Raw genomic sequence first — 72,089 nt, 5'->3', positions numbered from 1 at the left:
ATACATGCCTAAAGTACAATGTGTGTGAAAAATAACACAAAAAAATGACTACCCAAAAGTTTGACAAAGACTGGTGGTTGAATTAGTGCATGGAAAGTGTTAAAATACCAGCATTTGAAAAACCCTAGGGTGTCTACTTTTCAAAAATATATGGTTTGATGGGGGTAAATTCCATTGGCCAGCTTCAGAAATGTCCCAAATAGGACATGGGTGCATGATGACCAATGTGAAAATTCCAAGTTGAAAAACTGGAATGCGCTACCTAAAAATAAGGCCATTTAGCCCCCAGAGAACCCGACACACCTATACATAGGTGGTATCACTGTACTCAGATGTTGTTGAACACATATTGAGGTGGTTTTTGGCAGTAACACATAACAGGAACTGAAAATACATGCCTAAAGTACAATGTGTGTGAAAAATAACACAAAAAAATGACTACCCAAAAGTTTGACAAAGACTAGTGGTTGAATTAGTGCATGGAAAGTGTTAAAATACCAGCATTTGAAATACCCTGGGGTGTCTACTTTTCAAATATATATGGTTTGATGGGGTTAAATTCCATTGGCCAGCTTCAGAAATGTCCCAAATAGGACATGGGTGCATGATGACCGATGTGAAAATTCCAAGTTAAAAAACTGGAATGCGCTACCTAAAAATAAGGCCATTTAGCCCCCAGAGAACCGGACACACCTATACATAGGTGGTATCACTGTACTCAGGAGATGTTGTTGAACACATATTGAGGTGGTTTTTGGCAGTAACACATAACAGGAATTGAAAATACATGCCTAAAGTACAATGTGTGTGAAAAATAACACAAAAAAATGACTACCCAAAAGTTTGACAAAGACTAGTGGTTGAATTAGTGCATAAAAAGTGTTAAAATACCAGCATTTGAAATACCCTAGGGTGTCTACTTTTCAAAAATATATGGTTTGATGGGGGTAAATTCCATTGGCCAGCTTCAGAAATGTCCCAAATAGGACATGGGTGCATGATGACCGATGTGAAAATTCCAAGTTGAAAAACTGGAATGCGCTACATAAAAATAAGGCCATTTAGCCCCCAGAGAACCCGACACACCTATACATAGGTGGTATCACTGTACTCAGGAGATGTTGTTGAACACATATTGAGGTGGTTTTTGGCAGTAACACATAACAGGAACTGAAAATCCATGCCTAAAGTACAATGTGTGTGAAAAATAACACAAAAAAATTACTACCCAAAAGTTTGACAAAGACTAGTGGTTGAATTAGTGCATGGAAAGTGTTAAAATACCAGCATTTGAAATACCCTAGGGTGTCTACTTTTCAAAAATCTATGGTTTGATGGGGGTAAATTCCATTGGCCAGCTTCAGAAATGTCCCAAATAGGACATGGGTGCATGATGACCGATGTGAAAATTCCAAGTTGAAAAACTGGAATGCGCTACCTAAAAATAAGGCCATTTAGCCCCCGGAGAACCCGACACACCTATACATAGGTGGTATCACTGTACTCAGGAGATGTTGTTGAACACATATTGAGGTGGTTTTTGGCAGTAACACATAACAGGAACTGAAAATACATGCCTAAAGTACAATGTGTGTGAAAAATAACACAAAAAAATGACTACCCAAAAGTTTGACAAAGACTAGTGGTTGAATTAGTGCATGGAAAGTGTTAAAATACCAGCATTTGAAATACCCTAGGGTGTCTACTTTTCAAAAATATATGGTTTGATGGGGGTAAATTCCATTGGCCAGCTTCAGAAATGTCCCAAATAGGACATGGGTGCATGATGACCGATGTGAAAATTCCAAGTTGAAAAACTGGAATGCGCTACCTAAAAATAAGGCCATTTAGCCCCCAGAGAACCCAACACACCTATACATAGGTGGTATCACTGTACTCAGGAGATGTTGTTGAACACATATTGAGGTGGTTTTTGGCAGTAACACATAACAGGAACTGAAAATACATGCCTAAAGTACAATGTGTGTGAAAAATAACACAAAAAAATGACTACCCAAAAGTTTGACAAAGACTAGTGGTTGAATTAGTGCATGGAAAGTGTTAAAATACCAGCATTTGAAATACCCTGGGGTGTCTACTTTTCAAAAATATATGGTTTGATGGGGGTAAATTCCATTGGCCAGCTTCAGAAATGTCCCAAATAGGACATGGGTGCATGATGACCGATGTGAAAATTCCAAGTTGAAAAACTGGAATGCGCTACCTAAAAATAAGGCCATTTAGCCCCAAGAGAACCGGACACACCTATACATAGGTGGTATCACTGTACTCAGGAGATGTTGTTGAACACATATTGAGGTGGTTTTTGGCAGTAACACATAACAGGAACTGAAAATACATGCCTAAAGTACAATGTGTGTGAAAAATAACACAAAAAAATGACTACCCAAAAGTTTGACAAAGACTAGTGGTTGAATTAGTGCATGGAAAGTGTTAAAATACCAGCATTTGAAATACCCTAGGGTGTCTACTTTTCAAAAATATATGGTTTGATGGGGGTAAATTCCATTGGCCAGCTTCAGAAATGTCCCAAATAGGACATGGGTGCATGATGACCGATGTGAAAATTCCAAGTTGAAAAACTGGAATGCGCTACCTAAAAATAAGGCCATTTAGCCCCCAGAGAACCCGACACACCTATACATAGGTGGTATCACTGTACTCAGGAGATGTTGTTGAACACATATTGAGGTGGTTTTTGGCAGTAACACATAACAGGAACTGAAAATACATGCCTAAAGTACAATGTGTGTGAAAAATAACACAAAAAAATGACTACCCAAAAGTTTGACAAAGACTAGTGGTTGAATTAGTGCATGGAAAGTGTTAAAATACCAGCATTTGAAATACCCTAGGGTGTCTACTTTTCAAAAATATATGGTTTGATGGGGGTAAATTCCATTGGCCAGCTTCAGAAATGTCCCAAATAGGACATGGGTGCATGATGACCGATGTGAAAATTCCAAGTTGAAAAACTGGAATGCGCTACCTAAAAATAAGGCCATTTAGCCCCCAGAGAACCCGACACACCTATACATAGGTGGTATCACTGTACTCAGGAGATGTTGTTGAACACATATTGAGGTGTTTTTTGGCAGTAACACATAACAGGAACTGAAAATACATGCCTAAAGTACAATGTGTGTGAAAAATAACACAAAAAAATGACTACCCAAAAGTTTGACAAAGACTAGTGGTTGAATTAGTGCATGGAAAGTGTTAAAATACCAGCATTTGAAATACCCTAGGGCGTCTACTTTTCAAAAATATATGGTTTGATGGGGGTAAATTCCATTGGCCAGCTTCAGAAATGTCCCAAATAGGACATGGGTGCATGATGACCGATGTGAAAATTCCAAGTTGAAAAACTGGAATGCGCTACCTAAAAATAAGGCCATTTAGCCCCCAGAGAACCCAACACACCTATACATAGGTGGTATCACTGTACTCAGGAGATGTTGTTAAACACATATTGAGGTGTTTTTTGGCAGTAACACATAACAGGAACTGAAAATCCATGCCTAAAATACAATGTGTGTTAAAAATAACACAAAAAAATAACTACCCTAAAGTTTGACAAAGACTAGTGGTTGAATTAGTGCATGGAAAGTGTTAAAATACCAGCATTTTAAATACCCTAGGGTGTCTACTTTTCAAAAATATATGGTTTGATGGGGGTAAATTCCATTGGCCAGCTTCAGAAATGTCCCAAATAGGACATGGGTGCATGATGACCGATGTGAAAATTCCAAGTTGAAAAACTGGAATGCGCTCTCTAAAAATAAGGGCTTTTAGCCCACAGAGAACCCGACACACCTATACATGGGTGGTATCACTGTACCCAAGAGATGCTACTGAAGACATATTAGGGTGTTATTTGGCAGTAACCCTTAACATTTTATCAGTAAATGTATTCTTAAATTGCTATTTTAAAAAAATCAAATTATTTTTTTTCCCCCCCAAACTTTGGCATAGATTGGTGGTAAAATGGTTGCATGAAAAAAGTCAAAATACCCCAAGTTTAATACCTTAGGTTGTCTTCTTTTAAAAAATATATACATTTGAAGGGTTATTCAGGGATTCCTGACAGATATTGGTGTTACAATGTAACTATCGCCAATTTTGAAAAAACATGGTTTTGAAATAGCAAAGTGCTACTTGTACTTATTGCCCTATAACTTGCAAAAAAAGCAAAGAACATGTAAACATTGGGTATTTCTAAACTCAAGACAAAATTTAGAAACTGTTTAGCATTGGTATTTTATGGTGGTTGTAGATGTGTTAGAGATTTTGGGGCTCAAAGTTAGAAAAAGTGTTTTTTTTTTTCATTTTTTCCTAATATTTTATATTTTTTTTATAGTAAATTATAAGATATGATGAAAATAATGGTATCTTTAGAAAGTCCATTTAATGGCGAGAAAAACGGTATATAATATGTGTGGGTACAGTAAATGAGTAAGAGGAAAATAACAGTTAAACACAAACATCACAGAAATGCAAAAATAGCCTTGGTCCCAGATGGTCAACAAATTGAAAAGTGGTCTGGTCACTAAGGGGTTAAAGGATATCATGGCACCTCAGCAAAACACTTAGCCAATTTAGTCAAAAATAGAAAAAGTAAAAATTATATTACAGCAATAAAAGCTGGCAAGGACAGATTTACGGATTCTGAAAATATTATGAAAGTATTTGATAGTTTTTATCAGAAGCTTTATAATAAAACTGATGTTAATATCTTAAATCTAGATAACTTTTTGTCGAGGATCTCATTTCCTCAGTTTTCTAAAGAACGTTTATTAGAGTTAAATGCTGGTATTACAGGAGAAGAAATTGCTAAAGCAATAGAGAAAGTAAAATTCAATAAGGCAGCTGGGCCTGATTTTTTACCAGCGGAATTTTATAAAATCTTATCCCAAGAAATTAATTATACTCTGGAAAGGCTCTATAATGAGTATTTCTCACAAAGTAATGTAATATCTAACTATTTCACGGCGGCTAATATAACTTTAATTCCAAAGAAAGACAAAGAAAGAGAGGACCCAGCATCTTATAGACCAATCTCGGTTCTTAATGTAGATTATAAAATGTTGACGTCAATTATAGCAGCAAGACTGGCGAAAGGGTTAACTGAGATTATTCATCCTGATCAGACCGGGTTTATCCAGGGAAGGAATTCCGCTAAAAATATTTGTAAGGTGGTTATGCTCCTGGATTATATGTGGAATAGGGATAAAATTAAAAAAAGGGGAACATACTCAGATTTAGCTCTTCTCACGGTAGACGCGGAAAAAGCCTTTGATTCTATCACGTGGCATTATCTATTTAGGGCCTTAGAAAAATTTGGGTTCCAGGGGCAATTTGTACAGTTTGTCCATAAAATATACCGGAATCTGATATCATATTTACTGATCAATGGTATGATTTCCCCTAAAATAATACTTGGCAGGGGAACAAGGCAAGGATTTCCTATGTCATGATTGCTGTTTAATATTGCGTTAGAACCGTTGGCTATCTGGTTAAGGGATAATTTGAGTGGAATATCAATGGGGTCGCATACACTGAAAATTCTACTCTATGCAGATGACCTGTTACTCTTTTTGGATAAAACAGCGTACCATATACCACTAGTGTTGCAAATATTTTCTGATTTTAGTTCTTTTTCGGGTTATAAAATTAACTATGGTAAAAGTGAGCTACTGTGGATAATTAAATCAAGGGTAAGTTGTTCAATGGGGTCGCATACACTGAAAATTTTACTCTATGCAGATGACCTGTTACTCTTTTTGGATAAAACAGCGTACCATATACCACTAGTGTTGCGAATATTTTCTGATTTTAGTTCTTTTTTGGGTTATAAAATGAACTATGGTAAAAGCGAGCTACTGTGGATAATTAAATCGAGGGTAAGTTGTTTAAATCATCCTTTTAAAGTTGTAGATCGTCTCAAATATTTGGGTATAATAATACATAGAGATCCACAGAAATGGTATAACCTGAATTTCTCTCCTCTACTACAGAAGATTAAGAATAACCTTGAAGTATGGGCCTCCTTTCCTTTATCTATATCCGCCCGGGTGAATTTGATAAAATCTATGGTGTTTCCTCAGATATTGTACCCGTTACAAAACTTACCGTTGTTTTTTACAAATACTGATCTGAGGAAATTTGATCAGTATCAAACTAAATTCATATGGGGTAATAAGAAAGCTCGCATATCTCTGGTTCGATTGACACAAAAAAAATGGTTAGCAGGCCTAGCTCTTCCCAATTTAAGATTGTATAATATTGCTACCCTAGTCAAACTTGCGCTTGATTGGCACGTGCTGCTCCTGTCCTCTGGAACTCTCTACCCCGCTCCATTAGACTGTCTCCAACCTTGTATAGCTTCAGACGATCCTTGAAAACCCACCTATTCAGAGAGGCTTACCATCTCTCCTCCATCCCGCATCAGAACCAAACTAATACATGTACATGAACTGCCTGACTCACTGCTGCAAATACAACCAATGTAACAAGCTACCCCAACCTTATGTCTCTGCACCCTAAACCTATAGACTGTGAGCTCTCCGGAGCAGGGCCCTCTTCCCCCTGTGCTAGATTTGTTTAGTTTTGTTATATTTTGTATTTTATCACAAATCTTTGTGTCATTGTGAGCTCTACGGAGCAGGGCCCTCTTCCTCCTGTGATAGATTTGTTTAGTTTTGTTATGTTTTGTATTTTATCACAAATCTTTGTCATTGTATAACCCTATCATTGTACCCAGCGCTACGGAATTTGGCGGCGCTATACAAATAAATGATGATAATAATAATAATAATAATAATAACTGATTCCAATAATTTTGCCACTATTGAATTAGAAAGAAAATGTATTGCTCCTTTTTCATTGAAAGCTATTTTACATAATGTAATTAAATATCTCCCTTCAAAAATGTTAACATTATTCTCTATTAAAAATGTAATAATAGCCTGGCAGAAATTTTGTAAGGTCTTGGAAGTAGATCCTCACTTTTCTAATTTAATTCCTATAAGAGGTAATCCAGAATTTATGCCAGGAACACAATATAAGGCTTTCAAAAAATGGGAGGAGCAGGGGCTGGTATCGGTGTCCCAGGCCATGTTAGACAATCTGCAAATATTGCCGTCAAGCATTCTTTTTCAACAATTTAACTTAGCTAGGGATAATATGTTTTCAATTTCAGCATTTCCTGTATAAGTGTTGCCCCGTTGAGGATTGGGTGTCCAAGTGGGATGAGATCAACATGTGCATAAATAAGTTTAGAAGCGGCAACACTTCAATATCTCTTATATACGACATAATGCTAGAGAAACAAGGTACATTAGTGGTAGAGAAAATCTGTAAAAGTTGGGAGGGTGTTTTTCCTATGATAAACCCGGGTCTGATCAGTCAGAGTTTTCTTATAGTAAATAAATGTGTGATTGCTATGTCCTCAAAAGAGTGTCATTTTAAGCTCACTAATAAATATTATTTGCCATTTTTATCCTACTCAAGTTTTTGCTTGTCCTCGTTGCTCTTATATCAATGCTAATTTAATGCATATGTTATGGACCTGTCCCAAAATATGGCAATTCTGGTTGAAAATTCAGTATTGGGTTAATCAGCTATTTAATTTATCTGTTCAATTCTCTCCTGATGTTGTATTTTTTTCTAGGAATACAGAAGCAGATAAAAAACACCTTTTTATCCTCCCTCACAACTATTATACTTACAGCGAGGTTTCTTATAATTAAAAACTGGCGGTTGCGAAAGGTGCCGCCTTTTACTCTTTTTCTTAAGGAGATAGGCACAAATTATTTTTGAAGCTTTTCATACTCAATTTACCTCAGATAAACAAATAGGTAAATTTATTCATAGCTGGCTCCCAGTTATTAAGTCCTATCCGCTGGCAGTTCAGAAAAGTATTTTAACCCCGTTCCTAAGCTCTCAGAGCTTTGCAGACTTAGTTGTACATGGCCTGTTCCCGCCATTATGGATATCTAATGCCAGGGAGGTAGGTTAGGGGGAGGAATATAGTATCTACCCGAGATGGGGAAGGGGAGGAGACAGGAGAGGCACATTTTTTCCTTACCCCTCCCTTCTTTTTCTTTTTTTTTCCTCTCTCTCTTCTTCTATTTTTTTTCTCTGTTCTTTAGTATAGTACATATTTTATTTTGTCGGATGATGTAAGAATAAGCCAAGTTATGGCTTATAAGCATTGTTATGATATAATGCTTGTTATTGCTATAAAAGTGTTTTGTTTTAAGATATACTCATTTCAGTGTTTTCACCATGTTTGTTCTGATGATGATGCAATACATAGTAATATATGTTATGATATTCTTTTATTGATTATATTAACAAAATCAAACTTGGGAAGATAAAGGAAAATAGTGATTTCTCAAGAGATATTAATTGAGAATGAGATGTCCCATGCTAAGTCATGTTTAGCCTTTTTGTTAAAGGTAATAATCAAGGTACTTGTTTTATTTCTTATTGTTTTTTTTTTTGTTATATATTTTATTTGTTGATGCTAAAAACTAATAAAAAGAAAATAAAAAAAAATAAAAAAGATACATTTAATAACAATTAACCAAAAATTAGGGCCTGTATAAATAGATAATCTACAAAACATATATGCAAAGAAAAAATAAGTGTATAATGTCCCTTTAAGAAAAAACTTCAGGACATAACATCTAGAATAAGTAGCCATCTCATATTTTTAGCATATGATAAAGTTCAATGCATATTCATTACTTTATTCAAATACAAAAGCGCATCTTTACGAATTAGGTATGTTGAAAATTTAACACAAAACAGTAATTATTTATAAAAAGGAAAATATTGTTGACAAACATATTAAACAAGATGGAGTATATTCATGGATTTGCACTTGCCTCAAAATATATTATGCATGAAAAACATATTGCCTTCATTCATTTCTTCAACGAGACAGCCATCAAAAGAGATTTTTGTGTTCTTTATCAGCTATGGTTCAACAATGTACATGATTGACACAATCCATAATCCAAGAAAGTCCTGGTTTTAAACTTGGCTTCTCATTCGCAAACGTGGGTTACGTGCAAAATCAAATATTGCGGGACAACGCAATCCAATCAGATGGATTTAACACCTTGGCATGAGACGTTTTAAGCAACATGGTGCATCCTAGATCGCGTAAAAACATCATCCAATCCAAGAACTAATTTTACAGCTTGGCATGTGACGTCTTAAGACACATGGCGCATCCGAGATCGTGTAAAAACTTCAGCCAATCAAAGGCGCATCCGAGATCACGTAAGAACGGCATCCAATCCAAGAACTCATTTTACAGCTTGGCATGTGATGTCTTAAGCAACATGGCGCATCCGAGATCACGTAAAAACGTCAGCCAATACAAGGACTCATTTTACAGCTTTTCATGTCAATAAGAAACGTATTTATATTTTAAAAACTAGTATGTGCTATATTGTCATCTATGAATGTCACGCTAGATAACGTAATACTGTGATATATGAAATAGAATTCATTGTTGGTACTAAGGATATATTTCATTAGAAGCATAGGATTATTAACTATTTAGCAAGCAGCAGGGTTTAAATGGACATGAAAACCACATTTTATGTTACACGATTATGTACGACTGCAATTTGAACTACATTTTCACATTTAATTTTAATCTTTGGATTAAATGTGTTTAGAGGTAATCTCAAGAGCAGAAAAACCAAAAAAAGGCTGATTGGTGGCTACACATATATAGATCGATTGTCATTGGTTCACCTCTGTGTTCATTTAGAAACAAGTAGTCCCCTGCTGCTCCTTAAACAAATGATACAAAGAGACTGAAGCAAATGTGAGAATTTATAGAAAGAAAAATATTTCAAAATCGTATGTTATACATAAACGCGAAAATAGATTATTGTGTTTCATGTCCCTTTAAATGAGAAATAATGCTACGAGATACATTATTAAATTCATGATTGGTTATACATTATATGTTACCTATAGCTATGGTGTCTATCTTTACCATTTAAAAAGGGACACATGAGAAATACATATGTCAGGGATGTTTTCAGATATGTTAAAAGATTTATTTGGAATAACAATAATGACACATGTATTGATCACACGTGTCCCTTATTCAAGTTGAAATATGGTCAGCCTACCTATAGCATTATATTGTAGGATAATTAAAGAGAAAAAATAATAAGAGAAACATATTAATCATCTAAAATATGCGCATTACACACAGTGATTGATTTTGTTACACTACTACAATAAGATATAAGTGAAATTGGAATACATGTGCTGTCAACATCCAAATAATAGTCTGTTTTTACAAATATTATATGTCTATGTTGAATAGGGAATTTTTCAATAAAATTCGAAAATATTCGTTCGAATAATAGAATGTTTAGCTATGTATTCATTCAATTTCGAAATGTAATATTCGAATTCGAATGTGACATTCGAATTCGAATGTGACATTCAAATTTTAAATAGTATTTCTAGTCTACAACTGTGTTTAATAAATGTAATATTCGAATTCGAATGCTACATTCGAATTTGAATGTCACATTCGAATTTGAAATAGTATTTCTAGTCTAATACTGTGTTTTAAATGTGATATTCGATTCGAATGTGATATTGGATTCGAATGTGACATTCGAATTCGAAATAGTATTTCTAGTCTAATACTGTGTTTTATAAATGTAATATTCGAATTCGAATGTGACATTTGATTCGAATGTGACATTTGAAATAGTGTTTCTAGTCTACAATTGTGTTTTATAAATGTAATATTCGAATTCGAATGTGATATTCGAATGTAACATTCGAATTCGAATGTGACATTCGAATTCGAATGTGACATTCGAAAACTGTAAATAACATTCGAAAATCAAATTTTTAAGAATATTCGTTCTTATCAACATTCTATTATGTAAATCGAATTTCTACTATAACATTCGTTCTAACATTCGAATTCGGATATAAACACATTCGCCCATCCCTAATGTTGAAGTAAAAAGGACAAAAATACATTAGAAATGCATATCCATTCCTTAAGAATTGTGGTCAGCATCACTTAAAGGGACATGAAATACAAACAATTAAGTTCAGGATTCACAGAGAGGATACTATTTACATCAAATTCATAATTTAAATCGATTATCTCACATTGATGAGCCAACAACAAACAATATATATATATATATATATATATATATATATATATATATATATATATATATATATATATATATATATATGTATATATATATATATATATATATATATATACATACATATACAAACAACAATCAACATCGAGAACCTCACTTCTCTGCTACTCATGATATATCAAGAAAATGAAGCAAATTAAAAAAGAGATGTAAATATTATATTTCTTGACAATTGTATTATATATCTGAATCATGACAGACCATTTTTTGGTTTCATGTCCCTTTAAGTATTAACCACCTTAAATATAGATTTTCATAAATGACATGAATAAAGAGGACAAATAATATATTAATGACATTTATTTTATTATGATTATAAAACAGAAAGAATTTATAGTATGTATAGTCCAAATCACTGAATTCCTATTACAGCACAATTTTTTCATATACCAAGGGGAATACTATTTAGGTAGTCCCCAGGTTACGAACAAGATAGGTTCTGTAGGTTTGTTCTTAAGTTGAATTTCTATGTAAGTTGGAACAGGCACTTTATTTAGGTGAAACTCTAGCCAAACATTTTTTTAGTTTTGGAAAGCATAGGGAAAAGTTTGTTTTGCTATCCGTGCCCCTGTTCAGAAAATTTCACATCACTTTCTGTCCTTGTGACAATTGGATTTTGAGTATTTTAGTTTATCCTGTAAAGAAGGATTGGCAATAAAGCTCTATTTTCTCTGTTTGTAAGTATGAGTTGTACTTAAGTCGGATGTCTGTAACCCGGGGACTGCGTGTACAAAGATGTGGCACGGCGATGGGGGCAAAATTTGCACCCGTCTATGCCAATATCTATATGGGGTGGTTAGAACTGAACCGTATTTTCTCTGACACCTTTCCTTTCAGATCAAATGTTATATTATATGGTCGTTTTATCGACAAAATAATAATCATTTGGGATAAGAATGAGGGACACACAGTTGACATGTTTATCAACTTCATGAATGACAACTAATATAATCTAACATTCACTGCCCAGAGAAATACCACCAACATAGACTTTTTGGATTTAAGTATTGAAAGTAAAGTTGATAGAATCACTACATCTACCTATAAAAAAAACCCTAGCACGAAATACTGTATTACGAGCTGATTCTTGCCACCTTTTCCACCTTAAGAAGGGCATACCAAAAGCCCAGTATTTACAATTAAGAAGAAATTGTACTGAATTAACAAAATACCATATACAAGCACAGGAATTGACTACCAGACTGGTGGAAAGGGGTTACCATAGAAATCCCTTAAAACAAATAGAATTACAGGTGGCAAGAATGAATAGGCAGGATTTATTTACAGGAAAAAGTAACACCAAGAGCAATTCCTTTGGTGGAAAAACTGACACTCCAAACAAGAATATGCTATTCATTACTCAATTTAGCAGGCAATACCAACAAATTTGTAAAATAGTTAGGAAAAACCTAACGATTCTTAAGGGTGATGATACATTAACTGAAATTCTCACACAGGGAGTAAAATGTATAGCTAGAAAAGCACCCACACTGGGAGATATAACAAGAACGAACTTTGCAGGGAAACCCTCTATAAAAACCAACTGGTTGAGTCCTAGGACTGGCTGTTTTATGTGTGGCAATGTCCCCTGTAAGGGATGTACTTGTATAACAGTAACAGACACCTTCTCCTCCAACATCACTAAACAAACTTTTCATATTAGGGACAGAATTTATTGCAATTCTCAATATGTCATATATTGGATTAACTGTTTATTTAGCTCGTGTCAATATATTGGTTTCACGACTCGCCCACTGGATAGAATTTGTGAACATCTGCGATCTTTAGATGACAAAGAAACAAAAACTCCTGTTGCAAAACACTTTAGATTACATGGTCAGGGCCCCAAATATTTTTCGTTTATTGGTATAGATATCATAAAGGAACATCCTGGGGGGGGTGATAGAGAGAGAAGCCTCCGAAAAAATAATTTTTTGGGATAGTTAAATTACATACTAGGGCTCCAGAAGGTATTAACAAAAGAATGGATGTAGATTTATTTATTGAATAACCTCTCATCCCCTCCCCACCCCCTTACCCCCCTTTTTGGTACCTCCCTCCCCTACTCCCAAAAAAACCACACCAACGGCATCATTGCCTTTTCTATAGAGGATTTTTTAAGCTTTCTTTTTCCTCCTCCTTGATTAATACGTATTCATATCTATTTACATCCTTTTGGATGTTTATGATGCCCAAGAGTATTTTTAAGGATATTATATTGTCTATTTTTATGCCTAATTCTAGCCCTTGTGTGTTACCACAGGGGTCTTTAATTACAGATTATATGGAATGTTCATATCTGGAACAGTAACCACTTCTAAAAGTTGAAAATTACTAGTGCCACTTATTTATTGATAAACATACATTCTTATGGTTATGCTTTATAATGGCCTGATAATTATTTTATATACTATGATATTATAAATTATATATCTATCGGGACCTTACACATAAGCTTTGATCATTAACTGTGGCCTTTTTCTTACATACTGACAATTTTTGTCCTGTTTAAGCCTTTTCATTTTATTATTCATTAATTTCTCAATGGATGTTTTCCTTTTTATTATTAATTACTATTTCTTATAGATATATCTTTTATGTATGATGCTATTTCTTCTTTTTATTTTTCTTTGCTTACTTACCCAATTTTGTGGTGTTTATCAATATAAACTTTGCTTTACTATGTTTAGGATCATTTATTAGATTTATATTTTATTTATTTATCACATAATTTTTATATTCATTTGGTTTCTTTGCTCTTCTATATGTATTATTAATGTTATTGCATTATTATTAGTGATGTCGCGAATAGTTCGCCGGCGAATAGTTCGCGGCGAACATAGCTTTTTCGCATTCGCCGCGGCGGGCGAACATATGTGATGTTCGGTCCGCCCCCTATTCGTCATCATTGAGTAAATTTTGACCCTGTACCTCACAGTCAGCAGACACATTCCAGCCAATCAGCAGCAGACCCTCCCTCCCAGACCCTCCCACCTCCTGGACAGCATCCATTTTAGATTCATTCGGAAGCTGCATTCTTAGTGAGAGGAGGGACAGTGTAGCTGCTGCTGATTTATTAGGGAAATCGATAGCTAGGCTAGTGTATTCAGTGTCCACTACAGTCCTGAAGGACTCATCTGATATCTGCTGTAAGGAAAGCACCCCAAAAAGCCCTTTTTAGGGCTAGAACATCAGTCTGCTTTTTTTTTTTTCCTGTGTAATCTAATTGCAGTTGCCTGCCTGCCAGCGTGTGTGTCAGGCTCACAGCGTATACTGTGCCCACTTGCCCAGTGCCACCACTCATATCTGGTCTGGTGTAACAGTAGTGTACATTTAAAAAAAACAACACTTTTTTGACTGTGAAATAATAGCAGTCAGTTTCCTTCACACGTGTGCATTTCAGGGCCTGCCAGGGCACAGTGTCACACCAGTGCAACTCATATCTGGTGTAACAGTAGTGTACATTTAAAAAAAACAACACTTTTTTGACTGTGAAATAATAGCAGTCAGTTTCCTTCACACGTGTGCGTTTCAGGGCCTGCCAGGGCACAGTGTCACACCAGTGCAACTCATATCTGGTGTAACAGTAGTGTACATTTAAAAAAAACAACACTTTTTTGACTGTGAAATAATAGCAGTCAGTTTCCTTCACACGTGTGCATTTCAGGGCCTGCCAGGGCACAGTGTCACACCAGTGCAACTCATATCTGGTGTAACAGTAGTGTACATTTAAAAAAAACAACACTTTTTGACTGTGAAATAATAGCAGTCAGTTTCCTTCCCACGTGTGCGTTTCAGGGCCTGCCAGGGCACAGTGTCACACCAGTGCAACTCATATCTGGTGTAACAGTAGTGTACATTAAAAAAAAAACTAGAAATTTGACTGTGAAATAATAGCAGTCAGTTTCCTTCACACGTGTGCGTTTCAGGGCCTGCCAGAGCACAGTGTCACACCAGTGCAACTCATATCTGGTGTAACAGTAGTGTACATTAAAAAAAAAACTAGAAATTTGACTGTGAAATAATAGCAGTCAGTTTCCTTCACACGTGTGCGTTTCAGGGCCTGCCAGGGCACAGTGTCACACCAGTGCAACTCATATCTGGTGTAACAGTAGTGTACATTTAAAAAAAACAACACTTTTTTGACTGTGAAATAATAGCAGTCAATTTCCTTCACACGTGTGCGTTTCAGGGCCTGCCAGGGCACAGTGTCACACCAGTGCAACTCATATCTGGTGTAACAGTAGTGTACATTTAAAAAAAACAACACTTTTTTGATTGTGAAATAATAGCAGTCAGTTTCCTTCACACGTGTGCATTTCAGGGCCTGCCAGGGCACAGTGTCACACCAGTGCAACTCATATCTGGTGTAACAGTAGTGTACATTTAAAAAAAAACCACTTTTTTGACTGTGAAATAATAGCAGTCAGTTTCCTTCACACGTGTGCGTTTCAGGGCCTGCCAGGGCACAGTGTCACACCAGTGCAACTCATATCTGGTGTAACAGTAGTGTACATTAAAAAAAAAACTAGAAATTTGACTGTGAAATAATAGCAGTCAGTTTCCTTCACACGTGTGCGTTTCAGGGCCTGCCAGGGCACAGTGTCACACCAGTGCAACTCATATCTGGTGTAACAGTAGTGTACATTAAAAAAAAACTAGAAATTTGACTGTGAAATAATAGCAGTCAGTTTCCTTCACACGTGTGCGTTTCAGGGCCTGCCAGGGCACAGTGTCACACCAGTGCAACTCATATCTGGTGTAACAGTAGTGTACATTTAAAAAAAAACTAGAGGGGGGCAGAGCCTGGCCACGCAGGGAGATGGCCGCACATTAGGAGGGCTCTTAATACCCAAATAAGCAAAAATAACAAAACCCAGCATTTTCCTTTCTCCTACAACTCGAAATGGTACAAAAAGGTTGCGGCAGTGAAGGAGACCTTTCTGACATGGTGTGAGGGGGACTGAAACACCGGAGGACTAGCAATTTATTACTCGCGCCTTTGGGGCCTTAGCTAAACCGCCATACTTTATCCACTCAGTGCCTCTCCCCCATAGACTTACCCGGCAAGAGGGATCTCTGCGCCGCAACGGCTCTTGACTATATCGGGCTTTACCCGCCCTCATAAGGCACTCCCCGACACGGGGGAAAGACTTGATCCCTACACCAGAACCTGGCTTACCGGGAGGTGAGACGGACCCTGAGCGTGCTGCGTCATAGGCAGCATCTGTCCGACTGTGCCGGACGGTGTGAGAACAACGGTAAGCCGAGATTGCTTCTTCCCTCAAAATATATATTTCCAGGCCTCCTTTAAGCAGGGTTTTGTCCCCACCTCCCCCTGGCTAATCGGGCAGTTATACCGCTCACAAAGACTGTCACACACCGGGCCTGCCAGAGTCTGATATTAACAACAGCACGGGGGGTGCACCAAGGGAATACAGCCCCAAACTACAGAATATAAAACAGGGGGCTGCTCCGGTGTTTCAGTGGTACATTTGGTGGTATCTGCTTGTAACCTCACCTGGTTCCATGGAGGTTTAAAAAAAAAATTATTTCAAAATCACAGAACTACTCTGCTGCATACAAACAGTGGGCCTAAGTATTATGCAAAGACACACCTGCCTCTCCCTTTCTCTTTGCCTATGATCTCCCCAGGAACCCCTATATGGTTTATAGCCCAGCCCAATACATATATGTAATTCAGGACTACGATTGCCCCACCTTTATCCGCTTTGCGAATCACTATGTTGGGATCTTGTGACAAGCTCTTAATCGCCATCCGTTCATCATTGGAGATATTCTGTCTAAACTTTTTCTCCGGCATTACTGCAACATCCTGCAGAACCAGTCTAGTATAAGTTTGTATACTAGCAGCTGTATGTTGAGGGTCAAATGTGCTCTTATTTTAAAAGTAGCCCCCATTTCATGGTGTTCCATCTTTTTAAAATGATCTTTCAACTTGAGATTCCTTTTAAACTTTTGAACATCTAACCATGTATCAAACTCATCTGGAGACAGTGTGGAGGAGGTGACGTAGCTACAGCCCAAGGAGGTGTGTAAGCTGCTGACCAATCAGAGCCTTGGAAAATCGGCAAAGTAAAAAAGTGCAGATGGCGGGGTGCCAGCTTGGAGAAAGTCGAGCCAACTGTTTAATCACAAGTAGAGAGAAGCAGCACTCCAAAAAATCATAGGATAAAATCCAAAAACTCAGCTCCCCTCTCCATTTTTGATTTTGCACTGTGCTGTGCTGTGTTGCACATTCTCTGTTTTAATCTACTTGAATAAAGTTTTTGGATTTTATCCTATGATTTTTTGGAGTGCTGCTTCTCTCTACTTGTGATCAAACTCATCTGGTCTATGAATAGGAATAAAGGTCAAACCTCTGTTTCTGTTCCGCCTCAGTAAGCATACGATTAGACAGATTTAGCACTATGTTCTCCTCATTCGTCCACGTCGTGGAGGTCTTCCAGTGAGTCCCACTCCTTCTTGGATGTGGTCTTCTTCCTTTTTTCGGTGGCTTGATCTTGTAGTAACCCCTAAAAAATGCAACTCTGATGTTGAGGGTCCTGCATATTCATGTGTTCTTGGGCTATCTGTATCGGAGCCTGAACTAGTATCAACAGTATTAAGTTGTCTCCTGGTGTATACCCTCTGGTGGCGTGGTTGTCGTGGTCTAAAGCTTTGCCTTTCTTCAGGGCTCAGTGTCCACTTGTATACTTGTCTTTCCCTGTAGTCCTCAATCACTTGTTGTAACTTTTTATTTTTAAAGGCCATTAGGTAATCTTTGTATTCTTTTAACTGTTGTGTGAGTTTGTTTAACCAATTTTCACTCTGATCTTGTTGTAGAGTAGGGCCCTTAGTGGTATCAAACGTCACGATTTCATCCTTGACCTTATTGAGTAAAGCTCTAACTTCTTCTACCACCAAAAGTAGTAGATCTAGAGAGCACTTATTCAACACAGCACACCATTTTTTACAGAACTTACTGTTATTCCTCCCAATCGTGGGTACATTGTGTATCCTAAAAGCCCTTAGGGATCATCTTCTTTTTATAATATTCGGACAAGTAGACACCATGTAGATGTAAATCTACTTCTCTTTTCTTCAATTTCAATAAATTCAAATAGATGGTTTGGGCTGATTCTGTGTCCGTAGTGATTTCCTCATGTTCAAATAAGATCCTTGCTGCGCCCACCTCTGTCAGGGAGAGTGTTTCTGCTCCTTCTACATCCGGTGGTGCTGTTATAGATAGGCCCTGTGAGGCACTAATCAATGAAGGTGTATCCATAATTCCACACAGTGATCTGAGTGTCACCCAAGTGAACCCTGTGTGTTGGTGGCTGAAGAGGGGGAAGGCCACAGTGCAGTGGGTGCTGCAAAATATTACAATAAACACAGATAGCGCACTCCCACTCACCAACAATTACTCCAGACCAGGGTGCATAAAAAATATTCAATACAGTCCAATAATATGCACTCCCTGGATTTAAACACAGCACACTTTATTCAGTGACGTTTCGGGGCATTCACCCCTTCCTCAGACAACACAAAATGTGATACAAACAGTGTATAAATAAATAACAAGCCCCTCCCCCATATCAATTCAGCCAATCAAACAGGTAAGAGATAACATTACCTCCTGTGCAAGTAAATGCATCATCAAAGCAATAGAGGAACAATCATCAAAATTCCATAATATACATTATTAACATGCAAAATCTAGTGTGACATATATATCAAGTGACTTATTATATCTAGTGACATCTTTATAGTGGATATAGATCTATAACCAAATATATACATATATACATAGTAACATAGTAACATAGTAGATAAGGTTGAAAAAAGACTGAAGTCCATCGAGCTAAACCTATACAAATCTAAAATACTTACAAAAAGCTCCAGTTAAGCTTAAATAACCCCATTAAAATGTGACCCATTTAATACTAGCAATCATATCCATGAATTTTGTTTATATACAGAAATTTATCCAGACTATTTTTAAATGTATCTATGGTATTGGCATTCACTACCTCCTTTGGTAATGAGTTCCACAATTTTATTGCTCTTACAGTGAATAAACTTTTCCGTTGCAGGAGATTAAATCTCCTTTCCTCCAACCTTAAATTATGACCTCTTGTCAGAAACAATTTTCTTGGAATAAACAGAGCTTCTGCCATCTCTGTATATGGGCCTTGAATATATTTATATAAAGTAATCATGTCACCTCTCAAGCACCTTTTTTCTAAAGAAAACAGACCCAGTTTGGCTAGCCTCTCCTCATAGGTTAATTTCTCCAATCCCCTTATTAGCTTTGTGGCCCTTCTCTGAACTTTTTCTAGTTCTGCAATATCTTTTTTAGCAATCGGTCCCCAGAACTGCACTCCAAACTCAAGGTGAGGTCTTACCAGGGCTTTATATAATGACAGAATTATGCTTTCCTCCCTTGAATCAATGCCTCTTTTAATACATGCTAGTATCTTATTAGCCTTTGAAGCCGCTGCCCTGCATTGTGCACCCATCTTTAGCTTGTTATTTATTACTACTCCCAAATCCCTTTCCTCCTGTGTTTGGCTAAGTCTTGTCCCATTTAAAAAATACGTAGCCTGCTTATTTTTACTTCCAAAATGTAGAACCTTGCATTTTTCCGTATTAAATCTCATTTTCCATTCACTTGCCCATAGTTCTAATTTTAGCAAATCCCTTTGTAAAGAGAGTTCGTCCTGCTCTGACCTAATGACCTTACTTAACTTAGTATCATCTGCAAAAATAGAGATGTCGCTATTTAATCCTTGCTCCAAGTCATTTATAAAAATATTAAAAAGAACAGGGCCCAGTACTGATCCCTGGGGGACGCCACTGATTACCTTTGTCCAATCTGAGTATGATCCATTTACTACTACTCGTTGCTCCCTATCTTTTATCCAGTTATTTATCCATGAGATAACATTTTCAGCTATTCCCAGTCCCTTAATTTTGTGCATTAATCTCTCATGTGGCACTGTATCAAATGCCTTTGCAAAAACTAAGTATATCACATCAACTGATTCCCCTTTATCTATATTTTTACTTACTTCCTCGTAGAATCTAATTAGATTAGTTTGACATGATCTATTTCTCCTAAAGCCATGCTGATTAGAACTCATAATCTTGTTTACACGAATATGCTCATCAATATAATCCCTTATAATCCCTTCAAATATCTTCCCCACTATTGATGTCAGACTAACTGGTCTATAGCTTCCTGGATCATCCCTGCTTCCCTTTTTGAAGAGTGGCACCACATCAGCTTTACGCCAATCCTGGGGTACCATGCCTGAGGATAATGAGTCTTGAAAAATTAAGAGTAAAGGTTTGTCTATAACAGTGCTAAGTTCCCTTAACACCCTTGGGTGTATTCCATCTGGGCCTGGAGTTTTATTTACCTTAATATTTTCCAGTTTTTTCCTGATATCCTCTAAACAAAACCCAGTTAGTGGTATGGACTGGCATGTTCTATTCTGTTCCAAAGTATCATTCAATGGTTCCTCTCTTGTGTATACTGAAGAAAAAAACTGGTTTAGTACCTCAGCCTTCTCCCTGTCATTATTTATCATGCTACCCTCCACGCATTTTAATGTACCTATATTATCCTTCTTAGATTTTTTGCTATTTATGTACTTAAAGAACCTTTTAGGGTTACACTTAGAATCCTTGGCAATTCATTTTTCATTTTCAATTTTGGCTAATTTGATTGCTTTTTTGCATGCTTTGTTACATTCCTTATAAATATTGTATGCTGAGTCTGTACTATTTTCTTTTAATAATTTAAATGCCCTACGTTTTTTCCTAATTTCTCTTAACACATTTTTATTTAGCCATAACGGCTTTGTTTTTTTATTTTTATTTTTATAACCATATGGTATGTGTTGATATGTATATTTATTTAACACATTTTTAAATATTATCCATTTATCCTCTGTATTTTTATTAGAAAATACATTGTCCCAATTTATATTATTTAATGATTTCCTTAAATCGTTGAATTTTGCTTTCTTGAAATTAAAACTCTTAGTTAAACCTTTAAGACACTGCATATGAAAAGAGATTTCAAATGTGACCATGTTATGATCACTGTTACCCAAATGTTCTTTAACTTCTATGTTTGATATTATATCTGTATTGTTTGATAGCACTAAATCCAATATAGCTTTACTCCTAGTTGGCTCCTCTATTAATTGTGACAAGAAGTTATCCCTGAGAACATTTAAAAATCTATCCCCCTTAGCTGAATTACTAGTTTCATTGGCCCAGTTTATATCAGGGTAGTTAAAATCTCCCATAATTACAGCACTGTTATTAGCAGCCTTACCTATTTGGATAAGTAGTTGAGTTTCCTCCGGGTCACTAATGTTGGGAGGCTTGTAGCATGTTCCTAGTAATATTTTTTTAGGATTTTTCCCCCCACTCTTTATTTCAACCCACAGGGTCTCTACATTGTCACTTGTATCATAAATATCTTCCCTTATTGTAGGTTTAAGGTTAGGTTTAATATACATGCAGATTCCTCCACCCCTTTTATTATTCCTGTCCCTCCTAAATAATGTATACCCCTCTAAGTTAACTGCCCAGTCATGTGAATCATCCCACCAAGTTTCAGTTATACTGATAACATCATAGTCCTCTTCTGCAACTAAGAGCGTCAGCTCCCCCATTTTACCTGTCATGCTTCTTGCATTTGTTGTCATACATTTAATTTTCATGTGCTTTCTAATCAACAGCAATAAGATCAGAACATTCGCAGGTCAAGAGAACAACTATTATATTGATCACAAGGACTCAGTCCTAAATGCATAATCACCATGTACTGCATACCAACCTTAGTTAGCAACAAACACGCAATGTGGATCCGCCATTATTCACCATGCTGGAATCGGCACGGGGAGGTGGGCGTGGTCATCATAAAATACCTATCCTACGCCCTTCTCATGTGACCTGAATCCAGTCAATCCTGGAGCGGCATTAGACGTTGCCATAGCAACACATATCGCAGCGAGCTTGACCCAGACAGGAGCAACGCACTACGGCTTACACACTGTAACAACAGGTTGTCATGGCAACGTCCGACGCCCCCATAGTACACTAAACCCCCAGCCTATATATATATACATATATATATATATATATATATATTTATATACACACATCTACATATTTAGACATGTATATGTATGTATATATGTATTTAGACATGTATATGTATCATTGTTAAATCTCTTTGCCAGCCTTTTTTTATCTAACACCTAAAAAGTGTCAGACAAGTTAAGGAGCAGCCGTCTAATGTTCGAATCAGCCAATAGGATGAGAGCTACTAAAATTATATTGGCTGATTAGAAAAGCCAATAGAATTTCAGTAGCTCTCATCCTATTGGCTGATTTGAATTTCAGAAATCAAATCAGCCAATAGGAATGCAAGTGACGCCATTTTGAAAAGGCTCCCTTGCATTGAAGATTCAGTGTACGGCGGTGACCGTATGAAGAGGATACTCCGCGCTGGATGTCTTCAAGGATGGACTCGCTCCGCGCCGGGATGAAGATAGAAGATGCCACCTGGATGCAGATAGAAGACGCCGCCTGGATGTATGAAGATCTCGCTGCCTGGATGAAGACTTCGCTGCCTGGATGTCCGGACTTCAGAAACTGTAAGTGGATCGTCGGGGGTTAGTGTTAGGTTTTTTTTCAACTTTTTTGGGGTGTTTTTTTTTTTAGATTAGGGGTTGGGCGTTCTTAAAAGAGCTAAATGCCCTTTTCAGGGCAATGGAAAAGAGCTGAATGCCTTTTTAAGGGCAATGCCCATACAAATACCCTTTTGAGGGCAATGGGTAGCTTAGATTTTTGTTAGAGTTAGGTTTTATTATTTTGGGGGATTATGGGTGGTGGGTTTTAATGTTTGGGGTCTTAGTATTTTTTTTTCAGGGAAAATAGCTGATTTATTTAGGGCAATGCCCTACAAAAGGCCATTTTAAGGGCTATTGGTAGTTTATTGTAGGCTAGGGTTTTTATATTTTGGGTGGGCTTTTTATTTTTATAGGGCTATTAGATTAGGTGTAATTGTTTTTATTTTGGATAATTTTGTTTTGTTATTTTATGTAATTTAGTGTTTGTTATTTTTTGTAATTTAGCTTGAGAGGAAGCGAAGGGCACTGAATTAATAGGTACTAAAATTTGGGACACCTGAGGAGAAAAATGAGTCATATTTTGAACATTGTCAGAAGACTCCTGGACAGCATCCGTCTTAGACAATATTGGTTTAAAAAGTCTATCCTTAAAATTTTAAGTTCTCTCAACATGTGAGGAACAAAAAGGAATTGGTGGTTCAATATTAGCATTCAAACATAAAGGACATCTGTAATCTACAACAGAGTCTTTGTCCATTTTAACAGAATAAAAATAAATGAAATAATTAAATTATGAACAAATTTAATAAAGAAAAAATGTTACTGTCTCTTTAAATTTTAAAAAGAAACTGCTTTATTTTTTGAATAAAAACAAAAATGTTACTGCTTTATTTTTCAAGATATGTGAAATAAAAACGTCTTAATAACACCTCAAACAGCCTCTACACCTCAGCTATAGCTTTGCTGAGGTGCCTATCCTAGCAGGATAATGAAATAACTGATTCTTAAATTCAAAATGGAGCTGTTTCAGAAATGACAGGCTAGCAAATAACCATTTGATTTGAAAAACGTTAAGATGCAGATATCTCTACTCCATATACAGGAAGTGAGAGTGCAACAGATACATTTTTACCTCACACAAGCCCTAATAAATCCACCAAAATGAGCCAAGTTCACCTCAAGTCCCCAGTGCCTGCAAAACTGCCATACATAACCCCATTACAACACTAGGAGTAATGTATTAAATAACCCTCGCCTAGATTACAAGTCTTGCGTTAGGGTTAAAAAGCAGCGTTGGCCGGTCCTAACGCTGCTTTTTAACGCCCGCTGGTATTACGAGTCTTGAAATGACAGGCTCACCAATCACTTTTTTGGCCAGACTCGGAAATACCACAAATCCACTTACGTCAATTGCGTTTCCTATATTTTTAATGGGACTTGCATAGCGCCGGTATTACGAGTCTGCCAAAAAGTGAGCGGTAGACCCTCTCCTGTCAAGCCTGGTACCACATTATAAAGTCAGTAGTTAAGAGTTTTACACTACAATGCCATAGCATAAAACTCTTAACTAAAGTGCTAAAAATTACACTAACACCCATAAACTACCTATTAACCCCTAAACCTAGGCCCCCCACATCGTAAACACTAAAATAAATATTTTAACCCCTAATCTGCCGAACCGGACATTGCCGCCACTATAATAAATATATTAACCCCTAAACCGTCGCACTCCCGCATCGCAAACACTAGTTAACTATTATTAACCCCTAATCTGTCGGCCCTAACATCGCCGCCACCTACCTACATTTATTAACCCCTAATTTGCCGCCCCCAATGTCGCCGCCACTATAATAAAGTTATCAACCCCTAAACCTAAGTCTAACCCTAACCCCCCCTAACTTAAATATAATTTAAAAAAATCTAAATAAAATTACTATCATTAAATAAATTATTCCTATTTAAAACTAAATACTTACTTGTAAAATAAACCATAAGATAGCTACAATATAACTTATAGTTACATTGTAGCTAGCTTAGGGTTTATTTTTATTTTACAGGCAATGTTGTATTTATTTTAACTAGGTACAATAGTTATTAAATAGTTATTAACTATTTAATAACTACCTAGTTAAAATAAAGACAAATTTACCTGTAAAATAAAACATAACCTAAGTTACAATTACACCTAACACTACACTACAATTAAATTAATTACCTAAACTAACTACAATTAAATACAATTGAAAAAAAGTATCTAAAGTACGAAAAAAAACAAACACTAAATTACAGAAAATAAAAAAATAATTACAAGATTTTTAAACTAATTACACCTAATCTAATTCCCCTAACAAAATAAAAAAGCCCCCAAAAATAAAAAAAAGCCCTACCCTACACTAAATTACAAATAGCCCTTAAAAGGGACTTTTGCGGGGTATTGCCCCAAAGTAATCAGCTCTTTTACCTGTAAAAAAAAGTACAAATACCCCCCAAAATTAAAACCCACCACCCACACAACCAACCCTACTCTAAAACCCACCCAATCCCCCCTCAAAAAATCCTAACACTAACCCCTGAAGATAACCCTACCGTGAGACATCTTCACCCAACAGGGCAGAAGTGGTCCTCCAGACGGGCAGAAGTCTTCATCAAAGCAGGGTAGAAGCCTTCATCCAGAGGGCATCTTCTATCTTCATCCATCCGGCGCGGAGCGGGTCCATCTTCAAGACATCCGACGTGGAGCATAATCTTCTTTCTTCATCCGACGACTGAATGAAGGTTCCTTTAAATGACGTCATCCAAGATGGCGTCCCTTCAATTCCGATCGGAATTAAGGTAGAAAAAATCCTATTGGCTGATGCAATCAGCCAATATTATTGAAGTTCAATCCTATTGGCTGATCCAATCAGCCAATAGGATTGAGCTGGCATTCTATTGGCTGTTCCAATCAATGATATAATTCTATCAGCCAATTGGAATTGAAGGGACGCCATCTTGGATGACGTCATTTAAATGAACCTTCATTCAGTCGTCGGATGAAGAAAGAAGAGAATGCTCCGCATCGGATGTCTTGAAGATGGAACCGCTCCGCGCCAGATGGATGAAGATAGAAGATGCCGTCTGGATGAAGACTTCTGCCAGTCTGGAGGACCTCTCACAGTAGGGTGATCTTCAGGGGGTTAGTGTTAGGTTTTTTTAAGGGGGGATTGGGTGGGTTTAGAGTAGGGTTGGTTGTGTGGGTGGTGGGTTTTAATGTTGGGGGGGTATTTGTACTTTTTTTTTACAGGTAAAAGAGCCGATTACTTTGGGGCAATGCCCCACAAAAGGCCCTTTTAATTGCTATTTGTAATTTAGTGTAGGGAATGTTTTTTTTTTTTTCGGGGCCTTTTTTATTTTGTTAGGGGGATTAGATTAGGTGTAATTAGTTTAAAAATCTTGTAATTATTTTATTATTTTCTGTAATTTAGTGTTTTTTTTCATACTTTAGATAATTTTATTTAATTGTAATTAATTGTATTTAGTTTAGGTAATTAATTTAATTGTAGTGTAGTGTTAGGTGTAATTGTAACTTAGGTTAAGTTTTATTTTACAGGTAAATTTGTCTTTATTTTAACTAGGTAGTTATTAAATAGTTAATAACTATTTAATAACTATTGTACCTAGTTAAAATAAATAAAAAGTTGCCTGTAAAATAAAAATAAACCCTAAGCTAGCTACAATGTAACTATTAGTTATATTCAGTGACGTGCAGTGACGTCAGAGGTTGGTGAGGCAGTGGCTAGGATACGCCTTCATTCTTTAGATATCCTTTGTTGAAGAAATAGCAATGCACATGGGTGAGCCAATCACATGAGGTATCTATGTGCAGCCACCAATCAGCAGCTACTGAGCATATTTAGATATGATTTTCAACAAAGGATATCAAAAGAATGAAGACAATTAGATATTAGATGTAAATTGGAAAGTTATTTAAATTTGCATATGGGTTTCATATGGGTTTCATGTCCCTTTAAATGGTGTCTTGGAAAACTGGTCAACTTAGTAAACATCTGATTTTAGTCTAAAAGGATTGTAACAGAAACTCTTGCCAGATAACAAAATGCTTGCTCTGATTATGAGATCTAGAAATCCATGCCCATTAAAAGATGTTTAAAACATACTTTTTACTTTAATGCTGCAAATTATGCTTATAGATTCTTTCATTATTCAGTAAATATAAAAATGTCTTGATCCAGTGGCGGCTGGTGAAATTAAAAGATGATGGGGCGCTTGACCCCACCCCTTTAAATAAAGCCACACCATCAGATGGCACTACCAATTCATTAATTAAATAAATAAAAGGTAGACAGAAACACAGAAAAGCACTCGGGGGGAAAGGGAGAGAGAGACGGGGGAGAGAGACACAGAAGGTTAGAGAGAAAGAGAGAGAGAGACACAATCACACACAGAGGGTTAGAGAGAGAGACACAATCACACACAGAGGGTTAGAGAGAGAGAGACACAATCACACACAGAGGGTTAGAGAGAGAAAGAGAGACACAATTACACACAGAGGGTTAGAGAGAGAGAAAGAGAGAGAGACACAATCACACACATAGGGTTAGAGAGAGAGAAATAAAGAGAGAGTGAGAGACACAATCACACACAGAGGGTTAAAGAGAAAGAGAGACACAATCACATACAGAGGGTTAGAGAAAGAGAGACACAATCACACACAGAGGGTTAGAGAGAAAGAGAGACACAATCACACACAGAGGGTTAGAGAGAGAGAGAAATAGAGAGAGACACAATCATACACAGAGGGTTAGAGAGAAAGAGAGAGAGACACAATCTCACACAGAGGGTTAGAGAGAGAAAGAGACAATCATACACAGAGGGTTAGAGAGAGAGACACAATCACACACAGAGGGTTAGAGAGAGAGAGAGAGAGAGACAATCATACACAGAGGGTTAGAGAGAGGGAGAGAGAGACAATCACACACAGAGGGTTAGAGAGAGAGAGAGAGAGAAAGAGAGAGAGACACAATCACACACAGAGGGTTAGAGAGAGAGAGACACAATCACACACAGATGGTTAGAGAGAAAGAGAGACACACAATCACACACAGAGGGTTAGAGAAAGAGAGACACAATCATACACAGAGGGTTAGAGAGAGAGACACAATCACACACAGAGGGTTAGAGAGAGAGAGAGAGAGAGAGAGACAATCATACACAGAGGGTTAGAGAGAGAGAGACACAATCACACACAGAGGGTTAGAGAGAGAGAGAGAGAAAGAGAGAGAGACACAATCACACACAGAGGGTTAGAGAGAGAGACACACAATCACACACAGATGGTTAGAGAGAAAGAGAGACACACAATCACACACAGAGGGTTAGAGAGAGAAAGAGAGAGAGACACAATCACACACAGAGGGTTAGAGAGAGAGAGAAAGAGAGAGAGAGAGACACAATCACACACAGAGGGTTAGAGAGAGAGACACAATCACACACAGAGGGTTAGAGAAAGAGAGACACAATCATACACAGAGGATTAGAGAGAGAGAGACACAATCACACACAGAGGGTGAGAGAGAAAGAGAGAGACACAATCACACACAGAGGGTTAGAGAGAGAAAGAGAGAGAGACACACAATCACACACAGAGGGTGAGAGAGAAAGAGAGAGACACAATCACACACAGAGGGTTAGAGAGAGAAACAGAGAGAGACACAATCATACACAGAAGGTTAGAGAGAGAAAGAGAGACACAATCATACACAGAGGGTTAGAGAGAGAGACACAATCACACACAGAGGGTTAGAGAGAGAGAGAGACACAATCATAAACAGAGGGTTAGAGAGAGAGAGAGAGACACAATCACACACAGAGGGTTAGAGAGACACATAAGGGATGAGAGTCAGAGCGGGAGGAAGAGAGACAGAGAGAGAAAGAGACCATGGGGGAGAACAACATATAAGGAGAGAGATGGAAAGATAGAGAGAGAGACACACGCACACACAAGGGGGGTAGAGGGACCACTGCATTTTTAAGTAATAAAACAGCAGAGCTACAGAGAGTTCATAAAGTGAGACTATAAATTAGTGTGAAGTACAGAGGCAAGCTGCTAAGTTAGTGGGTGTAAAGTTTGAGTAAACAAAATACAAAAATGACCCTGCTGTAAAAGAGTAAAAAAACACTAAACCACATTCATTAAATTATCATTTTCACTAACAGAATCCCTTTCAGTAAAATCTTACTTTAATAAGATGTGGCTGAAACACTGCTCTCTCTGCCTCTCTTCCTGCTCTGTAAGGATTCAGGAAGTGACAGTGGCACATTCCACTGCACTTAGAGGGGAAGAACAGAACTCTCTTTTTCACTTTAGCAAAGCTAGCAGGTTCACAGGACAGCAACAAAATATATGAAAGTTGTTTTTTTCCATTTTTGTTTTGTTTTATATGATTTAACATCCAGCCCCAACCCTAAGTTCCACTTACTAATGCCTCTCACTGGATTGGTTCAGCCCAAATAGGACTGCCTCAAATAAGCAGTTAATGGGCCATGCAATGATCTTAACCACTTTCATCCAGTAGGTGGCGCAGCATGTTGTGTAATGGTGGGCAGACCTGCTTGTGCCTCTCCTTTGCACAACATGTAGCTGTGAGAAAAAAAATGCTGGGGGGAAAAAAATTACAATTTTTTTTTTTTTTTTTAAATCCAATAAAAAAAAAATATATTTTTGCCCATATGAGAGGTGAAGCACTGCCTCACCTGCCTCTAGTGACTGCACATCACTGGTTATATTGTAGCTAGCTTAGGGTTTATTTTAAAGGTAAGTATTTAGTTTTAAATAGTAATAATTTAGTAAATTGTAGTAATTTTATTTAGATTAATTTAAATTATATTTAAATTGGGGGGTTAGGTTTAGACTTAGGTTTAGGGATTAATATGTTTATTATAGTGGTGGCTACGTTGGGGGCGGCAGATTAGGGGTTAATAAATGTAGTTAGGTTGCGGCGACATTGGGGCGGAAGATTAGGGGTTAATAAATATAATGTAGGTGTCGGCAATGTTGGGGGCAGCAGATTAGGGGTTCATAAGTATAATATACGTGGCGGCGGTGTCCAGAGCGGCAGATTAGGGGTTAATAATATAATGTAGGTGTCGCGATTTTGGGGTGGCAGATAAGGGGTTAATAAGTGTAAGATTAGGGGTGTTTAGACTCATTCATGTTAGGGTGTTAGGTGTAGACATAAAATGTATTTCCCCATAGGAATCAATGGGGCTGCGTTAGAAGCTGAACGCTGCTTTTTTGCAGGTGTTAGGTTTTTTTTCAGCCGGCTCTCCCCCATTGATTGCTATGGGGAAATCGTGCACGAGCACGTTTTACCAGCTCACTGCTAATGTAAGCAACGCTGGTATTGAGGTGAGATGTTTAGCAAAATTTTGCTCTTCGCTCACTTTTTTGCGGTTAACGCCGGTTTTCTAAAAACCTGTAATACCAGCGCTGTCTGCAAGTGAGCAGTGAGCATAAACTGCTCATTAGCACCGCACCCCTCCTAACGCAAAACTCGTAATCTAGGTGCCTGTTAGGGAAATAGTAAAGTGCCATGTTTTTTCCTTAAAGCTTCTTAAGAAAATAAATTAGCACTTACCTTAATAAATCTACCTGCAGCAAGGCAGCTCACTAGATTTAGAGAGGTCCTTTCCCTCACATTGATCTGTGGAAAATAATAATAAGGGCAGCAACATTTATTTAAAGGGACAGTAAAGTCAAAACTAAACTTGCATGATTCAGATAGGGCATGCAATTTTAAACAACTTCCCAATTTACTTTTATCATCAACTTTGCTTTGTTCCCTTGGTGGTATTTTTGAAAAACTAAACCTAGCTAGGCTCAAACTGATTTCTAAACCGTTGACTGCAAAGGGCTTTAATTCTCTTTATGTATATATTTATATCTTTATATGTGTATATGGCTGTAAATATATATATATATACTGTATATATATATATATATATATATATATATATATATATATATATATACACACACATACACACATCTTCATTTTTAGACATGTATATGTATGTATCTCAATGTTCTATCTCTTTGCCAGACTTTTTTTTATCTAACACCTAAAAAGTAGCGGACAAGTTAAGGAGCAGCGGTCTAATGTTCAAATCAGCCAATAGTATGAGAGCTACTAAAATTCTATTGGCTGATTAGAAAAGCCAATAGAATTTCAGTAGCTCAAAATCTATTGGCTGATTTGAACAGCCAATATGATTTCAGTAACTGTCATTCTATTGGCTGATTTGAATTTCAGAAATCAAATCAGCCAATAGGAATGCAAGGGACGCCATTTTGAAAAGGCTCCCTTGTATTGAAGATTCAGTGTACGGCGGTGACCGTATGAAGAGGATGCTCCGCGCTGGATGTCTTCAAGGATGGACCCGCTCCGCGCTAGGATGAAGATAGAAGATGCCGACTGGATGCAGATAGAAGACGTTTGGATGTATGAAGATCTCGGTGCCTGGATGAAGACTTCGCCGCCTGGATGTCCGGACTTCAGAAACTGTAAGTGGATCGTCAGGGGTTAGTGTTAGTTTTTTTTAAACTTTTTTGGGTGGGTTTTTTTTTTAGTTTAGGGTTTGGGCGTTCTTAAAAGAGCTAAATGCCCTTTTCAGGGCAATGGAAAAGAGCTGAATGCCTTTTTAAGGGCAATGTCCATACAAATACCCTTTTGAGGGCAATGGGTAGCTTAGATTTTTGTTAGAGTTAGGTTTTTTATTTTGGGGAATTGTTGGTGGTGGGTTTTACTGTTTGGGGTCTTTGTATTTTTTTTTTCAGGGAAAAGAGCTAATTTATTTAGGGCAATGCGCTACAAAAGGCCATTTTAAGGGCTATTGGTAGTTTATTCTAGGCTAGGGTTTTTATATTTTGGGTGAGTTTTTTATTTTTATAGGGCTATTAGATTAGGTGTAATTGTTTTTATTTTGAATAATTTCGTTTGTTATTTTTTGTAATTTATTGTTTTTTATATTTTGTAATTTAGTGTTTTTTATTTTTTGTAACTATAGATTTAATTTTTTTTTAGTAGTGTTAGGTTTTTTAATGTGTAATTAGTTTATGTAATTTGCAGTTATTTTAATTTTAGTATAATAGTAATGTTAGTTTAATATATAGTTTAAACTTAGCTTTTTTTAATTTCACAGGTAAGTTTTTATTTATTTTAAGATAGGAATATTGTAATTTTAATATAAAGTTAGGGGGTTGTTAGGTTTAGGGGTTAATAGTTTAATTTAGTTTTTGTGATGTGGGGGGCTGTTGGTTAAGGGGTTAATAGGTTTATTTAGTGGCAGTGATGTGGGAGGCCAGAGGGTTAGGGATTATTAACTTTAGTGGCAGCGATGTCGGGGAGTGATGGAATAGGGGTTAACAACTTTAATATAGTGTGGGCGATGTTGGGGTGCGGGGGAATAGGGATTAATAACTTTAGTGGCAGCGATGTCGGAGAGTGATGGAATAGGGGTTAATAACTTTATTATAGTGTGGGCGATGTTGGGGTGCGGGGGAATAGGGGTTAATAACTTTATTATAGTGGCGGCGATGTCGGGGAGTGTCGGAATAGGGGTAAATAACTTTATTTAGGTGGCGGCAATGTCGGTATTGTGGCAGATTAGGGGTTAATAACTTTATTTCAGTATCGGCGATGTCGGGGGCAGCATTAGGGGTGTTCAGACTTGGGGTTTATGTTAGACATCAATGGGGTTGCATTACGGCGATTGCCATTCCGCACCTCAGGTGTTAGTTTTTTTTCTAACACCCTCTCCCCATTGATGTCTATGGGGAAAGCGTGCACAAGCACGTATTCTCAGCCCTTGGATTTTGTGCAGTTTGGAGCTCATCGCCACCATATCGCACACACAAGGCGGCTTTTCTAAAACTTGTAATGGCAGCGCTATAGAGGGTGAAATAACGCAACTTTTGTTGCGTTCGTTTTGCACCCTCTATACCGCAAAACTTGTAATCTAGGTGAGTGTGATTTATTTTTAGGGGCTTTCCTTGTTGCCTGATACAGGACTTTAAGTGAAGAGTGTTTGCTTTGATGGCTTAATAAAGCTGCTTTTATTTAGCGAACCTAGTAACCTTCTGAGATGACGCACCTAATATGTATGGCAAACACGACAAGTGAAATATATTTATAGGGACAGGACACTGTAATTATTTTTCTGCACTTTAATGTGTTCACAAAGATGCATTTTACCTGCTGGAGTGTATTAAATTGTTTACAAACAGCTCTTTTGACTTTATTTTGTCATTTTAAATGGCTGTTGTATCTCCACCTATACTGAAAAGTTCAATACGAAAGTAATAGTTATAAAAAAGCTATGTAAACAAGAAATAATCAGGTTCATGTTGCACTAAAATGTCAGCCAGAAGTTTAGAGATTATTCTTTATTCTTATTTATTCTTTTTTGTAGCATGATCAGTGTACTTTATTATTGAGATCCCTAAACAGGACAGAGGTCATGACATTAATATTATTTTACCTTGTCTCCAAAAGCTACATTATCTGTTCAGTGCTATTCAATCTCAAGCAAGAGTGACTCTACTGCTCAGGGAAGTATACAGTGTATGTTTAGCTTTACTTATATCAGTTCCTTGCCTCTTTTGTCACCCCTTGTACCCCCTTATCATGTACCCTACTAGCCAAACAAGCCTGTAGACCACCTTTATGTGAGGTGAGTTACAACAGTGCATCTCATCATGGCAGGACCCTCCACCCATTTACTCTTATTAATGCTACCTTTGTGTATTATACCTGTGGAATCTGTTGGCACTCTACACATAATAATAATAATAATAATAATAATAATAATAATAATAATAATAATAATAATAATAATAATAATAGTAATATACACAGGAATGTCATATGTGAGCACTTGCTATTAAAATCACTTTATACAAATGTTCTCTGGAGCATTAATTGTAGCAACACACAATACTATTTTCCCTACACTGGCCAGCTGTCTGAAAAATACTATTAAAAATACACATAAAATCAGAGCATAACTTTACTACCGAAGTTTATTATCTGCTTGATGGAGACCTCTGCTGTAAAAGCATTGGGGTTAATGAGACAAGACAGTGGCACACAATAAGTAACTACTTGTGTTTGATGGCACCAGCTTTTCACTTCAGCACCGGCACCGTACAACAACTATTTTGTATAACTGTAGCAAACAAGGGAACAACTTCACATTTTCTTCCCAGAAAGTATTTTTCTGGGTGAAATACTACATAATAAAAAAAAAACAAAAAACAAAAAAAAACATCACGTTTGCCTTTTATACAAAGATAAAAATACTAACAAGATTTTTGTGAGACATTGGTTACACTACTACAAAGTTATACCTGTACACACTACTATAAGGTTACACCTGTACACACTACTACAATGTTACACCTGTACACACTACTACAAAGTTACACCTGTACACACTACTACAAAGTTATACCTGTACACACTACTACAAGGTTACACCTGTACACACTACTACAAAATTACATCTTTACACACTACTACAAGGTTACACCTGTACACACTACTACAAAGTTACACCTGTACACACTACTACAAGGTTACACCTGTACACACTTCTACAAGGTTACACCTGTACACACTACTACAAGGTTACACATATACACACTACTACAAGGTTACACATGTACACACCACTACAAGGTTACACCTGTGCTCACTACTACAAGGTTACACTTGTACACACCACTACAAGGTTACACCTGTACACACTACTACAAAGTTACACCTGTACACACCACTACAAGGTTACACCTATACACATTACTACAAGGTTACACCTGTACACACTACTACAAGGTTACACCTGTACACACTACTAGAAGCTTTTCATAAAAAGGTAAAAGTCATATGTGATTTTCATGTGATATTAATTACAAATAAAAGCCTATAACACATTATTAATAGGAGTAACCGACCACAATTATAATATCAGTAAATGTACAAATATGCACCAAAGCTGAAGTGAAAATGTCCCAAATAGATATTAAGTTTATTATCAATAAAGCATCTCATATATTTTTGGTTCAGCACCCTTGGTAGTGCTTTCTGATTGGTCGCTACATTTAGCCACCAATCAGCAAGCGCTACCCAAGTGCTGAACTAAAAAGGTGCCATCTCCTAAGCTTACATTCCTTCTTTTCAAATAAAGATACCAAGAGAATGAAGAAAATTTGATAATAGGAGTAAATTAGACCATTCAATTTTACGCAACTTTCTATCTGAATTATGAAAGAAAAACAATTAGGTTTCATAGCCCTTTAATTTGTAAACGGAAGAAAATTGGATTTATTTTTATTTGCAGGATTTATTAGGAGTTTAATTTAGACTTTTAAGGAGATCGACCTTTATATCTTGTTTAATGATGGCAATACAGCCAGATATTTTATGACTACTAATGACTACAAATGACTCGTTTATGTGCATTTATCTCCTATATTATCTATGGTTCAAGCCCTGAGGAATAAACAAAACCTGCAAAAAATAAGGCCTAGATTACGAGTTTTTCGGTAGCTGAAAAAGCAGCGTTAACAGGTGCTAACGCTGCTTTTTTACACTGGCTGGTATTACAAGTTTTGCAGGTTTAGGGGCCCCGCACACTTTTTTGGCCTTACCGCAAAACGACTTACGTAAACTTCGGAAAGTCTTTTTTCTATGGGACTTTTATAGCGCTGGTATTACGAGTCTTTCCTGGGAGGCCAAAAAGTGAGTGGTACACCCTCTACCACCAAGAATCCTAACGCATTTGAAAGTCAGTAGTTATGAGTTTTATGTACAACGCGGTAGCATAAAACTCATAACTAAAGTGCTAAAAAGTACACTAAACACCCATAAAGTACCTATTAACCCCTAAACCGAGGCCCTCCCACATTGCAAACACTAAAATACATTTTTTAACCCCTAATCTGCCGCTCCGGACACCGCCGCCACCTACATTGTAATTATTAACCCTTAATCTGCCGCTCCGGACACCGCCGCCACCTACATTAAAATTATTAACCCCTAATCTGTCGCTCCGGACACTGCCGCCACCTTCATTATAATTATTAACCCCTAATCTGCTGCTACGGACACCGCCACCACCTACATTATAATTATTAACCCCTAATCTGGCGCTTGGGACACCGCCGCCACCTACATTATAATTATTAACCCCTAATCTGCCGCTCCGGACACCGCCGCCACCTACATTATAATTATTAACCCCTAATCTTCTGCCCCCAACGTCACCGCCACTATATTAAATGTATTAACCCCTAAACCTAAGTCTAACCCTAACACCCCCTAACTTAAATATAATTTAAATAAATCTAAATAAATATTAATATCATTACCTAAATAATTCCTATTTAAAACTAAATACTTACCTATAAAATAAACCCTAAGCTAGCTACAATATAACTAATAGTTACATTGTATCTAGCTTAGGTTTTATTTTTATTTCACAGGCAAGTTTGTATTTATTTTAACTAGGTAGAATAGTTACTAAATAGTTATTAACTGTTTACTAACTACCTAGCCAAAATAAATACAAAAGTACCTGTAAAATAAAACCTAACCTAAGTTACACTAACACCTAACACTACACTATAATTAAATAAATTAACTAAATTAAATACTATTAAATAAATTAAATTAGCTAAAGTACAAAAAAAACAAACACTAAATTACAGAAAATAATAAACAAATTACAGATATTTAAACTAGTTACACCTAATCTAATAGCCCTATTAAAATAAAAAAGTCCACCCAAAATAAAAAAAAACCTAACCTAGACTAAACTACCAATAGCCCTTAAAAGGGCCTTTTGCGGGGCATTGCCCCAAAGTAATCAGCTCTTTTACCTGTAAAAAAAATACAAACACCCCCCAACAGTAAAACCCACCACCCACACAACCAACCCCCCAAATAAAATACTAAATAAAAAAACCTAAGCTCCCCATTGCCCTGAAAAGGGTATATGGCTGGGCATTGCCCTTAAAGGGGCAGTTAGCTGTTTTGCCACCCAAACCCTAACCTAAAAAGAAAACCCACCCAATACACCCTTAAAAAAACCTAACACTAACCCCTGAAGATCGACTTACCGGGAGACGTCTTTATCCAAGCCGGGCCGAAGTCCGCAATGAAGCCGGGAGACGTCTTCATCCAAGCCGGGCGAAGTGGTCCTCCATATGGGCAGAAGTCTTCATCCAGACGGCATCTTCTATCTTCAACCATCCGGCGCGGAGCGGGTCCATCTTCAAGACATCCGACGCGGAGCATCCTCTTCATCCGATGACTAAAGCTGAATGAAGGTACCTTTAAGTGACGTCATCCAAGATGGCGTCCCTTAGATTCCAATTGGCTGATAAAATTCTATCAGCCAATCGGAATTAAGGTAGAAAAAATCCTATTGGCTGATGCAATCAGCCAATAGGATTTAAGTTCAATCCTATTGGCTGATCCAATCAGCCAATAGGATTGAGCTCACGTTCTATTGGCTGTTCCAATCAGCCAATAGAATGCAAGCTCAATCTTATTGGCTGATTGGATCAGCCAATAGGATTCAAGTTCAATCCCATTGGCTGATTGCATCAGCCAATAGGATTTTTTTTACCTTAATTCCGATTGGCTGATAGAATTCTATCAGCCAACTGGAATCTAAGGGACGCCATCTTGGATGACGTCACTTAAAGGTACCTTCATTCAGCTTTAGTCGTCGGATGAAGAGGATGCTCCACGTCGGATGTATTGAAGATGGACCCGCTCCGCGCCGGATGGATGAAGATAGAAGATGCCGTCTGGATGAAGACTTCTGCCCGTCTGGAGGACCACTTCGCCCTTCTTGGATGAAGACTTCTCCCGGCATTGTTGAGGACTTCGGCCCGGCTTGAATGAAGACGTCTCCCGGTAAGTCGATCTTCAAGGGGTTAGTGTTAGGTTTTTTTAAGGGTGTATTGGGTGGGGTTTTTTTAGTTTAGGGTTTGGGTGGCAAAAGAGCTAACTGCCCTTTTAAGGGCAATGCCCATCAAAATGCCCTTTTCAGGGCAATGGGGAGCTTAGGATTTTTTAGTTAGTATTTTATTTGGGGGGTTGGTTGTGTGGGTGGTGGGTTTTACTGTTGGGGGGGGGTTGTTTGTATTTTTTTTTTACAGGTAAAAGAGCTGATTACTTTGAGGCAATCCCCCGCAAAAGGCCCTTTTAAGGGCTATTGGCAGTTTAGTTTAGGTTAGGGTTTTTTGTTTTTTTTGAGGGGGGCTTTTTATTTTAATAGGGCCATTAGATTAGGTGTAATTAGTTTAAATATCTGTAATTTGTTTATTATTTTCTGTAATTTAGTGTTTTTTTGTACTTTAGATAATTTAATTTAATTTATTTAATAGTATTTAATTAAGTTATTTAATTATAGTGTAGTGTTAGGTGTTAGTGTAACTTAGGTTAGGTTTTATTTTACAGGTACTTTTGTATTTATTTTAGCTAGGTAGTTATTAAATAGTTAATAACTATTTAGTAACTATTCTACCTAGTTAAAATAAATACAAACTTGCCTGTAAAATAAAAATAAACCCTACGCTAGATAAAATGTAACTATTAGTTATATTGTAGCTAGCTTAGGATTTATTTTACAGGTAAGTATTTAGTTTTAAATAAGAATTATTTAGTTAATGATAGGAATTTTATTTAAATTTATTTAAATTATATTTAAGTTAGTTATGGCTAGGGTTAGACTTAGGTTTAGGGGTTAATACATTTAATATTGTGGCGGCGACATTGCGGGCGGCAGATTAGGGGTCAATAAATGTAGGTAGGTGGTGGCGATGTTAGGGACGGCATATTAGGGGTTAATAATATTTAACTAATGTTTGCGAGGCGGGAGTGCGGCGGTTTAGGGGTAAATATGTTTATTATAGTGGCGGCGACGTTGGGGCAGCAGATTAGGGGTTACTAAATGTAGGTAGGTTGCTGCGACATAGGGGGTGGCAGATTAGGGGTTAATAAATATAATGTAGGTGTCGGCGATGTTGGGGGCAGCAGATTAGGGGTTAATAAGTATAATGTAGGTGGCGGCGATGTCGGGGGTGGCAGATTAGGGGTTAATAAGTGTAAGATTAGGGGTGTTTAGACTTGGGGGTTCATGTTAGGGTGTTAGGTGTAAACATAAATTTTATTTCTCAATAGGAATCAATGGGGCTGCGTTACTCAGTTTTACGCTGCTTTTTTGCAGGTGTTAGACTTTTTTTCAGCCTGCTCTCCCCGTTGATTCCTATGGGGAAATCGTGCACGAGCATGTTACACCAGCTCACCGCTGACTTAAGCAGCGCTGGTATTGAAGTGAGATTTGGAGCAAAATGTTGCTCTACGCTCACTTTTTGTCTTTTAACGCCGGCTTTATAAAAACTTGGAATACCAGCGCTGCAGGTAAGTGAGCGGTGAGAGAAAACTGCTCATTAGCACTGCACCCCTGTTACCGCAAAACTCGTAATCTAGGCATAAGTGTTTGTTTGGTTTTATTAAAACCATTTGCAACTGTCATTATGTAATTATAGTTTGTATGGTTGTATTCTTGTTGTTGCTATTGTTCTCTGTGTGTGTTTTTTTTCCCTAATGGGCAATTAAAGGGAAATATAAATGAGTTGCTGTATAGATCAAACAATCACTGTGTAGCATGTAACAGTCCTGAAGTTTTAGGAGGCACTCTGAGGAAAATGAAAAAATATAATTTTCAGAGGAAAATTACAGCAAAAGTTGGAAAAAATCAGTACTAAAGCTGCATTGTAGGGCTGTTGATATCTTTTTTTACTATACATAATTAAATACTTTTCTTTTTACCATCCCTTTATAATACTTTAGTCTCAAGAGCATAAAAGCCCTGCCCACGTGTTTAGGATACATCTGTGTAGGCACAGAGTCATCTCATTAGTGTCATTTCTAGGGAGCTGCTTTGTACCACTATTTAGTATTATTACACCCCAAACCTCAACGTTGTTCAATGCACTGAATTAAGGGATAGTGCCTTTTTACAATCATCATAAGGACATTGTTACCAGAAAGAGACGTGGGATTTAAATACAAATAATATTAGCAATAAGAAGTGACCCCGTCCACCTCCCCTTTCACTTTTGAGATTTAATTTTGTGGTCAACTTTTCGCATTTCTCAAATATTATAATCTAACAATTCCTCTGCCTTTAGATATATTTGCCTGGAAGAATTTCTTTAGAGCTCCTTTAAGTTCATTATTTCTTAAGCTATATATGATCGGGTTTAGGAGAGGAATGGTGAGTGCATACGCAAGGGTAACTCTTTTGTTGGCTTCCATTGAAAACACAGACGTTGGTCGCATGTAAATGCTCAAAGTTGTACCGTAAAATAACATTACTACAATGAGGTGGGAGGAGCAGGTGGAGAACGCCTTTGACCTTCCATCTGAGGACTGGATCTTAAAGATTGTGTTTATGATAAATATGTAGGAGGTCAATGTTAAAAAGAAGGGACCAAATCCTAAGAAGATACCTTCTATATATGTGATCATCTCTATAAGGCTGGTTCCAGTGCAAGAGAGTTTCAGGAGAGCAGTTAAATCACAGAAGAAATGGTTAAGTTTATTTGAGTCACAGTAACAAGCTACAAAGGCGAACCAGGCATGTGGGAAAGTGTCAGCGAACCCTAATAACCATGAGAAAATGGCTAACAGGAGACAAACTCTGTGGTTCATGGATACTGAGTAATGCAAAGGGTAACAAATGGCTACGTATCGGTCATACGCCATAGCGGAGAGCAGAAGAAATTCAGTGCTTGTGAAGGCCAGAAAGCCGTACATCTGAAGCACACAAGCTGCGAGAGAAATACTCCTGTTCTGTGTGACAAGAGAAGAGATGGCCCAGGGAAGAGTGACAGAACTAAAGCACATGTCACTCAAGGACAGATTGATAAGAAAGAAAAACATGGGCTTGTGCAAGTGAGGATAAGAACACCCCAAGAGAATTATTAGGAAATTGGCCATGATGGCCTGAAGATAAAAAACAGACAAAACAAAAACCAGCGGCCGCCCATTCTCACAGTTATGGTGGAGACCAGAGATAATGAGATAAGTAGCACAGACGCGGCTTCCATTCTGTGGGATTAGCATAGTGTCTGCAAAACAAAGGAACCTGGTGTGAAAATATCTGTGTGTCAATAGATTTATTTGTGACAAACGTTTTGCTTAAAGAATGACATATTATGTTGTTTCACAGCAGAGAATATTAAGGTTTATTCCATACAACCACATTTGCAGTTTAACCACTGGGGTTGATGAGAAGCCTTTAGAAAAGTTGTATTATTTATCTATTAATTTCTCAATTAAAGTCTATGGCTATTTTTGGAGATAAATCATTTGATGCGTTTTGTTAAAGGATTGTGATCAACCTCATAGTAAAAAATTGACACATGTTTAAAGGGGCATGGAACCCCAAATTTTTCTTCTACAGTTTAAATGGAAGATATAAATTTAAACAATTTTTCAATTTACTTCTATCATAAAATGTGCTTCATTCTTTTAGTATCCTTTGTTGAAGGAGCAGCAATGCACTACTGGGAGCTAGCTTAACATATATATGGCTAGATTACAAGTGGCACGCTAAGTGTAGCAGGTGAGTGATAAAGGGCATTTTGCAGGTCTTTGTGCGGGACAGACATAGTGCACATATTGCAAATTGAAAGTAAACGCGTTCGCTTGAGTGCAATTAAATTCAACGTGGGTTAGGTTAGTGTGACTTCAGAGCTCTGGTAAACTGTTATGTGAGGCAAAAAAGTTGTACAAAACACATAAAAAATACAGTTATAAGTATAGTTACACTTATAATATCACTGTCTGATAAAAATGATTAAATAAAAAATTGCACTAAAAAGTTATAAGGGCTCAAAGATATGAGGTCTCAGGTGAAAAAAAAGGGCTGCAAATGGTATAGAGATACATACATATGAATGTCAAAAAAAAAATAAAAAAAAAAATAATATATATATACAAGGTGGCCTTCGGTTTACGACGGTTCAATTTGTGCTGTTTCTGAATAACGCCCTTTTTGCAGTCATGTGACTGCTATTGAAAAGCATTGACTGCTATTGAAAAGAATTGAGAAGCAGTACATTGATTAAAATAGCCAGTAGGTGGAGCTGTCCGCTTGTGTTGCAGCAAAGATATGCAACACAAGCAGGCTGAAATGAATCAGTGTATAACCAGACCTTAGTAATGGAGCAGCTTTCAAAGGAACACGATCTAGCAACCACTTCCCTTAGCTGCAGACCCAATGTAGAAGTAAAAAAATGTTTTTGTTCATTAAACTTAGTTTGATGATGATACAATCTATTGTGTGATTATTTGATTAGGTGCTGTTTAGCAAATGTTTTTGTTCACTAAACTTAGTTTGATGATGATACAATCTGTTGTGTGATTATTTTTTAGGTTTATAATGCTGTTTAGCATTTAAAGTCTTCATTTCAAAGCTTTAAAAATAATGTACTAGGTGTTATTTATGACAATTTTGAAAGGGGCCTGGAACCTAACTACATAATAAACTGGGTTTTCAATTTACAAAGGTTTTTAATTTACAACCATTCCTTCTGTTCTGGAACCTAACCCGGAGTAAACTGAGGGCTACAGTATATACAGTATCCCACAAAAGTGAGTACACCTCTTACATTTTTTTATAAATTTTTATTATATCTTTTCATGTGACAACACTGAAGAAATGACACTTTGCTACAATGTAAAGTAGTGAGTGTACAGCCTGTATAACAGTGTACATTTGCTGTCCCCTCAAAATAACTCAACACACAGCCATTAATGTCTAAACCAGCCATTGCTATATGGACTAATCAGGGTCTAACTATTTAATAACTTTAGTGAACCAAAGTGGCCAGATCGGAGGTCTGGGCTACACAGAACTAGGCGTATTGTGACTATAACTGTACTCCAAATTTTAGGAATATATACCTAATGAAATTTTGAAAACCACAGTAGCACCAAGCACGCACACATTACTATTTATACCAATATACAGGTTAAAATTATAACCCAGGTTACAATTGATCAAACCCTCGTTTTTGTGAATATTTAACTCACCAGTACCCCTATTTGTGGATAATCATCATTAATAATCTTTACTCTGCTATCATCCATTATATTGAATGAGGATAGCAGGAGCCTATATAGCTGAGAGTACACAACCTTGACCAGAATTTATATATAAGCTCTACTATTCAGATGAATACTCTGATGGTAACCACTAGCTAGTTGATTTACTGAACTATTTAGATCACTATAACTAGTGAATTTATTCAGGCCGAATTATCATGAATAGTGATCTAATGTGAAACTCATTATACTGATTCAAGCACTGGAGCAAATTTTAATCGTGTGTGTATCAACCAAACAAATTTTGGTTTTTTAACTTTAATACCAATAAAAGTTATATTTTAATATCCTGTTACGGAATCCCAATCTTTAGTTCAGACCTAGAGTGCTGCAAGTGCATACTTTGGGTAGTCTGGTATCCTTTATACCATTCTTCCTTTGTGTATATATTAATGTCTAAACCGTTGGCAACAAAAATGTCCAAATTGGCCCCAAAGTGACAATATTTTGTGTGGCCACTATTATTTTCAAGCACTGCCTTATTCCTTTTGGGCATGGTGTTCACCAGAGCTACACAGGTTGCCACTGGAGTCATCTTCCACTCTTCCATGACGACATCATGGAGCTGGTGGATGTTAGAGAACTTGTGCTCCCCCACCTTCCGTTTAAGGATGCCCCACAGATGCTCAATAGGGTTTAGGTCTGGACACATGCTTGGTCAGTCCATCACCTTTACCCTCAGCTTCTTTAGCAAGGCAGTAGTCATCTTGGAGGTGTATTTAGGGTCGTAATCATGTTGGAATACTGCCCTGCAGCCCAGTCTTCGAAGGGAGGGGATCATGCTCTGCTTCAGTATGTCAGTATGTTGGCATTTATGGTTCCCTCAATGAACTGTAGCTCCCCAGTGCCAGTAGCACTCATGCAGGCCCAGACCATTACACTCCCACCACCATGCTTGATTGTAGGCAAGTTCTGAGTGGAACCTGTCCTGTGAAATGGCTGTATGGTCTTGTCCACAATGCTGCAGCTCAGTTTCAGGGTCTTGGCAATCTTCTTCTAGCCTAGGCCATCTTTATGTAGAGCAACAATTATTTTTTTTCAGATCCTCAGAGAGTTCTTTGCCATGAGGTGCCATGTTGAACTTCCAGTGACCAGTATGAGAGAGTGTGAGAGCGATAACACCAAATTTAACACACCTGCTCCCCATTCACACCGGAGACCTTGTAACACTACTGAGTCACATGACACCGGGGAGGGAAAACGGCTAATTGGGCCCAATTTGGACATTTCCACTTAGGGATGTACTCACTTTTGTTGCCAACGGTTTAGACATTAATGGCTGTGTGTTGAGTTAATTTGAGGGGACAGCAAATTTACACTGTTATACAGGCTGTAAACTCACTACTTTACATTGTACTATTGTGTCATTTCTTCAGTGTTGTCACATGAAAAGATATAATAAAATATTTACAAAAATGTGAGGAGTGTACTCACTTTTGTGGGATACTGTATATACATACATATACCTGTATATATATATATATATATATATATATATATATATATATATATATATATATATATATATATATATATATATATATATATATATATATATATATATATGTATATATATATATATATATATATATATATATGTATATATATATATATATATATATATATATATATATATATACACATATGTTTATATGTGTGTACATTTAAGTATTCATGCGTTTTACTGTATATGTACTGTACATAGTTCACATTCTCAATGTTCTTCACTTACGGGATTATATATATATATATATATATATTTATATGTATAAAAAGGAATGTCACCAGCGCTAAACCTACTTATTTAATAATTTATGTCTAATATATGTTATTTATACAACCAGAGGGCACGTTTTCTTTTATATAAGCAATTGTTACTTTATCCCTATGGAATAAATTCACCATAACATATTCTGCAAAAATAATAATACAGTATAATGAATAAATAATAATTGTTCTGCCTAGGTATTGATAATATGTACCTGTGTCACTATTAAAAGTATGTGAATGAAAGAGAAAATCAATAATAGACAAATGGCACACTGATATGTATTGTCTCTTTAAAAAAAGTCAATGAGTACTTTGAACTGCTGTTGTCAAGTGATTAGTACAGTTCACTTCTGGGAGTATTCTTATTCCAGGAACCGTATGATAATAAAAACAAAATTCTGCTTACCAGAACCAACCCCAATCTTATGAGGTAAGTTTGAAGCTTTAAAGGGGTGATGATGGTTAGATACACCTCAAAATGTCTGTTCCAAAGTTCGTTTGTCTTCTCTTGGATCTTTATTTTCAGAATCCTTCCCAGTAAACGCTGCGTAGTATGCTCACATCAAATGGTATCTCTGGACTCTTTAATCTTTCATTCCGTGGTGAGAATCTAGCTGTGAGAATCTAGCTGTGAGAATCTTATCCACCTCCGGAGTATGTAGTATGGGGTAGATGGCCCTAGGGCAGCCAGTATAGTGCTCTTAGGAAAACCTAGAGGAGTCTTTGCTTTATTCCTCCCAGACAGGTACAGAAATCTGTTTTATTCCATACAAAGACAGGCAAAGTCTGAATCTGCTTCTGTTGCACAGGCTGGTTATCACATCAGTGAAGAGAAGCTTAAATCCTGAGAGCAGCAGTCTGCTAGCTTTTTGTTAAATCCTCAGAGTAACAGTCTGTAGCCTTGTTAGTAGTTATCCTTACTTATCTTACCAAAAGCAGCAAAAATTGAGTAAAAATAACACTTTCACTTCCCTAAATTGCAGGTGAAAAATATAGAATGAAATAGAGGGAAAATCACACAAAAAATGAATAGAAGCTTCCTCTAGTGTATTGCCAGAGAACAGTTCACTACAGCTTGTAAAATAACCACGCACGCCATCTTCACTGATGTGATAACCAGCCTGTGCAACAGAAGCAGATTCAGACTTTGCCTGTCTTTGTATGGAATAAAACAGATTTCTGTACCTGTCTGGGAGGAATAAAGAAGCAAAGACTCCTCTGGGTTTTCCTAAGAGCACTATACTGGCTGCCCTAGGGCCATCTACCCCATACTACATACTCCGGAGGTGGATAAGATTCTCACGGCCAGATCACCACAGGATGAAAGATTAAAGAGTCCAGAGATACCATTTGATGCGAGCATAATACGCAGCCTTTACTAGGAAGGATTCTGAAAATAAAGATCCAAGAGAAGACAAACGAACTTTGGAACAGACAGTTTGAGGTGTATCTAACCATCATCACCCCTTTAAAGCTTCAAACTTACCTCATAAGATTGGGGTTAGTTCTGGTAAGTGAATACTCCCAGAAGTGAACTGTACTAATCAGTAATCACTTGACAACAGCAGTACAAAGTACTCATTGACTTTTTTTAAAGAAACAATACATATCAGTGTGCCATTTGTCTATTATTGATTTTTTCTTTCATTTATATATATATATATATATTTACGATAAAAGGGACATTATCTTGTAAGTAGAGAGCATTGGAATGTTAAAATTATACAGTAAATATGCAGTAAAACACATAACTATATAGATATATGTGTATAAATATTTATTTGTTCATTGGAGCCCGTTTCAGTCAAATACCTGAAAACATGAAAAAACATTTTTATTTGCTATTAATATTTAATAAAGTGTTTATCTATGTACTTACTGTAAATATTTCCCACCCAATGTGCTTCACATAGGGGAATATGTTCTAAGTATTTTTAAATAGATATTTATATATCTATCTGTATACTGTATATCTATATATAATGATATAGATATAGAGGTAAATACTGTATATACGTTTGCCAAAAAAACATTAGATATATATAGAAATATGTATTTATGGATAAATAGATCATATTCTGCTATGTGAAGAACATTCAATTGTAAAATATTCATAATTCCTGTTGGGTTTAGCGAACTAAAATGAATGCATTTTGGTTAGCGCAAGTATGGGTTTTATTTATTTTTTACAGTCCCAATAATGTTTTAGCACGTGTTGCGTTTTCGCTCTCCGTAATTTTTTCACTTTTAATTTATAATATAAGAGCAAACCAAAGCGCACAAAAAGCCTCTGTCTAGTGTAGTTCACACTCATGTGGGAGTGCTAAATTATGCCCCACTCGTAATCTAGCCCCTAGTGAGCAAATTACAAGAGGCATATATGTGAAGCCCCCAATCAACAGCTAGCTCACAGTAGTGCATTGCTACTCCTAAGCCTATCTTGGTGTGTTTTTAAATAAAGTATAACAAGAGAACAAATCAACTTAGATAACAGAATTAAATTGGAAAGTTGTTTAAAATCACTCACTCTATCTAAATCACAAAAGACAAATTTAGGGCTTTATGTCCCTTTAAGAATTAAAGTATTCTGTACAAGAATGTAGCTTTTAATAGGACAGTGATACAAATAAAGTGACAAATATCACAGAACAGACTCGGGGGCATAAACAAATAGACTTTCTATAATATGCACCATTAAAGACAATAATAGTCACAAATATTAAGTTTATTCATTCAGTATAAAAAGATATATAACATGATTTATCCCCACTGATGTGCTTGATTACATCCTATTTACAAACATATAAATGTATGTATATGAATCCCTTAAAGGGACATAAAAAAGGTTGAGATCTGAGCATTTCCTAAAAGTGCTAATTATTTAAAAATAGTTTGCATAAAAAAGGTGTTTAATAATTGCTGGCAAGTATTTTAAAATCATTTTCAAAAATAAGCAAAATGAATTCCATAGCTAAGCTGCCTGGAGCAGCCAACTTCACCCCCCTTATCAGTGTTACTTTAGACACAGGCACTGTATTTCAACTGAGTTCACATCTTCTAGGCAGATCCAGCAGATAATCCCAATGCACTTTTGCATTCTTCCAAAAGCACAATATATATAGATACAGCCATAGAAGGAATTGTGTGGGGGGAGCTAGAGCTTTACAATTCAGAAACTAAAAAGAAAGGGTTAATGGCGAGGCACGGCAGTATAAATTTTCAGGTAAAGTAATTTAAGTACATTTTGTATTATTGTGTCTCTATCCCAACTTGTTGTTATGTCCCTTTAATATAGGTCTCACTGTAAATATCAAAATTAGTCCTTACAGTTAACAGCAACATTCAGGTGCAACGATCTCTAACAAAGCTTCAATCCTTTCACACTTTAGGGTTTGAGCTGAGATATAGATATAATTTATCTAACAGTGGCTAACACCTTTTTACCACAAATGTACAGGCTACGGACTCTCAATAATATTCACTAATAAGGGCTGAATAGCAGACACTTTACTTCCATGTGGTCACTTATCTGCTCACAGTCTCTATTTGTGAGCAGATACATATATAGGCAATGGATGTGTAAAAGATACGTATATAGGAAATGGATGTGTAAAAGATACGTATATAGGCAATGGATGTGTAAAAGATACGTATATAGGCAATGGATGTGTAAAAGATACGTATATAGGCAATGGATGTGTAAAAGATACGTATATAGGCAATGGATGTGTAAAAGATACGTATATAGGCAATGGAGGTGTAAAAGATACGTATATAGGCAATGGATGTGTAAAAGATACGTATATAGGCAATGGATGTGTAAAAGATACGTATATAGGCAATGGATGTGTAAAAGATACGTATATAGGCAATGGATGTGTAAAAGATACGTATATAGGCAATGGATGTGTAAAAGATACTTATATAGGCAATGGCTGTGTAAAAGATACTTATATAGGCAATGGATGTGTAAAAGATACTTATATAGGCAATGGATGTGTAAAAGATACGTATATAGGCAATGGATGTGTAAAAGATACGTATATAGGCAATGGATGTGTAAAAGATACGTATATAGGCAATGGATGTGTAAAAGATACGTATATAGGCAATGGATGTGTAAAAGATACGTATATAGGCAATGGAGGTGTAAAAGATACGTATATAGGCAATGGATGTGTAAAAGATACGTATATAGGCAATGGATGTGTAAAAGATACGTATATAGGCAATGGATGTGTAAAAGATACGTATATAGGCAATGGATGTGTAAAAGATACGTATATAGGCAATGGATGTGTAAAAGATACTTATATAGGCAATGGCTGTGTAAAAGATACTTATATAGGCAATGGATGTGTAAAAGATACTTATATAGGCAATGGATGTGTAAAAGATACGTATATAGGCAATGGATGTGTAAAAGATACGTATATAGGCAATGGATGTGTAAAAGATACTTATATAGGCAATGGATGTGTAAAAGATACGTATATAGGCAATGGATGTGTAAAATATACGTATATAGGCAATGGATGTGTAAAAGATACTTATATAGGCAATGGATGTGTAAAAGATACTTATATAGGCAATGGATGTGTAAAAGATACTTATATAGGCAATGGATGTGTAAAAGATACGTATATAGGCAATGGATGTGTAAAAGATACGTATATAGGCAATGGATGTGTAAAAGATACTTATATAGGCAATGGATGTGTAAAAGATACGTATATAGGCAATGGATGTGTAAAAGATACTTATATAGGCAATGGATGTGTAAAAGATACGTATATAGGCAATGGATGTGTAAAAGATACGTATATAGGCAATGGATGTGTAAAAGATACTTATATAGGCAATGGATGTGTAAAAGATACGTATATAGGCAATGGATGTGTAAAAGATACGTATATAGGCAATGGATGTGTAAAAGATACGTATATAGGCAATGGATGTGTAAAAGATACTTATATAGGCAATGGATGTGTAAAAGATACGTATATAGGCAATGGATGTGTAAAAGATACGTATATAGGCAATGGATGTGTAAAAGATACTTATATAGGCAATGGATGTGTAAAAGATACGTATATAGGCAATGGATGTGTAAAAGATACTTATATAGGCAATGGATGTGTAAAAGATACTTATATAGGCAATGGATGTGTAAAAGATACGTATATAGGCAATGGATGTGTAAAAGATACGTATATAGGCAATGGATGTGTAAAAGATACTTATATAGGCAATGGATGTGTAAAAGATACTTATATAGGCAATGGATGTGTAAAAGATACGTATATAGGCAATGGATGTGTAAAAGATACGTATATAGGCAATGGATGTGTAAAAGATACTTATATAGGCAATGGATGTGTAAAAGATACCTATATAGGCAATGGATGTGTAAAAGATACGTATATAGGCAATGGATGTGTAAAAGATACTTATATAGGCAATGGATGTGTAAAAGATACTTATATAGGCAATGGATGTGTAAAAGATACGTATATAGGCAATGGATGTGTAAAAGATACGTATATAGGCAATGGATGTGTAAAAGATACTTATATAGGCAATGGATGTGTAAAAGATACGTATATAGGCAATGGATGTGTAAAAGATACGTATATAGGCAATGGATGTGTAAAAGATACTTATATAGGCAATGGATGTGTAAAAGATACGTATATAGGCAATGGATGTGTAAAAGATACGTATATAGGCAATGGATGTGTAAAAGATACTTATATAGGCAATGGATGTGTAAAAGATATGTATATAGGCAATGGATGTGTAAAAGATACGTATATAGGCAATGGATGTGTAAAAGATACGTATATAGGCAATGGATGTGTAAAAGATACTTATATAGGCAATGGATGTGTAAAAGATACGTATATAGGCAATGGATGTGTAAAAGATACGTATATAGGCAATGGATGTGTAAAAGATACGTATATAGGCAATGGATGTGTAAAAGATACGTATATAGGCAATGGATGTGTAAAAGATACGTATATAGGCAATGGATGTGTAAAAGATACTTATATAGGCAATGGATGTGTAAAAGATACTTATATAGGCAATGGATGTGTAAAAGATACTTATATAGGCAATGGATGTGTAAAAGATACTTATATAGGCAATGGATGTGTAAAAGATACGTATATAGGCAATGGATGTGTAAAAGATACGTATTTAGGCAATGGATGTGTAAAAGATACTTATATAGGCAATGGATGTGTAAAAGATACGTATATAGGCAATGGATGTGTAAAAGATACGTATATAGGCAATGGATGTGTAAAAGATACGTATATAGGCAATGGATGTGTAAAAGATACTTATATAGGCAATGGATGTGTAAAAGATACGTATATAGGCAATGGATGTGTAAAAGATACTTATATAGGCAATACGTATATAGGCAATGGATGTGTAAAAGATACGTATATAGGCAATGGATGTGTAAAAGATACTTATATAGGCAATGGATGTGTAAAAGATACGTATATAGGCAATGGATGTGTAAAAGATACGTATATAGGCAATGGATGTGTAAAAGATACGTATATAGGCAATGGATGTGTAAAAGATACTTATATAGGCAATGGATGTGTAAAAGATACGTATATAGGCAATGGATGTGTAAAAGATACGTATATAGGCAATGGATGTGTAAAAGATACGTATATAGGCAATGGATGTGTAAAAGATACGTATATAGGCAATGGATGTGTAAAAGATACGTATATAGGCAATGGATGTGTAAAAGATACTTATATAGGCAATGGATGTGTAAAAGATACTTATATAGGCAATGGATGTGTAAAAGATACTTATATAGGCAATGGATGTGTAAAAGATACGTATATAGGCAATGGATGTGTAAAAGATACGTATTTAGGCAATGGATGTGTAAAAGATACTTATATAGGCAATGGATGTGTAAAAGATACGTATATAGGCAATGGATGTGTAAAAGATACGTATATAGGCAATGGATGTGTAAAAGATACTTATATAGGCAATGGATGTGTAAAAGATACGTATATAGGCAATGGATGTGTAAAAGATACGTATATAGGCAAAGGATGTGTAAAAGATACTTATATAGGCAATGGATGTGTAAAAGATACGTATATAGGCAATGGATGTGTAAAATATACGTATATAGGCAATGGATGTGTAAAAGATACGTATATAGGCAATGGATGTGTAAAAGATACGTATATAGGCAATGGATGTGTAAAAGATACGTATATAGGCAATGGATGTGTAAAAGATACTTATATAGGCAATGGATGTGTAAAAGATACGTATATAGGCAATGGATGTGTAAAAGATACGTATATAGGCAATGGATGTGTTACAGGTTGCATTTATTCTTTATGCCTGGTTTAGAAATGACCTTTTATGCTATAATAAAAATCCTTAAAGCGATACTGAAACCAAATTTCTTTTCTTTAATGATTCAGATAGAGCAGCAATTTTAAGCAACTTTCTAATTTACTCCTATAATCAATTCTTCTTCGTTCTCTTGGTATCTTTATTTAAAAAGGCAAGAATGTAAGCTTACAAGCCGGTCCATCTTTGGTTCAGCACCTGGGTAGCGCTTGCTGATTGGTGGCTAAATGTAACAGCCAATCAGCAAGCGCTATCTGAACCAAAAATGGACCGGCCCCTAAGCTTACATTCCTGCTTTTTAAAATAAAGATACCAAGAGAACAAAGAAAAATTGATAATAGGAATAAATTAGAAAGTTACTTAAAATTCTGAATCATGAAAGAAAAAAATGTGGGTTTAGTATCCCTTTAACAAACCTCTGCAGAAAACGCCCTGTATCAGAACCAGTGGTATAAATATCAACACGTTTCACCTATCACCCAGACTTTATTAAAATAAAGTTCCAAACCTATAAAGCTTTTGACCTGCTGTGTTGCTGCCATCTACTGGACAAAGTGTAAACTTCTAGTATTGCTAGCAATGTGTATCTCTTTGTTGTAAATGGACAATAACAATTAAATATTTTCTATCATTCATAACTCTGTACAAACTGTTTATTTTACCAGTTAATAATGTTTTTAAAGCTGTTTAAAGTGATTTTGAGAATATGCATGTTTTTACAATGTACGTCAGTGGTGTAGAAGCTCGCCAGCTGATTAGCTGATTCCTAATGCTTTGTGTGTAAATAGGGCGGTAACAGTTTTGAGTTTGTGATTACAAGAAGAACACACTGAATACTGGCAGAGGTTTAGAAATCTGCCATAAACAAGTGCAAGATAGCGATCAAACCCATAATTAGTGATGTCGCAAACCTAAAAATTTGGGTTCGCAAACTGCGAACGCGAGCTCCCGCAAAAGTTTGCGAACTGGCGAACCGGGCGTACCCCCATAGACTTCAATGGGCAGGCGAATTTTAAAACCCACAGGGACTCTTTCTGGCCACAATAGTGATGGGAAAGTTGTTTCAAGGGGACTAACACCTGGACTGTGGCGTGCCGGAGGGGGATCCATGGCAAAACTCCCATGGAAAATTACATAGTTGATGCAGAGTCTGGTTTTAATCCATAAAGGGCATAAATCACCTAACATTCCTAAATTGTTTGGAATAACGTGCTTTAAAACATCAGGTATGATGTTGTATCGATCAGGTAGTGTAAGGGTTACGCCCGATTCACAGTGACAGACCAAACTCCTGCAGCGGGTACAACATCATCATCATCACACCGTACGTCCATGTGTGTAATGCTGCCTGACTGAGACATATCCATGTTATCTACATCCTCTGGCAATAATGGTTGCGCATCACTTTCTTCCAACTGATGTGTAAATAACTCCTCTGACAGATCAAATAAAGCGGCTGTGGTGCTAGTGTTGGTGGTGGCGGCAGGCGGGTGAGTGGTAACTTGAGAGGTGCTGCCCGAAGATAAGCTGGAGGAGGATGATGCGTCAAGGTTCCGAGCGGAAGCTATAGAAGATTGGGTGTCCTGTGTTAAAAAGTCAACTATGTCCTCAGAACTTTTCGAGTTCATGGTACGTGGCCTCTGAACACTGGGCATTATTCTAGGGCCAAAGGGAATCACAGCACCATGACCACGACAGCACCTGTGGGGTGGCCTGCCTCTGCCTGTCATTTTTTTTTAAATGTACACTTACACTACTATTAAACAAGATATGAGTGGTGGCACTGGGCAAGTGGGCACAGTATACGCTGTGAGCCTGACACAAAAAAGCAGACTGATGTTTCACAGTCCAAACACTTTTTTTTTTTTTTAAATGTACACTTACACTACTATTAAACAAGATATGAGTGGTGGCACTGGGCAAGTGGGCACAGTATACGCTGTGAGCCTGACACAAAAAAGCAGACTGATGTTTCACAGTCCAAACACTTTTTTTTTTTTAAATGTACACTTACACTACTATTAAACAAGATATGAGTGGTGGCACTGGGCAAGTGGGCACAGTATACGCTGTGAGCCTGACACAAAAAAGCAGACTGATGTTTCACAGTCCAAAAAGTTTTTATTTTTTTAAATGTACACTTACACTACTATTAAACAAGATATGAGTGGTGCCACTGGGCAAGTGGGCACAGTATACGCTGTGAGCCTGACACAAAAAAGCAGACTGATGTTTCACAGTCCAAATTTTTTTTTTTTTTTAAATGTACACTTACACTACTATTAAACAAGATATGAGTGGTGGCACTGGGCAAGTGGGCACAGTATACTCTGTGAGCCTGACACAAAAAAGCAGACTGATGTTTCACAGTGCAAAAAGATTTTTTTTTTAAATGTACATTTACACTACTATTAAACAAGATATGAGTGGTGGCACTGGGCAAGTGGGCACAGTATACGCTGTGAGCCTGGCACACACGCTGGCAGGCAGGCAACTGCAATTAGATTACACAAGCAGACTGATGTTTCACAGTCAAAAAAGTTTTTTTTTTTTTTTTAAATTTACACTACTGTTACACCAGATATGAGTGGTGGCACTGGGCAAGTAGGCACAGTATATACTGTGAGCCTGGCACACACGCTGGCAGGCAGGCAACTGCAATTAGATTACACTAGCAGACTGATGTTTCACAGTCAAAAAAGGTTGTTGTTTTTTAAATTTACACTACTGTTACACCAGATATGAGTGGTGGCACTGGGCAAGTGGCCCTGGCACACACGCTGGCAGGCAGGCAACTGCAATTAGATTACACTAGTAGACTGATGTTTCACAGTCAAAACAATTTTTTTTTTTAAATTTACACAACTGTTAGACCAGATATGAGTGGTGGCGCTGGGCAAGTGGGCCTGGCACACACGCTGGCAGGCAGGCAGGCAACTGCAATTAGATTACACAAGCAGACTGATTTTTCACAGTCAAAAAAGTTTTTTTTTTTTTATTTACACTACTGTTACACCAGATATGAGTGGTGGCACTGGGCAAGTGGGCCTGGCACACACGCTGGCAGGCAGGCAACTGCTATTAGATTACACAAGCAGACTGATGTTTCACAGTCCAATTTTTTTTTTTTTTTAATTTACACTACTGTTACACCAGATATGAGTGGTAGCACTGGGCAAGTGGGCACAGTATACGCTGTGAGCCTGGCACACATGCTGGCAGGCAGGCAACTGCAATTAGATTACACTAGCAGACTGATGTTTCACAGTCAAAAAAGTTTTTTTTTTAAATTTACACTACTGTTACACCAGATATGAGTGGTGGCACTGGGCAAGTGGGCCTGGCACACACGCTGGCAGGCAGGCAACTGCAATTAGATTACACTAGCAGACTGATGTTTCACAGTCAAAAAAGTTTTTTTTAAAAAAAAATTTACACTACTGTTACACCAGATATGAGTGGTGGCACTGGGCAAGTGGGCCTGGCACACACGCTGGCAGGCAGGCAACTGCAATTAGATTACACTAGCAGACTGATGTTTTACAGTCAAAAAAGTTTTTTTTTTTTTAAATTTACAATACTGTTACACCAGATATGAGTGGTGGCACTGGACAAGTGGGCCTGGCACACAAGCTGGCAGGCAGGCAACTGCAATTAGATTACACTAGCAGACTGATGTTTCACAGTCAAAAATATTTTTTTTTATAATTTACACTACTGTTACACCAGATATGAGTGGTGGCACTGGGCAAGTGGCTTGGCAGGCAGGCAACTGCAATTAGATTACACAGGGGAAAAAAAACAGACTGATGTTCTAGCCCTTAAAAAGGGGTTTTTGGGGTGCTGTCCTTACAGCAGAGATTAGATGAGTCCTTCAGGACTGTAGTGGACACTGAATACACTAGCCTAACTATCAATTTCCCTATTAATTCAGCAGCAGCTACACTGTCCCTCCTCTCACTAAGAATGCAGCTTCCAAATGAATCTAAAATGGATGCTTTTCAGGAGGTGGGAGGGTCTGGGAGGGAGTGTCTGCTGCTGATTGGCTGTAATGTGTCTGCTGACTGTGAGGTAGAGGGTCAAAGTTTACTCAATGATGATGAATAGGGGGCGGATCGAACATCACATATGTTCGCCCGCCGCGGCGAACACGAACATGCTATAATCGCCGGGAACTATTCGCCGGCAAACTATTCGCAACATCACTACCCATAATGAGAAAAAGGCGACCACATATTATTATAACTATTAACTAAATAAATGTGTACAGTAAAAACAATAATCTAGTAAAATATAAATGTATAAATATCTGTAAAGGCAGAAAGTGCTGGGCCCAAAACACCTTGTGCAAGATGATTCATTTGTCTTACTTTATATTAAGACTAGTCCTAAAGCAGGGGGACACGGGCCAATTTTTTGAGTACCGTGGTTCCAACCCTTGCTCCCTTTCTCTCCCCCCTCTCTTTTGCACTTTCTCTCTCCCCCTATCTTTTGAGCTCTTTCCCCCTATTTTGCGCTCTCTCTCCCCCCTCTTTTGCTCTCTCTCTCCCTCCTCTTTTGCCTGCTTTCTCTCTCTCTTCCCTCCTCTTTTGCTCTCTCTCTTGCCCTTTTTGCTCTCTCGCTCCCCTATTTTGCTCTCTCTCCCCTTCTTTTACTCTCTCTCCCCCCTCTTTTGCTCTCTCTCTCCCCCCTCTTTTGCTTTCTCACTCTCTCCCCCTCTCTTTTGCTCTCTCTCCCCCTCTTTTTTACACTCTCTCCCCACTCTCTTTTGTGCTCTCTCCCACCTCTCTTTTGTGCTCTCTCCCCCATCTCTTTTGCACTCTCTCCCCCTCTCTTTTGCGCTCTCTCCCCCCTCTTTTGCGCTCTTTGTCTCCCTCTTTTGCTCTCTCTCTCTCCCTCTTTTGTGCTCTCTCTCTCCCTCTTTGCGCTCTCTCTCCCTCTTTTGCGCTCTCTCTCACCCTTCTCTTTTGCGCTCTCTTTCCCCCTTCTCTTTTGTGCTCTCTCTCCCACTTTCTTTTGAGCACTCTCTCTTCCTCTCTTTTGTGCTCTCTCTCTCCTCCCTCTCTTTTGAGCTCTCTCTCTCCCTCTCTTTTGCGCTCTCTCTCTCCCCCCTCTCTTTTGAGCTCTCTCTTTTGAGCTCTCTCTCTCCCTCTCTTTTGAGATCTCTCCTCTTCACTTTTGTGCTCTCTCCCCCCTTCTCCTTTGCACGCTCTCTTTCCCCCTTCGCTTTTGCACGCTCTCTCTCCCCCCTTTCTTTTCAGCTCTCTCTCTCCTCCCTCTCTTTTGAGCTCTCTCTTCCGCTCTCTTTTGAGCTCTCTCTCCCCCTCTCTTTTGAGCTATCTCTCTCCCTTTCTTTTGAACTCTCTTTCTCTCCCCCTCTCTTTTGAGCTCTCTCTCTCTCTTTTGAACTCTCTCTCTCCCCCTTCTCTTTTGCGCTCTCTTTCCCCCTTCTCTTTTGTGCTCTCTTTCCCACTTCTCTTTTGAGCTCTCTCTCTCCCCTCTCTCTTTTGACCTCTCTCTCTACCCCCTCTCTTTTGAGCTCTCTCTCTCCCCCCTCTCTTTTGAGCTCTCTCTCTCTCCCCCCTCTCTTTTGAGCTATCTCTGTCCCCCCTCTCTTTTGAGCTCTCTCTCTCCCCCCTTTCTTTTGAGCTCTCTGCCCCCTCTCTTTTGAGCTCTCTCCCCTCTCTTTTGTGCTCTCTCCCTCCTCTCTTTTGAGCTCTCCCTCTCTTTTGAGCTCTCTCTCCCCCTCTTTTGTGCTCTCTCTCTCCCCCTCTTTTGTGCTCTCTCTCTCCCCCCTCTCTTTTGAGCTCTCTCTCTCTCCCTCTCTTTTGCGCTTTCTCTCTCCCCCTCTCTTTTGAGCTCTCTCTCTCCCCCTCTTTTTTGAGCTCTCTCTCTCCCTCTCTTTTGAGCTCTCTCTCTCCCCCTTCTATTTTGCGCTCTTTCCCCCTTCTCTTTTGCGCTCTCTCTCTCCCCCTTCTCTTTTGAGCTATCTCTCTCCCCCCTCTCTTTTGAGCTCTCTCTCTCTTCTCTCTCTTTTGAGCTGTCTCCCCCCTCTTTTGAGCTCTCTCTCTCCCCCCTCTCTTTTGAGCTCTCTCTCTCCCCCTCTCTTTTGAGCTCTCTCTCTCCCCTCTCTTTTGTGCTGTCTCCCTCCTCTCTTTTGAGCTCTCCCTCTCTTTTGAGCTCTCTCTCCCCCTCTTTTGTACTCTCTCTCCCCCCCTCTTTTGTGCTCTCTCTCTCCCCCCTCTCTTTTGAGCTCTCTCTCCCCCTCTCTTTTGAGCTCTCTCTCTCCCCCTCTCTTTTGAGCTCTCTCTCTCCCTCTCTTTTGAGCTCTCTCTCTCCCCCTTCTCTTTTGCACTCTCTCTCTCCCCCTTCTCTTTTGCACTCTCTCTCTCCCCCTTCTCTTTTGCGCTCTCTCTCTCCCCTTCTCTTTTGAGCTATCTCTCTCCCCCTCTCTTTTGAGCTCTCTTTCTCTTCTCTCTCTTTTGAGCTCTCTCCCCCCTCTTTTGAACTCTCTCTCTCCCCCCTCTCTTTTGAGCTCTCTCTCCCCCCCTCTCTTTTGAGCTCTCTCTCTCCCCCTCTTTTGCTCTCTCTCTCTCCTCCCTCTCTTTTGAGCTCTCTCTCTCCCTCTCTTTTGAGCTTTCTCTCCCCCTCTTTTGTGCTCTCTCTCCCCCTCTTTTGTGCTCTCTCTATCCCCCTCTTTTGCACTCTCCCCCTCTTTTGTGCTCTCTCCCCCCTCTTTTGCTCTCTACCCCCTTCTTTTGCTCTCTCCCCCCCCTCTTTTGCGCTCTCTCTCTCTTCCCCCCTCTTTTGCTCACTTTCTATATTTCCCTCCTCTCTTTTGGTCTCTCCCACCTCTCTCCTGTTGGCCACGCCCCTTCGCATGCGCTTCCCGCGAGGCCATGCCCTTTGTCACGCCCGCAATGCCACGCCCCTTGTCACACCTGTAAGGCCATGCCCCCATCATGGCACGACCGGCCATGCCCCCACCTAGCAGCTTCCGCAGTGCGCACTCCTCTGCTAATCAAGGCCAGGTATGTTTGTCCTCTGCAGTCTCTACTGCGCATGACTGCATCTGACAAACATACCTGGCATTTTATTATATAGGATATCATCAATTTATTTAAAAAAAAATAGCTAAACTCCATCCATAACTTACATTATTATCTACTAAAGCAAGTAAGGTATATATATGTAGCGGGGTTAGCCTTGAGAATTAGGAAATCAAAAGATGTTTAAAGCTAAATTACATAAAAGGGGGCAAAAAACAAAACAAAAATATTGCACTTGACATGACTAAAATTTGTATATCAAGATCTGAAGGTGTTTGCTTCCTCTTTAAAAAATCATAGACTGATGTGTTTGGGATGATTGACAAGTCCTGCTTTTGTTTATCTGGTTGCATTAGAGCAGGAGAGAAAGAAACATAGACATTGTCTGCCAAATTATTAAAGGGATATAAAACAGTGCTTCTTTAGTAAAATAAATAAATACATAAATATATATCTATATATAAAATCAAAGTAAACAAAATAAATAACTTACTTGCACCTAGATTTAGAGTTCTGCGTTAGCCTTAAAAAGCAGCGTTAAGGGGTCCTAACGCTGCTTTTTACCGCCCGCTGGTATTACAAGTCTGGCAGGTACAGGTGTACCGCTCACTTTTCTTCCGCGACTTTTGGCTACCGCAAATCCCCTTACGTCAATTGCGTATCCTATCATTTTTTTTTTTTTTTTTTTTTTTTTTTTTTTTAAACTGACTTTATTGAAGAATAAAAAAGCTTACAGAAGGAAAACACATCTTAAAGCATACAATATGCATTTTGGGGGACGCAGCCCCCGTCGAGGTGGATACAATTGTCAGTTACATTTTGTAATAAAACAAGTGATAGTCAATAAAAATAAAAGTTGTCCCTTCCTCCTGTGATATGTGAATCCAGTAGGGTATTTTTAACTTTGTTAAGGGTTTGAGGAGGAAAGGAGAAAAAAGGGAAGCAAAGGGGAAGAGAAGGGAGAAGGAAGAAGAAAAGAGTAAAAGAGAAAGAGAAGGGAGCCGACCAGCCCGCCACTGAATAAATGCCGCAAAGGATGAGGAATTTTCTATTGCCAATGTCACTCACTGCCACATTATGGATACACAAATGACTCTTATATAGCTGGGTCGAGATGAGGAGTGCAAATACCTTTAAGTACAAGACTTTCCCAACTATGGGTAATGAATTGTGGGTATTAGTCTACCTGGGTGTCTAATTTTTGACTGTGTATTTTGAGGTATTCCTCCCAAGTGGCAAGCATTTCCGCGTACACGTCCATTTTATCATTTTTCATATAAAAATATTCCTCTAATTCTAGAAGCTCCGACACTCTGCGAGACCACATTGCTAATGTAGGGGCCGACCTACTTTTCCAATTTTTTGCTATTAGGAATTTAATACTGTTCGAGAGCACATTAAATAGTTTTTTAAAGGGTTTGTATTTTATTTTAGGAGGGCTGCAAAGCAGCCACATAAGTGGGTCTAGGGGGAACTGAGTATCTAGTATTAACTCTATTTCAGTGATTGCCAGTCTCCAAAAAGTTTGAGTTGTGTTACACCACCACCACATGTGGGCCAAGTTACTGCTCCCATGGCCACATCTCCAACATCGGTCCGACCTTTGGGGGTATAGGCGGTGGATTTTTTTTGGCGTGAGGTACCAGCGGTGTAATATCTTTAAATTTAGTTCAATTATTGAGAGCGAAATTGATGTTTTTGTAATGTTTTGAAAGATTGTTGTGCCAGTTTGGGGAAGGATTATGATACCCAGTTCATCTTCCCATTTCTCTAGGAATTGTGGGACGTAGCCTGGGGGGTTTGTTGTTAGCAATTTGTAAATTAACGATAGGGTGTGGGAAATCGGGGGCTCTCGGAGGCAAAGCGCTTCAAAGTTTGTTAGTGGTCTAACCATATTTCTACTCTGTTCGTGCGAAAGGATAAATCGGTTAACTCTGTGGTAGTTAAACCAGTTATGAAAGTAGGAGTAACCTTTGTCTAATAGCTCGTTTTGGGAGAGGATCCTGTCACCCGCGATGGTCCTATAAATGGGGAAGTCACGCGTGTTTGAGTCTGCAAAGTCCAAAAGAATACTATGGCCTATTGTGAATTGTCCATTTACTATGAGTGAGGTGAGGGGTGAAGGTTTGGAGGAGATGTGTGTGGTATTAGAGAGTACGCGTTCCCAAACCTCGTAGGTTTCTCTAACTAGTGGGGAGCCTTGTATCTTTTTATAGTGTGATTTCTCTAGGCTCCAACAAACTCTGCCCAGGTGGGAGACCCCAGAAATCTGGTGCTCTAGTTGTACCCATCTTTTGTGGTCATAGTGGATATGCCAATCCACTATTCTTTGTAAAAAGATAGCCTGTCTGTATAACGTTATATTAGGGATACTCAAACCGCCCTGAGATTTAGGTTGTTGCATGGTATGGTGATTGATTCTAGGTTTTTTTTTGGCCCATACAAAATCACTAAACGCTTTTTGAACACCCGCTATGTAAGAAGTTGGCAGGGGAATAGGCAGCGTTTGCATGATATACAATAGTCTTGGAAAGACATTCATTTTAAGGGAATTTATTTTACCTGACCAAGAAAGTCTTTTTGATAGCCAGGAGGATAGGTCTCTAATAATAGTTTTTTTAATGGGTTCATAATTTCTGGAAAAGGTCTCCTCTAGTGTAGTTGCTAGTTCTATACCTAGGTAGTGTAACAAATGTTTGCACCAGGTAAAGGGGGTCATTTGTTTGACCCTAAGGAGGGTAGAGATATCTAGGTTTATGTTTAGAACTTCAGATTTAGTGGAGTTGATTTTAAAATTGGAGAGCATGTGGAATTGTTCAAAATCTCTTAGTAGTGGGGGGATAGAGTGTTCTGGGTCAGTGAGGGTAAATAGGATGTCGTCTGCGAATAGGGAGAGGACATATGCTTGGGACCCTATCTGTATCCCTTTTATGTTTGGATTCTGCCGAATCCTGGCTGCAAGGGTTTCGATAAAGCAAGCAAATAAAAGGGGAGATAGAGGACAACCCTGTCGGGTACCGTTGGTTATCTTAAAAGGGTCGGACAAAATTCCATTCATTAGGATCCTGGCATTAGGGTGCGAGTAGAGGGAAAAAATTCTATCTAGGATCTTAGGGCCAAAGCCCATAGTTTCTAGTGTAGCCCGTAGGTATGACCAGTCAACACGGTCAAAGGCCTTTTCTGCGTCTATAGACAGTAGGATCCCTTGGATACCTCTGTCTTGTAGGTATTGGATAAGGTTTAAGGCCCCGACCGTGTTGTCTTTGGCCTCTCTCTGGGGGATAAACCCCACCTGATCCCGGTGGATTATGTCTGGTAGTAGAAGATTTATACGGTTTGCTAACACTTTAGCGTAAATTTTTAAGTCTGTGTTGAGGAGCGATATAGGTCTATAATGTGATGGGTGGTCTAAGGGTTTGTTGGGTTTGGGTAGTAAAATGATGTGGGCCTCTAGAGCTCTAGGGGATAGTGATTTAGATTCGTCTATGTGATTGAAGTAGCGGGTGAGATGGGGTAGTAGTTCTTCTTGAAACAGTTTATAGTATTTGTTACTGAATCCGTCAGGGCCCGGTGTTTTGCCGTTTGGGAGGTCTTTGATAACTGCTTTGACTTCTTCTAATGTTATAAGTTCATCTAGCTGAGACTTTTGGTGAGATGAGATTTGGGGGAGATGAAGTTCGGCTAAAAATTTCGCTATAGCTTGGGATTTAATGTCCTGATCTAGGGCTGATCTGGTTGACGAGTCGTGTATGTTGTAAAGTTTTTGGTAAAAGTCCCTAAATGTGCTTGCAATGGATTTAGAGGTAAAATGTTCTCTATTAAGATCGTCTTTTATATGAAGAATGTATGATTTGTGTGCTTTTTGTTTTAAATAGCGTGCTAGCATACGGCCCGATTTATTCCGTCCTTCATAGTTTAGTTGTTGTAGTTTTAGGGATTGTTTTTTATGTTCTTTGTTGTAAAAGGCTGCAAGTTTGTCTCTTTCTGACTGCAAAGCAGCTTGTAGCTGGGAGTCTGATGGAGATTTCTTGTGGTTCTGCTCTAATGTGTCTATGCTGGCTAGGAGTGAAGTTAAGTATATGCGCTTTTTTTTCAAGAGGGAGGCTTTTATGCCTATAAATTCCCCTCTCAGCACACATTTGTGAGCTTCCCATATATTATCCTGTCTTAAATCTTGGTTGGTGTTAAATGTAAAATATTCTGTAATGGTTTTTACTATGTGCTGAGCTACCAGGGGATCTGATAATAATTGGTCGTCTAGTCTCCAAATAAAGTCGCGGATCGGCTTAGCTGGCCATGCGAGAGTGCCTAACACTGCCGCATGGTCAGACCAAGTGAGGGGAGAAATCCTCGTGTCATGGAATAGAGCCAGTCCCGTAACGTCTGTAAAAATGTAGTCAATGCGAGTGTAGAGTTTGTGGGGGTATGAGTAGAAGGTGTAATTTCTTGTCTCCGGGTTTGAAACCCTCCAAAGGTCGTGGGCAACTAGTTTCCTAAGGCAAGCTGTAGTACGTTTAATCTGGGAAATTGGTATTGAGGAGAGTGAGGATGAGCAGTCTAGTTGGGGGTTTAGTGGCATGTTCAGGTCTCCGCAGAGTATCAGGACCCCTTTTTGGTGCTCTAAAATTATGTTAACGACTGATTTAATGAATTTGGATTGGTTGGAATTTGGAGTGTAGATGGAGACTAGAGTTATTGGGCGACCATAGAGGAGGCCTACCAGAATAATATATCTGCCCTCCTTGTCTTTGATTGAGGTTATAGTAGAAAATGGGATATTTTTCTTGATTAGAATCCCAACCCCATTCTTTTTAGAATGTGGGTGTGATGCATAAAAGCAGGTACCAAATTTAAACGAGAAGGTTTTAGGTTCTCTACCTTTTAGGAAATGGGATTCTTGTATGAACACAATATCAGCTTTATGCCTTTGGAAGTCTTGCAGTGCATGGGACCTTTTTGCTGGAATGTTCAGCCCTTTAGCATTTATGGTTTGGACTCTTATAGAGCCTGGCGGTTTGGGAGTTAAAAGATGGGCAGACATGGGAAGGTGAGTGAGCATGTACTATGGGTGTTACTGACGGAAGGGTCATAGGGGAGAAATGTGTGAGTTTCAATTGCTACGTGGCATTTCAGGGCCAGCTGGTCGGCATGGAGAAAAAGAGTAAGAGGGAAAAGAAACATGGAAAGAAAACATAACAGTAATCTTGATTTCAACAAGACTAACATTTTGAGGTTGCGTTTCACAGTTTTAGGCACTTGATAAAACAAAACGAGGTGTCGTGTATATTTCAAACTACAATAACTAACATTTCTGATTATCTAAAGAGACAACGATCATTGAGAATGCAACAGACAGGAGTGTAACAGTTCCCACTCCAACTTTAGTAAATTAGGCTACTTTGCCTAACAACCTTCCAATTAACTGTGTTGTATAAGGGGAAAAGAGGCAAAAGGGAAAGGAAGGGGGAACTCTTAGAACTCATAACTAAACATGCTAAATAGGCTAGATGACCACAAAGACTAAGTGCAAAGAAGTAACCATACAATGTTAGTGTCTTTGAGATTCCCGTAATTGCCTTATAATACGTATAGGTGTAATAAGGAAGAAAAACATATCAAAGGTCAAAACATTAGTTATAAACAATTAACATACGACCTGTATTTCTCAGCGTCCATGGATTCTAGTGTAGCAATGTCCCATATAAATTTAAATCCTCACTCATTTAACAGCAGAATCCTTAAGCTTCTTTTTGGCCACCAGCGTCCACCTGTCCTCACGGTGGCCGTGGCGGGATTCTGAGGGTTTGTGGTGGGAGTCTTGCAATTGTAGGTTCGTGGTTGGAAAAGTCAGGTTGAGGTTTTTGGACAGAGCTTCAAGATCATCCAAGTCTTTATAGATGAAAGTTTTACCGTCTTTTTGTACTAGGAGACTAAATGGGTATCCCCATCTATAGCGAATGTTGTTTTCCTGTAAGACGGACGTAAGAAATTTGAGTGCACGTCTCTTTTCAATGGTGGTGGGGCTTAGGTCTTGGAAGATTTGGAGGGTTTTTCCCTGAAAAATTATGGGGCTTTGTAGTCTGGCCTGTTGCCAGATAGTTTCTTTGTGTTGGAAAAAGGCGAACTTCATAATAACGTCTCTGGGGGGGCTTTCTGGTTTGGGTTTAGGCCTCAGAGCTCTATGGGCTCTCTCAAGTGCAGTTGGTGTTAAGTCCAGAGATGGTGCCAGCATTTTGAAAAGCTGAAGAAGATATGTAGGTATATTTTCGTGAGTGATGTCTTCAGGAATTCCCCTGATCCTCAGATTGCTGCGACGGTTTCTGTTATCAAGGTCCTCTACTTTTGTTTGTAAGTCTCGAATCATGGCGTCCTGACAGTTAATATTTTGGGTATTGTCGCTGACAATGGACTCCAGGTTTTCCTGCCCCCCTTCCAGGTATTCGACCCTGGAGCCCAGTTCTCCAATATCTTTTTTAATGGACGAAAGTTCAGATTTGATAAACGATTTTAGGTCGGCAATGTCCGATTTGGATGGGAGGGCAGCTATAGTTGCTTGGATTTGAGTTAGTTGTTCTGAGGAGGATTGAGGTGTCAATTGAGGGGTTTGAGAATCCATAGTGGCGGATAGTGGATAATTTGGTGTCGCAGGATGTGGGGTTTGCTCCAGCGAGGAAAAGTAGGAGCTTACTGATGGTGTTGCCAACTTATTTGCCCCTTTGGTCTGTCTGTTAGATTTCCTCGCTGCCATATGCAGAGGAGGTGAAGGTAGGGGGTGTTATGTGCAAATGCAGCAGTCGGTGACTGTATGAGGCTTTACAGTTGTTGCTTGCAGTGAAATTTGTAAGGGTAACTTGTGTGTGCATCCACACCCTGAGAAGGAGTAGTCAAGAGTTATAACTTTGTGTCCTAAGTAGACTGTGGATTTATATGCAACGTTTTAAGTATCCAGCGCTTGTTCTGATCACCATTAAGCCAGCCCAAAGATCTTAAAAGAAGCTATTGTGAGGCATATCCCCTATATTATTAGGGCTTCTGCAAACCAAAGCTGCCCATGTGTGTGGGGATAGTTGTGAGGTGATTAACGCTATTGTTGGAGCTCAATCTTTTGCCCAGCACTGCTGTGTAGTGGTGGGAGTTAGGGCCATGTGGCGATCTGCAAAGCGCAGCGATATAACTTTGCGGTATTTTCTTACCCCACTCCGTTTATGGTCCGGTGCTTCCCTGTTGTTCACTCCTTCATCTGTGGCATTGTTGTAGCGGTGCCTGTCAGGGTTGCTTATGCTGCTGGTCACAGACGCTGTAAAAGATGCAGGGCCGATTTTCAAGATGGCGACCGGGACTTCTGGGTGTGCGGCTACTTGTCAATTTGTCGGCAATCGGCTACATGGGGTAATTGATCCTTGTCCCCACTCCTCGGCGTGAAGGTTCTTGAGGGTAAAATGTGCTATGCACCTGTCTGATTGAAAGTTATGGGCCCGAAAACTGAGAAAGGCTACGGAGCTACCCGCTCATGCGACTGTCTCCACGAGCGGTCACGCCCCGCCTCCGCGTATCCTATCTTTTTAATGGGATTTGCCTAACACCGGTATTACGAGTCTTGGAAGAAGTGAGCGATACAGTCTCTACCGCCAAGACTCCTACCGCCTAAAAAAGTCAGTAGTTAAGAGTTTTATGGGCTAATGCCGGAACATAAAGCTATTAACTACAGTGCTACAAAGTACACTAACACCCATAAACTACCTATGAACCCCTAAACCGAGGCCCCCCACATCGCAAACACTAAAATAAAATGTTTTAACCCCTAATCTGTCGACCAGACACCGCCGCCACTTACATTATAGCTATGAACCCCTAATCTGCTGTCCCTAACATCACTGACACCTACATTATATTTATTAACCCCTAATCTGCCCCCCCAACATCGCCGCCACCTACCTACACTTATTAACCCCTAATCTGCTGACCAGACATCGCCGCCACTATAATAAATGTATTAACCCCTAAACTGCTGCACGCTATAATAAATTAATCTGCCCTCCCTAACATCGCCACCACCTACCTACAATTATTAACCCCTAATCTCCCGCCCCCAATGTTGCCGCTACTATAATAAAGTTATTAACCCCTAAACCTAAGTCCAACCCTAACCCTAACACTCCCTAACTTAAATATAATTTAAATAAAACAAAATAAATTTACAATAATTAAATAAATTATTCCTATTTAAAACTAAATACTTACCTATAAAATAAACCCTAATATAGCTACAATATAACTAATAGTTACATTGTATCTATTTTAGGATTTATATTTATTTTACAGGCAACTTTGTATTTATTTTAGCTAGGTACAATAGCTATTAAATAGTTAATAACTATTTAATAGCTACCTAGTTAAAATAATTACAAAATTACCTGTAAAATAAATCCTAACCTAAGTTACAAATACACCTAACATTACTACACTATCAATAAATTAATTAAATAAATTACCTACAATGATCTAAAATAAAATACAATTAAATAAACTAAACAGAATGCAAGGTCAATTCTATTGGCTGATCCAATCAGCCAATCGGATTGAACTTCAATCCGATTGGCTGATTAAATCAACCAATCAGATTTTTCCTACCTTAATTCCGATTGGCTGATAGAATCCTATCAGCCAATTGGAATTTGAGGGACGCCATCTTGGATGACATCATTTAAAGGAACCTTTATTCAGTGTTAGCCGTCGTCAGAAGAGGATGCTCCGCCTCGGATGTCTTGAAGATGGACCCACTCTGTGCCGGATGGATGAAGATAGAAGATGCCGCCTGGATGAAGACTTCTGCTGGATGGAGGACCTCTTCTGCCCTGATCGGATGAAGACTTTTCCCGGTCAGGATGTCCTCTTCTGTCCCATTGGTGCCCGGCTGGCTGAAGACGGCTCAAGGTAGGGTGATCTTCAATGGGGTAGTGTTAGGTTTTTTTAAGGGGGGATCGGGTGGGTTTTAGAGTAGGGGTGTGTGGGTGGTGGGTTGTAATGTTGGGGGGTCTTGTATTTTTTTTTACAGGTAAAAGAGCTCATTACTTTGGGGCAATGCCCCGCAAAAAGCCCTTTTAAGGGCTGGTAAAATAGCTGATTACTTTTGTAATTTAGTATAGGGTAGGGAATTTTATTATTTTGGGGGGCTTTTTTATTTTTTTAGGGGGCTTAGATTAGGTGTAATTAGATTAAAATTCTTGTAATATTTTTTTATTTTTTGTAATTTAGTGTGTTTTTTTTGTAATATAGTTTAGTTTATTTAATTGTATTTTATTTTAGATCATTGTAGGTAATTTATTTAATTAATTTATTTATAGTGTAGTGTTAGGTGTATTTGTAACTTAGGTTAGGATTTATTTTACAGGTAATTTTGTAATTATTTTAACTAGGTAGCTATTAAATAGTTATTAACTATTTAATAGCTATTGTACCTAGTTAAAATAAATACAAAGTTCCAGCTTACCGCTACCATAAGCAACGCTGGTATTGAGGGTTGAAGTGGAGCTAAATTTGGCTCAACGCTCACTTTTCTGAGGCTAACGCAGCCATTCAGAAAACTCGTAATACCAGCGTTGGCTTAAGGATGCGCTGGAAAAAAAGGAGCGTTAGCCCCGCAGGTTTTTACTGACAAAACTTTAAATCTAGCCATTGTTTTCTTGCAAAATGAACACTTAGAAATTTTCAATGTAGCCCCTGCCTAGAGCTAGGTAAGAAAGCAGATAAGTTCTGTCACATGATTTTTGCAGCAGAAGTCCTCTACTGATCATGGGCAATAAACTGCCTGGTCTGTTGATATTTTATGGTGTAGAGACCCCAGCCTTCTTGTAGGGCTGTGACAGGAAGTAATGGACACTGCACAAATGAAGATAAAAAGGAATTACAGGCAAAATCCTTTTAACCCCTTAACCCATTGTACTTTATAAAGTATATATGGGCCGCAGCTTCAGGAACCTCCAGCAGTCTTGACTTTAAAGTGACAGCTGAGAGCTGTTGTAACTGAGCAGCAGGCAATCTCATATGGTAACAGAGCACGATCGGTAGAGCATGATTAGTACAGAACGATCTGTGCTCCGTTACCAAAAGACTGCAGATTGCCGTAACGTTACAGTCTGTGTCTCTTTCTTTAACAATCTCCTTCAGTGCCGGTGGGAGGTGCAGGAGGGAATGAGGGAGGTGGGTGGGCAGCACAGAGGTAGGGAAAGGAGAGGGAGTGACCCTACACTGCAGAAATAAAGTTTGGAAGTGAGAGGGAGGGAAGGGATGCTACACTACAGAATAAAACAATAAATAAGGGTGGCGGGGCCCTTCAATCTCAATGGACTGCAACACTACAGGGAAAAAAAAAATTGTACCTAAACTGGGTACTGCCAGTACCTAAGATGGTGGACATTATTAGAAAGGGGGAGGTTCAGGATCAGAGAGGTGGGATGGTAGGGGGTACCCTACACGTCAGAAGATAAATAAATAAAATGAATTTAAAAAAAAAATCCCTAAAACTTATTTTTTAATTTACTCAGATTATCTACTTTTCTTCGTTCTCTTACTATCTTTATTTTAAAAGCAGAAATGTAAAGCTTAGGGGCTTGCCAATTTTTGGTTTGGAACCAATAAAAAAACACTATCTAAGGTGCTGAACCTAAAATACTGATAATAGGAGTAAATTAGAAAGTTGCTTAAAATGACATGCTCTATCTGAATCATGAAAGAAAACATTTGGGTTCAGTGTCCCTTTAAGAAATATTCTAATGTATACAAGGCTTTAGCTGGCACCCCAGCAAATTGTTACATTAAAGGGGTATTAAATAGTGCTCCTTCTGTAAAAACAAATATGATAAATAAAAAGAAACAGCATGTGTAAAAAACAGAAAACAACTTACTTGTTTTAGTGCTTAGTGTGGTCATTGCCTTTAGTGAGATAAGGGAGGTGACATGAAATAACTTAAGTTCTACTGTCAAATGATTTTTGTAGCAAGTGCCTTCTACTGAGCATGCGCAAGAAACTGACTGGAGCTATTGTAGGTGTATCCTAGCAACCAATTCAGAGGTTAAGCTAATCCCTTGCATTCCTGTAGAGGCCACAGCCCCCTTGTAGGGCTGTGACATAAAATAATGACAAAAATAAAATTAATAATTTAAAAATGATGAATACATATTGCATTGATTTATACTGTGTAGTGTTTTTTTTATTACAACAATGAAACAGACTTTTTAAATTATTTAAAGGGACAGTACAAAATGAAATTATTGTGATTCAGCATTACATTTTAAACAACTTTCCAATTTACTTCTGCTACCTGATTTTCTTTGTGCTCTTGTTTGTTGAAAAGCATACTTATATAGCCTATGGATCAGCAATGCACTTCTGGGCACTAGCTGCTGATTGGTGGCTGCACATATAGCTCTCTTGTCATTGGCTCACATTCATTGTTCAGCTAGCTCCCAGTAGTGCTTGCTGCTCCTTCACATACATGATTAAAATAGAATAAAGCACATTTGATAATATAACAAAATACTAACATATATGTTATGGTAAATAAGCATAAATTAATAAAAAAAAAAAAAGCAAAATAATAATAATAATAACAATAACAACAATGATACATTTTATTTCATGTTAAAGGGACATGATTCAGATAGAGCAGCACTTTTACACAACTTTCTGATTTAACTCTAATATAAAATTGTCCTTGTTTTCTTGGTACCTTTTGTTGAAAAACAGGAAGGGGAGTTCAGGGGCGTGCACGTGTCTGGAACACTATATGGCAGCAGTTTCGCAAGAATGTTATACATAAGTAGGAGCATTAGAGGGCAGCAGTTTTATAATAATGTTATACATTAGCAAGAGCACTAGATGGCAGCAGTTTTATAATAATGTTATACATTAGCAAGAGCACTAGAGGGCAGCAGTTTTATAATAATGTTATACATTAGCAGGAGCACTAGAGGGCAGCAGTTTTATAATAATGTTATACATTAGTAGGAGCACTAGAGGGCAGCAGTTTTATAATAATGTTATACATTAGCAGGAGCACTAGATGGCAGCAGTTTTATAACAATGTTATACATTAGCAAGAACACTAGATGGCAGCAGTTTTATAATAATGTCATACATTAGATGGCAGCAGTTTTATAATAATGTTATACATTAGCAGGAGCACTAGAGGGCAGCAGTTTTATAATAATATTATACATTAGCAAGAGCACTAGATGGCAGCAGTTTTAAAATAATGTTATACATTAGCAGGAGCACTAGAGGGCAGCAGATTTAAAATAATGTTATACATTAGAAGGAGCACTAGATGACAGCAGTTTTATAATAATGTTATACATTAGCAAGAGCACTAGATGGCAGCAGTTTTATAATAATGTTATACATTAGCAAGAGCACTAGATGGCAGTAGTTTTATAATAATGTTATACATTAGCAAGAGCACAAGATGGCAGCAGTTTTATAATAATGTTATACATTAGCAAGAGCACTAGATGGCAGCAGTTTTATAATAATGTTATACATTAGCAAGAGCACTAGATGGCAGCAGTTTTATAATAATGTTATACATTAGCAGGAGCACTAGAGGGCAGCAGTTTTATAATAATGTTATACATTAGCAGGAGCACTAGATGGCAGCAGTTTTATAATAATGTTATACATTAGCAGGAGCA

General features: G+C 37.9%; 1 protein-coding gene across 1 annotated transcript; it reads right to left on the bottom strand.

Moving 5' to 3' along the window:
- Nucleotides 1-17,690: 17,690 nt before the first annotated feature.
- LOC128640555 (olfactory receptor-like protein OLF1) lies at nt 17,691-40,995 on the bottom strand. The gene is made up of 2 exons (XM_053693025.1): nt 40,195-40,995; nt 17,691-18,209 (listed from the first exon to the last, which is right to left on the bottom strand). Exons 1-2 carry the CDS (start codon nt 40,993-40,995, stop codon nt 17,691-17,693), a joined length of 1,320 nt encoding a protein of 439 aa, XP_053549000.1.
- Between the last annotated feature and the right edge of the window lie 31,094 nt (nt 40,996-72,089).

This window comes from Bombina bombina, chromosome 9 (genome assembly GCF_027579735.1).
Source record: "Bombina bombina isolate aBomBom1 chromosome 9, aBomBom1.pri, whole genome shotgun sequence".
Classification (NCBI taxonomy): domain Eukaryota; kingdom Metazoa; phylum Chordata; class Amphibia; order Anura; family Bombinatoridae; genus Bombina; species Bombina bombina.
Note: the sequence above shows the minus strand (reverse complement) of the source record. Positions and strands in the feature narration are given on the sequence as shown.

Bases quoted from the DNA above. Each gene is read 5' to 3' on its own strand.
- LOC128640555 (XM_053693025.1), bottom strand. From the start codon at position 40,995: ATGGCCAATTTCCTAATAATTCTCTTGGGGTGTTCTTATCCTCACTTG. The intron at 18,210-40,194 runs GCAAATATATCT...GTGTTGAATAAG, and splicing joins CTCTAAAGAAATTCTTCCAG to TGCTCTCTAGATCTACTACT.